Source organism: Ranitomeya imitator, chromosome 2, assembly GCF_032444005.1.
Source record: "Ranitomeya imitator isolate aRanImi1 chromosome 2, aRanImi1.pri, whole genome shotgun sequence".
NCBI lineage: Eukaryota > Metazoa > Chordata > Amphibia > Anura > Dendrobatidae > Ranitomeya > Ranitomeya imitator.
In genome coordinates, this window is record NC_091283.1 from 103,230,764 (window position 1) to 103,298,875 (window position 68,112).

Consider the following 68,112-nt stretch of genomic DNA (forward strand, 5'->3'; position numbering starts at 1 on the left):
CTGGGGGGGGCATCGGAGCACGGGGGGGGGCATCGGAGCACGGGGGGGCGGGATCGGAGCACGGGGGGGCAGCCACACTCCGCCCACGCACTTCCGCCCGCTCCCCCGCACTTCCTGCTGCAGCGGTTCTGCACATCAAATCGCAGTAAAACTCGCTGATATATTTTTGATCTGCGGGTTTTACTGCGATTTTGACCTCACAATGGAGGTCTATGGGTGCAGAACCGCTGCGGTTCAGGAAGAAGAATTGACATGCTCCTTCTTTTTTCCGGGAGCTATTCAGCGCGGCTTTTTTTTTACAATTTCCGGACCATGTGCACAGTGTGTCCTGTTTTCCATAGGGTACAGTGTACTGTACCCTGCATGGAAAACAGCTGCGGAACCGCAGCGGCAAAACCGCCGCGGTTCCGCGGTAAAAAACGCACTGTGTGAACATGGCCTAAATCTTACGAACCAAAAAGTTTTGTTGCTCAGTTAAATTTTTATAAATTTTAAACATAAAAGTGTGGATCAATTATTATTCAACCCCTAGGTTTAATATTTTGTGGAATAACCTTTGTTTGCAATTACAGCTAATAATCGTCTTTTATAAGACCTGATCAGGCCGGCACAGGTCTCTGGAGTTATCTTAGCCCACTCCTCCATGCAGATCTTCTCCAAGTTATCTAGGTTCTTTGGGTGTTTCATGTGGACTTTAATCTTGAGCTCCTTCCACAAGTTTTCAATTGGGTTAAGGTCAGGAGACTGACTAGGCCACTGCAACACCTTGATTTTTGCCTCTTGAACCAGGCCTTGGTTTTCTTGGCTGTGTGCATTGGATCGTTGTCTTGTTGGAAGATGAAATGACGACCCATCTTAAGATCCTTGATGGAGGAGCGGAGGTTCTTGGCCAAAATCTCCAGGTAGGCCGTGCTATCCATCTTCCCATGGATGCGGACCAGATGGCCAGGCCCCTTGGCTGAGAAACAGCCCCACAGCATGATGCTGCCACCACCATGCTTGACTGTAGAGATGGTATTCTTGGGGTCGTATGCAGTGCCATCCAGTCTCCAAACGTCACGTGTGTGTGGTTGGCACCAAAGATCTCGATCTTGGTCTCATCAGACCAGAGAACCTTGAACCAGTCAGTCTCAGAGTCCTCCAAGTGATCATGAGCAAACTGTAGACGAGCCTTGACATGACGCTTTGAAAGTAAAGGTACCTTACGGACTTGTCTGGAACGGAGACCATTGCGGTGGAGTACGTTACTTATGGTATTGACTGAAACCAATGTCCCCACTGCCATGAGATCTTCCCGGAGCTCCTTCCTTGTTGTCCTTGGGTTAGCCTTGACTCTTCAGACAAGCCTGGCCTCGGCACGGGAGGAAACTTTCAAAGGCTGTCCAGGCCGTGGAAGGCTAACAGTAGTTCCATAAGCCTTCCACTTCCGGATGATGCTCCCAACAGTGGAGACAGGTAGGCCCAACTCCTTGGAAAGGGTTTTGTACCCCTTGCCAGCCTTGTGACCCTCCACGATCTTGTCTCTGATGGCCTTGGAATGCTCCTTTGTCTTTCCCATGTTGACCATGTATGAGTGCTGTTCACAAGTTTGGGGAGGGTCTTAAATAGTCAGAAAAGGCTGGAAAAAGAGATAATTAATGCAAACGTGAAGCTCATTGTTCTTTGTGCCTGAACTACTTCTTAATACTTTAGGGGAACCAAACAGAATTCTGGTGGGTTGAGGGGTTGAATAATAAATGACCCTCTGAAAAGACTTTTCACAATTAAAAAAAAAAAATAAACAAAGAAATAACAACATTCTTTTTTGCTGCAGTGCATTTCACACTTCCAGGCTGATCTACAGTCCAAATGTCACAATGCCAAGTTAATTCCAAATGTGTATAAAGGCACAGATGATTGGCCTCGGGGAGACCAAAACATCCAACACTGCGGAGACACCATCACGTGTTTCTCAACGCAGTGATTCCAGAACACTGCCCCCATCCCTTATGGGAAATATGCAAATGCAGGTAAAGAAGCTGCGGAGACACCATCACGTGTTTCTCGACGCAAGCAGTGAATAGCCAGGCCTTTCCCCGGGAAGGAACAACCACGGGAAGGGCAGCATCCTATGAAGGAAAGCCACCTATGCCAAGCATGGTATCCATCCACAGACAGCTGTTTCGGGGTGTTTGCCCCTCATCAGTGTGGAGTAGGAATCTGGCTATTAGGAGCAGTGCCTAGTAAAAAGGCTATAAAGGCACAGATGATTGGCCTCGGGGAGACCAAAACATCCAACACTGCGGAGACACCATCACGTGTTTCTCAACGCAGTGATTCCAGAACACTGCCCCCATCCCTTATGGGAAATATGCAAATGCAGGTAAAGAAGCTGCGGAGACACCATCACGTGTTTCTCGACGCAAGCAGTGAATAGCCAGGCCTTTCCCCGGGAAGGAACAACCACGGGAAGGGCAGCATCCTATGAAGGAAAGCCACCTATGCCAAGCATGGTATCCATCCACAGACAGCTGTTTCGGGGTGTTTGCCCCTCATCAGTGTGGAGTAGGAATCTGGCTATTAGGAGCAGTGCCTAGTAAAAAGGCTATAAAGGCACAGATGATTGGCCTCGGGGAGACCAAAACATCCAACACTGCGGAGACACCATCACGTGTTTCTCAACGCAGTGATTCCAGAACACTGCCCCCATCCCTTATGGGAAATATGCAAATGCAGGTAAAGAAGCTGCGGAGACACCATCACGTGTTTCTCGACGCAAGCAGTGAATAGCCAGGCCTTTCCCCGGGAAGGAACAACCACGGGAAGGGCAGCATCCTATGAAGGAAAGCCACCTATGCCAAGCATGGTATCCATCCACAGACAGCTGTTTCGGGGTGTTTGCCCCTCATCAGTGTGGAGTAGGAATCTGGCTATTAGGAGCAGTGCCTAGTAAAAAGGCTATAAAGGCACAGATGATTGGCCTCGGGGAGACCAAAACATCCAACACTGCGGAGACACCATCACGTGTTTCTCAACGCAGTGATTCCAGAACACTGCCCCCATCCCTTATGGGAAATATGCAAATGCAGGTAAAGAAGCTGCGGAGACACCATCACGTGTTTCTCGACGCAAGCAGTGAATAGCCAGGCCTTTCCCCGGGAAGGAACAACCACGGGAAGGGCAGCATCCTATGAAGGAAAGCCACCTATGCCAAGCATGGTATCCATCCACAGACAGCTGTTTCGGGGTGTTTGCCCCTCATCAGTGTGGAGTAGGAATCTGGCTATTAGGAGCAGTGCCTAGTAAAAAGGCTATAAAGGCACAGATGATTGGCCTCGGGGAGACCAAAACATCCAACACTGCGGAGACACCATCACGTGTTTCTCAACGCAGTGATTCCAGAACACTGCCCCCATCCCTTATGGGAAATATGCAAATGCAGGTAAAGAAGCTGCGGAGACACCATCACGTGTTTCTCGACGCAAGCAGTGAATAGCCAGGCCTTTCCCCGGGAAGGAACAACCACGGGAAGGGCAGCATCCTATGAAGGAAAGCCACCTATGCCAAGCATGGTATCCATCCACAGACAGCTGTTTCGGGGTGTTTGCCCCTCATCAGTGTGGAGTAGGAATCTGGCTATTAGGAGCAGTGCCTAGTAAAAAGGCTATAAAGGCACAGATGATTGGCCTCGGGGAGACCAAAACATCCAACACTGCGGAGACACCATCACGTGTTTCTCAACGCAGTGATTCCAGAACACTGCCCCCATCCCTTATGGGAAATATGCAAATGCAGGTAAAGAAGCTGCGGAGACACCATCACGTGTTTCTCGACGCAAGCAGTGAATAGCCAGGCCTTTCCCCGGGAAGGAACAACCACGGGAAGGGCAGCATCCTATGAAGGAAAGCCACCTATGCCAAGCATGGTATCCATCCACAGACAGCTGTTTCGGGGTGTTTGCCCCTCATCAGTGTGGAGTAGGAATCTGGCTATTAGGAGCAGTGCCTAGTAAAAAGGCTATAAAGGCACAGATGATTGGCCTCGGGGAGACCAAAACATCCAACACTGCGGAGACACCATCACGTGTTTCTCAACGCAGTGATTCCAGAACACTGCCCCCATCCCTTATGGGAAATATGCAAATGCAGGTAAAGAAGCTGCGGAGACACCATCACGTGTTTCTCGACGCAAGCAGTGAATAGCCAGGCCTTTCCCCGGGAAGGAACAACCACGGGAAGGGCAGCATCCTATGAAGGAAAGCCACCTATGCCAAGCATGGTATCCATCCACAGACAGCTGTTTCGGGGTGTTTGCCCCTCATCAGTGTGGAGTAGGAATCTGGCTATTAGGAGCAGTGCCTAGTAAAAAGGCTATAAAGGCACAGATGATTGGCCTCGGGGAGACCAAAACATCCAACACTGCGGAGACACCATCACGTGTTTCTCAACGCAGTGATTCCAGAACACTGCCCCCATCCCTTATGGGAAATATGCAAATGCAGGTAAAGAAGCTGCGGAGACACCACAGTGGTGTCTCCGCAGTGTTGGATGTTTTGGTCTCCCCGAGGCCAATCATCTGTGCCTTTATAGCCTTTTTACTAGGCACTGCTCCTAATAGCCAGATTCCTACTCCACACTGATGAGGGGCAAACACCCCGAAACAGCTGTCTGTGGATGGATACCATGCTTGGCATAGGTGGCTTTCCTTCATAGGATGCTGCCCTTCCCGTGGTTGTTCCTTCCCGGGGAAAGGCCTGGCTATTCACTGCTTGCGTCGAGAAACACGTGATGGTGTCTCCGCAGCTTCTTTACCTGCATTTGCATATTTCCCATAAGGGATGGGGGCAGTGTTCTGGAATCACTGCGTTGAGAAACACGTGATGGTGTCTCCGCAGTGTTGGATGTTTTGGTCTCCCCGAGGCCAATCATCTGTGCCTTTATAGCCTTTTTACTAGGCACTGCTCCTAATAGCCAGATTCCTACTCCACACTGATGAGGGGCAAACACCCCGAAACAGCTGTCTGTGGATGGATACCATGCTTGGCATAGGTGGCTTTCCTTCATAGGATGCTGCCCTTCCCGTGGTTGTTCCTTCCCGGGGAAAGGCCTGGCTATTCACTGCTTGCGTCGAGAAACACGTGATGGTGTCTCCGCAGCTTCTTTACCTGCATTTGCATATTTCCCATAAGGGATGGGGGCAGTGTTCTGGAATCACTGCGTTGAGAAACACGTGATGGTGTCTCCGCAGTGTTGGATGTTTTGGTCTCCCCGAGGCCAATCATCTGTGCCTTTATAGCCTTTTTACTAGGCACTGCTCCTAATAGCCAGATTCCTACTCCACACTGATGAGGGGCAAACACCCCGAAACAGCTGTCTGTGGATGGATACCATGCTTGGCATAGGTGGCTTTCCTTCATAGGATGCTGCCCTTCCCGTGGTTGTTCCTTCCCGGGGAAAGGCCTGGCTATTCACTGCTTGCGTCGAGAAACACGTGATGGTGTCTCCGCAGCTTCTTTACCTGCATTTGCATATTTCCCATAAGGGATGGGGGCAGTGTTCTGGAATCACTGCGTTGAGAAACACGTGATGGTGTCTCCGCAGTGTTGGATGTTTTGGTCTCCCCGAGGCCAATCATCTGTGCCTTTATAGCCTTTTTACTAGGCACTGCTCCTAATAGCCAGATTCCTACTCCACACTGATGAGGGGCAAACACCCCGAAACAGCTGTCTGTGGATGGATACCATGCTTGGCATAGGTGGCTTTCCTTCATAGGATGCTGCCCTTCCCGTGGTTGTTCCTTCCCGGGGAAAGGCCTGGCTATTCACTGCTTGCGTCGAGAAACACGTGATGGTGTCTCCGCAGCTTCTTTACCTGCATTTGCATATTTCCCATAAGGGATGGGGGCAGTGTTCTGGAATCACTGCGTTGAGAAACACGTGATGGTGTCTCCGCAGTGTTGGATGTTTTGGTCTCCCCGAGGCCAATCATCTGTGCCTTTATAGCCTTTTTACTAGGCACTGCTCCTAATAGCCAGATTCCTACTCCACACTGATGAGGGGCAAACACCCCGAAACAGCTGTCTGTGGATGGATACCATGCTTGGCATAGGTGGCTTTCCTTCATAGGATGCTGCCCTTCCCGTGGTTGTTCCTTCCCGGGGAAAGGCCTGGCTATTCACTGCTTGCGTCGAGAAACACGTGATGGTGTCTCCGCAGCTTCTTTACCTGCATTTGCATATTTCCCATAAGGGATGGGGGCAGTGTTCTGGAATCACTGCGTTGAGAAACACGTGATGGTGTCTCCGCAGTGTTGGATGTTTTGGTCTCCCCGAGGCCAATCATCTGTGCCTTTATAGCCTTTTTACTAGGCACTGCTCCTAATAGCCAGATTCCTACTCCACACTGATGAGGGGCAAACACCCCGAAACAGCTGTCTGTGGATGGATACCATGCTTGGCATAGGTGGCTTTCCTTCATAGGATGCTGCCCTTCCCGTGGTTGTTCCTTCCCGGGGAAAGGCCTGGCTATTCACTGCTTGCGTCGAGAAACACGTGATGGTGTCTCCGCAGCTTCTTTACCTGCATTTGCATATTTCCCATAAGGGATGGGGGCAGTGTTCTGGAATCACTGCGTTGAGAAACACGTGATGGTGTCTCCGCAGTGTTGGATGTTTTGGTCTCCCCGAGGCCAATCATCTGTGCCTTTATAGCCTTTTTACTAGGCACTGCTCCTAATAGCCAGATTCCTACTCCACACTGATGAGGGGCAAACACCCCGAAACAGCTGTCTGTGGATGGATACCATGCTTGGCATAGGTGGCTTTCCTTCATAGGATGCTGCCCTTCCCGTGGTTGTTCCTTCCCGGGGAAAGGCCTGGCTATTCACTGCTTGCGTCGAGAAACACGTGATGGTGTCTCCGCAGCTTCTTTACCTGCATTTGCATATTTCCCATAAGGGATGGGGGCAGTGTTCTGGAATCACTGCGTTGAGAAACACGTGATGGTGTCTCCGCAGTGTTGGATGTTTTGGTCTCCCCGAGGCCAATCATCTGTGCCTTTATAGCCTTTTTACTAGGCACTGCTCCTAATAGCCAGATTCCTACTCCACACTGATGAGGGGCAAACACCCCGAAACAGCTGTCTGTGGATGGATACCATGCTTGGCATAGGTGGCTTTCCTTCATAGGATGCTGCCCTTCCCGTGGTTGTTCCTTCCCGGGGAAAGGCCTGGCTATTCACTGCTTGCGTCGAGAAACACGTGATGGTGTCTCCGCAGCTTCTTTACCTGCATTTGCATATTTCCCATAAGGGATGGGGGCAGTGTTCTGGAATCACTGCGTTGAGAAACACGTGATGGTGTCTCCGCAGTGTTGGATGTTTTGGTCTCCCCGAGGCCAATCATCTGTGCCTTTATAGCCTTTTTACTAGGCACTGCTCCTAATAGCCAGATTCCTACTCCACACTGATGAGGGGCAAACACCCCGAAACAGCTGTCTGTGGATGGATACCATGCTTGGCATAGGTGGCTTTCCTTCATAGGATGCTGCCCTTCCCGTGGTTGTTCCTTCCCGGGGAAAGGCCTGGCTATTCACTGCTTGCGTCGAGAAACACGTGATGGTGTCTCCGCAGCTTCTTTACCTGCATTTGCATATTTCCCATAAGGGATGGGGGCAGTGTTCTGGAATCACTGCGTTGAGAAACACGTGATGGTGTCTCCGCAGTGTTGGATGTTTTGGTCTCCCCGAGGCCAATCATCTGTGCCTTTATAGCCTTTTTACTAGGCACTGCTCCTAATAGCCAGATTCCTACTCCACACTGATGAGGGGCAAACACCCCGAAACAGCTGTCTGTGGATGGATACCATGCTTGGCATAGGTGGCTTTCCTTCATAGGATGCTGCCCTTCCCGTGGTTGTTCCTTCCCGGGGAAAGGCCTGGCTATTCACTGCTTGCGTCGAGAAACACGTGATGGTGTCTCCGCAGCTTCTTTACCTGCATTTGCATATTTCCCATAAGGGATGGGGGCAGTGTTCTGGAATCACTGCGTTGAGAAACACGTGATGGTGTCTCCGCAGTGTTGGATGTTTTGGTCTCCCCGAGGCCAATCATCTGTGCCTTTATAGCCTTTTTACTAGGCACTGCTCCTAATAGCCAGATTCCTACTCCACACTGATGAGGGGCAAACACCCCGAAACAGCTGTCTGTGGATGGATACCATGCTTGGCATAGGTGGCTTTCCTTCATAGGATGCTGCCCTTCCCGTGGTTGTTCCTTCCCGGGGAAAGGCCTGGCTATTCACTGCTTGCGTCGAGAAACACGTGATGGTGTCTCCGCAGCATCTTTACCTGCATTTGCATATTTCCCATAAGGGATGGGGGCAGTGTTCTGGAATCACTGCGTTGAGAAACACGTGATGGTGTCTCCGCAGTGTTGGATGTTTTGGTCTCCCCGAGGCCAATCATCTGTGCCTTTATAGCCTTTTTACTAGGCACTGCTCCTAATAGCCAGATTCCTACTCCACACTGATGAGGGGCAAACACCCCGAAACAGCTGTCTGTGGATGGATACCATGCTTGGCATAGGTGGCTTTCCTTCATAGGATGCTGCCCTTCCCGTGGTTGTTCCTTCCCGGGGAAAGGCCTGGCTATTCACTGCTTGCGTCGAGAAACACGTGATGGTGTCTCCGCAGCTTCTTTACCTGCATTTGCATATTTCCCATAAGGGATGGGGGCAGTGTTCTGGAATCACTGCGTTGAGAAACACGTGATGGTGTCTCCGCAGTGTTGGATGTTTTGGTCTCCCCGAGGCCAATCATCTGTGCCTTTATAGCCTTTTTACTAGGCACTGCTCCTAATAGCCAGATTCCTACTCCACACTGATGAGGGGCAAACACCCCGAAACAGCTGTCTGTGGATGGATACCATGCTTGGCATAGGTGGCTTTCCTTCATAGGATGCTGCCCTTCCCGTGGTTGTTCCTTCCCGGGGAAAGGCCTGGCTATTCACTGCTTGCGTCGAGAAACACGTGATGGTGTCTCCGCAGCTTCTTTACCTGCATTTGCATATTTCCCATAAGGGATGGGGGCAGTGTTCTGGAATCACTGCGTTGAGAAACACGTGATGGTGTCTCCGCAGTGTTGGATGTTTTGGTCTCCCCGAGGCCAATCATCTGTGCCTTTATAGCCTTTTTACTAGGCACTGCTCCTAATAGCCAGATTCCTACTCCACACTGATGAGGGGCAAACACCCCGAAACAGCTGTCTGTGGATGGATACCATGCTTGGCATAGGTGGCTTTCCTTCATAGGATGCTGCCCTTCCCGTGGTTGTTCCTTCCCGGGGAAAGGCCTGGCTATTCACTGCTTGCGTCGAGAAACACGTGATGGTGTCTCCGCAGCTTCTTTACCTGCATTTGCATATTTCCCATAAGGGATGGGGGCAGTGTTCTGGAATCACTGCGTTGAGAAACACGTGATGGTGTCTCCGCAGTGTTGGATGTTTTGGTCTCCCCGAGGCCAATCATCTGTGCCTTTATAGCCTTTTTACTAGGCACTGCTCCTAATAGCCAGATTCCTACTCCACACTGATGAGGGGCAAACACCCCGAAACAGCTGTCTGTGGATGGATACCATGCTTGGCATAGGTGGCTTTCCTTCATAGGATGCTGCCCTTCCCGTGGTTGTTCCTTCCCGGGGAAAGGCCTGGCTATTCACTGCTTGCGTCGAGAAACACGTGATGGTGTCTCCGCAGCTTCTTTACCTGCATTTGCATATTTCCCATAAGGGATGGGGGCAGTGTTCTGGAATCACTGCGTTGAGAAACACGTGATGGTGTCTCCGCAGTGTTGGATGTTTTGGTCTCCCCGAGGCCAATCATCTGTGCCTTTATAGCCTTTTTACTAGGCACTGCTCCTAATAGCCAGATTCCTACTCCACACTGATGAGGGGCAAACACCCCGAAACAGCTGTCTGTGGATGGATACCATGCTTGGCATAGGTGGCTTTCCTTCATAGGATGCTGCCCTTCCCGTGGTTGTTCCTTCCCGGGGAAAGGCCTGGCTATTCACTGCTTGCGTCGAGAAACACGTGATGGTGTCTCCGCAGCTTCTTTACCTGCATTTGCATATTTCCCATAAGGGATGGGGGCAGTGTTCTGGAATCACTGCGTTGAGAAACACGTGATGGTGTCTCCGCAGTGTTGGATGTTTTGGTCTCCCCGAGGCCAATCATCTGTGCCTTTATAGCCTTTTTACTAGGCACTGCTCCTAATAGCCAGATTCCTACTCCACACTGATGAGGGGCAAACACCCCGAAACAGCTGTCTGTGGATGGATACCATGCTTGGCATAGGTGGCTTTCCTTCATAGGATGCTGCCCTTCCCGTGGTTGTTCCTTCCCGGGGAAAGGCCTGGCTATTCACTGCTTGCGTCGAGAAACACGTGATGGTGTCTCCGCAGCTTCTTTACCTGCATTTGCATATTTCCCATAAGGGATGGGGGCAGTGTTCTGGAATCACTGCGTTGAGAAACACGTGATGGTGTCTCCGCAGTGTTGGATGTTTTGGTCTCCCCGAGGCCAATCATCTGTGCCTTTATAGCCTTTTTACTAGGCACTGCTCCTAATAGCCAGATTCCTACTCCACACTGATGAGGGGCAAACACCCCGAAACAGCTGTCTGTGGATGGATACCATGCTTGGCATAGGTGGCTTTCCTTCATAGGATGCTGCCCTTCCCGTGGTTGTTCCTTCCCGGGGAAAGGCCTGGCTATTCACTGCTTGCGTCGAGAAACACGTGATGGTGTCTCCGCAGCTTCTTTACCTGCATTTGCATATTTCCCATAAGGGATGGGGGCAGTGTTCTGGAATCACTGCGTTGAGAAACACGTGATGGTGTCTCCGCAGTGTTGGATGTTTTGGTCTCCCCGAGGCCAATCATCTGTGCCTTTATAGCCTTTTTACTAGGCACTGCTCCTAATAGCCAGATTCCTACTCCACACTGATGAGGGGCAAACACCCCGAAACAGCTGTCTGTGGATGGATACCATGCTTGGCATAGGTGGCTTTCCTTCATAGGATGCTGCCCTTCCCGTGGTTGTTCCTTCCCGGGGAAAGGCCTGGCTATTCACTGCTTACGTCGAGAAACACGTGATGGTGTCTCCGCAGCTTCTTTACCTGCATTTGCATATTTCCCATAAGGGATGGGGGCAGTGTTCTGGAATCACTGCGTTGAGAAACACGTGATGGTGTCTCCGCAGTGTTGGATGTTTTGGTCTCCCCGAGGCCAATCATCTGTGCCTTTATAGCCTTTTTACTAGGCACTGCTCCTAATAGCCAGATTCCTACTCCACACTGATGAGGGGCAAACACCCCGAAACAGCTGTCTGTGGATGGATACCATGCTTGGCATAGGTGGCTTTCCTTCATAGGATGCTGCCCTTCCCGTGGTTGTTCCTTCCCGGGGAAAGGCCTGGCTATTCACTGCTTGCGTCGAGAAACACGTGATGGTGTCTCCGCAGCTTCTTTACCTGCATTTGCATATTTCCCATAAGGGATGGGGGCAGTGTTCTGGAATCACTGCGTTGAGAAACACGTGATGGTGTCTCCGCAGTGTTGGATGTTTTGGTCTCCCCGAGGCCAATCATCTGTGCCTTTATAGCCTTTTTACTAGGCACTGCTCCTAATAGCCAGATTCCTACTCCACACTGATGAGGGGCAAACACCCCGAAACAGCTGTCTGTGGATGGATACCATGCTTGGCATAGGTGGCTTTCCTTCATAGGATGCTGCCCTTCCCGTGGTTGTTCCTTCCCGGGGAAAGGCCTGGCTATTCACTGCTTGCGTCGAGAAACACGTGATGGTGTCTCCGCAGCTTCTTTACCTGCATTTGCATATTTCCCATAAGGGATGGGGGCAGTGTTCTGGAATCACTGCGTTGAGAAACACGTGATGGTGTCTCCGCAGTGTTGGATGTTTTGGTCTCCCCGAGGCCAATCATCTGTGCCTTTATAGCCTTTTTACTAGGCACTGCTCCTAATAGCCAGATTCCTACTCCACACTGATGAGGGGCAAACACCCCGAAACAGCTGTCTGTGGATGGATACCATGCTTGGCATAGGTGGCTTTCCTTCATAGGATGCTGCCCTTCCCGTGGTTGTTCCTTCCCGGGGAAAGGCCTGGCTATTCACTGCTTGCGTCGAGAAACACGTGATGGTGTCTCCGCAGCTTCTTTACCTGCATTTGCATATTTCCCATAAGGGATGGGGGCAGTGTTCTGGAATCACTGCGTTGAGAAACACGTGATGGTGTCTCCGCAGTGTTGGATGTTTTGGTCTCCCCGAGGCCAATCATCTGTGCCTTTATAGCCTTTTTACTAGGCACTGCTCCTAATAGCCAGATTCCTACTCCACACTGATGAGGGGCAAACACCCCGAAACAGCTGTCTGTGGATGGATACCATGCTTGGCATAGGTGGCTTTCCTTCATAGGATGCTGCCCTTCCCGTGGTTGTTCCTTCCCGGGGAAAGGCCTGGCTATTCACTGCTTGCGTCGAGAAACACGTGATGGTGTCTCCGCAGCATCTTTACCTGCATTTGCATATTTCCCATAAGGGATGGGGGCAGTGTTCTGGAATCACTGCGTTGAGAAACACGTGATGGTGTCTCCGCAGTGTTGGATGTTTTGGTCTCCCCGAGGCCAATCATCTGTGCCTTTATAGCCTTTTTACTAGGCACTGCTCCTAATAGCCAGATTCCTACTCCACACTGATGAGGGGCAAACACCCCGAAACAGCTGTCTGTGGATGGATACCATGCTTGGCATAGGTGGCTTTCCTTCATAGGATGCTGCCCTTCCCGTGGTTGTTCCTTCCCGGGGAAAGGCCTGGCTATTCACTGCTTGCGTCGAGAAACACGTGATGGTGTCTCCGCAGCTTCTTTACCTGCAATTCCAAATGTGTAAACCTGCTAAATCTGCAGGGGGTTGAATACTACTTGTAGGCACTGTGTGTGTGTGTGTATATATGTATATATGTGTATGTATATATGTGTATATATATATATATGTATGTATGTATGTATGTATGTATGTATGTGTGTGTGTATATATATATATATATATATATATATATATATATATATATATATATATATATATATATATATATATATACATATACATATATAATATATATAGGGGCACTTCCGTGTGTCTGTCTGTTTGTCTGTAACGGAAATCCCGCGTCGCTGATTGAATTAGTCCCTCCCTACTTCCGTCCAGTCAGTGCCCGGCACCCGCTCCATACTCTCCGCAGTCAGTGCCCGCTCCATACTCCCCTCCAGTCAGCGCTCACACAGGGTTAATGGCAGCATTAACGGACCCATGCAGCATCAATAGTAAAAAGATCTAATGTTAAAAATAAGAAAAAAAATAAAAAATCATTATATACTTACCTTCCGGCGCCTTTCCCGCTTATCGCGACGCTCCGGGCCATGCATTGCGGTCTCGCAAGATGATGACGTAGCGGTCTCTAAGTCATCTGGGTAATTTCGCAATGCATCGCTGGGAACGGAAGATGGCGGCCGCATCGCACGCATAGGGACAGCTTTGCTGGATGCCGGAGGGTGAGTATATAACGATTTTTTTATTTTCATTCTTTTTTTAACAGGGATATGGTGCCTACAGTGCTATATAGTACTTGGGCTGTGTTATATACTGCAAGGCTGCTATATACTATGTGGGCTGTGTTATATACTACGTGGGCTGTGTTATGTACTACGTGCGCAGTGTTGTGTTATATACTACGTGCGCAGTGTTATATACTACGTGCGCAGTGTTATATACTACGTGCGCAGTGTTATATACTACGCGGGCAGTGTTATATACTACGCGGGCAGTGTTATATACTATGCGGGCAGTGTTATATACTACGCGGGCAGTGTTATATACTACGTGGGCAGTGTTATATACTACGTGGCAGTGTAAGGGTATGTGCACACGATGCGGATTATGCTGCAGATCCGCAGCCTTTCCACAGCTGCGGGTCCGCAGCAGTTTCCATGAGTTTACAGTTCAATGTAAACCTATGGGAAACCAAAAACGCTGTGCACATGCTGCGGAGAAAAACGTGCGGAAACGCAGCGGTTTACATTCCGCAGCATGTCACTTCTTTCTGCGGATTCTGCAGCGGTTTTACAGCTGCCCCTATGGAAAATCGCAGTTATAAAATGGCAGTGAAAACCGCTGAAAAACCACAGTAAATCCGCAATAAATCTGCAGCAAAAACGCAGTGTTTTTGCCCTTCAGATTTATCAAATCTGCTGCGGAAAAATCTGCAGTGGCCAAGAATACATGTGCACATACCCTTATATACTGCGTGGGCTGTGTTATATACTGCGTGGGCTGTGTTATATACTGCGTGGGCTGTGATATATACTACGTGGCTGTCTGTTACGTGGCCTCTGCTATATGCTATGTGGCTGATATATATATATATATATATATATATACATACATACATACATACATACATACATACATACATACATACATACATATTCTAGAATACCCGATGTGTTAGAATCGGGCCATCATCTAGTATATTATATATTCTGTGGCATATTGTGCCCTGTGCAGGGCCGACATTAGAGGCAGGCAGCTGCTTAGGGCCCCTGCGCTTCCAGGGGCCCCCAGGCAGTGGCGTGCCACTAATAATGACACACCACGCAGGCGCCCCCTCCCCCGCATTCAACTTATCAGCATCATACATGCCGATTTAGTTGAAAGCAGTGATGGAGGAGAGAGCGTCAGATGATGTTCCCTTTCCCGTCACCCCCCTCTGCCTCTGACTCAGCGTGTGCCAGCAGGGAAGCTGAGACTCTCTGCAAAAGCCAGAGGAGGGGGGAACAAGGAAGAGAGGTAAGTAGTGTGTGTGTGTGTGTGTGTGCATGCATTATAGTGTGTGGGGGGGGGCTGCACTATACTTTGTGTGTGGGGGGGGACTGCACTATACTGTGTATGTGCTTGTGGATCTGCATTATACTCTGAGGGGGCTAATTTATAGTATGGGGACTGCATTATACTGTGTGTATGTTTGTGCGGGAGCTGCGTTATACTGTGTGTATGTGGGGGGCTGCTTTATACTGTGTGTGGGGCTGCAATATACTTTGGGGGACGGCTGCACTATACAGTGAGTGTGTTTGTGGGGGGGCTGAATTATACTGAGTGTAAGGGGCTGTATTAAACTGTGTGCGTGGGGGGTCTGCATTATACTGTGTATGGGACGGCTTTATTATACTCTGTGTGTGGGGGAGTTGAATTATACTGTGTGTTTGTGGGGCTCATTTTTACAGTGTGTTTATGGGGGCTGAATTATACTGTGTGTGCGGGGGGCTGCATTAAACTGTGTGTGTGGGAGTGCATTATACTCTGAAGGGGCTGCATTATACTGTGTGTGCGAGGGGGCTGCATTATACTCTGTGGGAACTACATTGCACTCAAGAGCGATGATTTGAATGGGTTTTTCTAAACTAACTGTCCCTAACCCTAACTCAGAACCAGTCCAGAATCAATAAAGTTAGCAGCAGACCCACAGTCAATGAATGCCAATGCTGATAACACCTGGTTCTCAAAGGAAATTATCGTATTTATCAGTACTTTAACAGAGGAAGAAAAAGGTACCTGGGAGTTTGGGTGGCCACCTTGGCCGTCACCCAGACTGAGACGTTCTCTCGATGGCTTGATAGCTTGAGGATGAGTTGGGCAATTCTTAAGAAAACGTCCAGACAGACCACAGTATAGACAGTATCAGCAAGACGTAATGTGATGTTAGTCACTTCTCCCGACCAAGCCATGAGTCAGAGTGGTCAAGGAGTCCATGCTCCGAAGCCAGGAGGGTACTATGAGGGGGTTGCTTTATGCTCTGAGGGGACTACATTATACTCTGAGGCGGGCTGCAGTATACTCTGAGGGGGTGATGCAGTATTTTCTGTGAGGGGGGCTGCATTATACTCTGAGGGCGACTACATTATAATCTGTGAGGGGGGCTGCATTATACTCTATGAGGGGTGCTGCATTGTACTATTTGGAACCTGCATTATACTGTATCGAGGTCTATCTGTACCCATCATTCTTCCTCAGCCGTGTAAAGAGGACGGGAAACAAGTGTCAAACGACTTCACTATTGTTGATTGCGTTCGTTTAGTGGCCTGAACTCAGCGCATGTAAATACAACAGAAATGTTTCTGTGTGATGTGCAATATGTGATCATTTGGTGCCCACTTTAAACTTTTGCCCAGGGCCCCACTTTGTCTTAAATCGGCCATGACCCTGTGTGTGCCCTGTGTGCCAGCTGTGTACGTGTCTTGGCTAGGAGGTATTATATTACTATATTATATACTCTATGGTATAGTGTGCCCTGTGTGACAGCTGTGTACGTGTCCGGGCTGGGGTGTATTATTATAGCATATAGTCTATGGTATAGTGTGCCAGCTGTGTACGTGTCCGGGCTGGGGTGTATTATTATAGCATATAGTCTATGGTATATGGTGCCAGCTGTGTATGTGTCTTGGCTGGCAGGTATTCTATATTGTGCCCTGTGTGCCAGCTGTGTATGTGTCCGGGCTGGGGTGTATTATAGCATATAGTCTATGGTATAGTGTGCCAGCTGTGTACGTGTCCGGGCTGGGGTGTATTATTATAGCATATAGTCTATGGTATATGGTGCCAGCTGTGTATGTGTCTTGGCTGGCAGGTATTCTATATTGTGCCCTGTGTGCCAGCTGTGTATGTGTCCGGGCTGGGGTGTATTATTATAGCATATAGTCTATGGTATAGTGTGCCAGCTGTGTACGTGTCCGGGCTGGGGTGTATTATTATAGCATATAGTCTATGGTATAGTGTGCCCTGTGTGCCAGCTGTGTACAGGTCTTGGCTAGGAGGTATTATATTACTATATTATATACTCTATGGTATAGTGTGCCCTGTGTGCCAGCTGTGTACGTGTCCGGGCTGTGGAGTATTATTATAGCATATAGTCTATGGTATATGGTGCCAGCTGTGTATGTGTCTTGGCTGGCAGGTTTTCTATAGTGTGCCCTGTGTGCCAGCTGTGTACGTGTCTTGGCTGGCAGGTTTTCTATAGTGTGCCCTGTGTGCCAGCTGTGTACGTGTCCGGGCTGTGGTGTATTATTATAGTATATAGTCTATGGTATATGGTGCCAGCTGTGTACGTGTCTTGGCTGGCAGGTATTCTATATTCTATCTTGTGCCCTGTGTGCCAGCTGTGTACGTGTCCGGGCTGTGGTGTATTATTATAGCATATAGTCTATGGTATATGGTGCCAGCTGTGTACGTGTCCGGGCTGTGGTGTATTATTATAGCATATAGTCTATGGTATATGGTGCCAGCTGTGTACGTGTCTTGGCTGGCAGGTATTCTATATTCTATCTTGTGCCAGCTGTGTGCCAGCTGTGTACGTGTCCGCCTTCTTGGCACGATCGCCACTTTACTCTGACATTCGCTCAGACAATGACAGCCGCAACCTTGTTATAAAACCCAGTGAGGTTTTGTAACGATTTGGAGGCGCTCGGCCAATGGGAGCCGCCGCTGGGCGTCACGTGCCGGGCTTTTATATAACACTTGGCTGGCAGACTTCTTGTAGCCGTGTGGCAGCCGGAATGAGGCGACTCTGGGGCCCGGGGCAGCAGTGACGGGCAGCATGGGCAGCCCGGAGGGTGGCAGTGCCAGCCTCATGCTGGAGTTTGCCGCACAAGCCTTTCAAGCCCAAAACTTCCAGCTGGCGAGTGAGCGCTCCGAGGGGCAGCAGTCGGGGGCGGCGGACTGGGGGCTGCTGCTCCGGAGGGCAGAGTGCCTGGCATACACCGGCAGACTGCAGGACGCCTGCTCGCTGTACCGGGAAGCCGCTGCCCAGAAGAAGCTGAGTGCGGAGCAGCTGGAGACCCTGGTGTGCTGCCTGGCGGAGCCGCTGAGAGGAGGGGAGCCGCTGCCCCTGAGCCCGCAGTGGGGGGTCCTCACCTGCAAGGAGTGCCAGGGCTTCCTGTACGAGCCGGTGACCCTGCCATGTGGGCACACCTTCTGTAAGAGGTGCCTGGAGAGGCGGAGGACGCCGTGCCCACTGTGCAGGGAGGCTCCGGGGGGCCCGGGGCAGCACTACAGGGTCAATGTGCTCCTCAGCACCATCATAGCCAAGTGGTTCTCCTGCGAGGTCCGGGCTGCCAGGCTCAGGCATGAGGGCAATGCCTTGCTGGGTGAGAGCAAGCTGCAGGATGCCCTGGACAGATACAACGAGGCGATCTCTCTAGGTAAGAGCAGTGGTCACACTGTATGGGAGCGGGCGGCTCTCCGGTATAGGCTGGCATGAATAACTTGGGCATACCCCACTGGTCACACTGTATGGGAACAGGGGCTGCTCTCCGGTATAGGCTGGCATGAATAACTTGGGCATACCCCACTGGTCACACTGTATGGGAACAGGGGCTGCTCTCCGGTATAGGCTGGCATGAATAACTTGGGCATACCCCACTGGTCACACTGTATGGGAACGGGCGGCTCTCCGGTATAGGCTGGCATGAATAACCTGGGCATACCCCACTGGTCACACTGTATGGGAACAGGGGCGGCTCTCCGGTATAGGCTGGCATGAATAACTTGGGCATACCCCACTGGTCACACTGTATGGGAACAGGGGCGGCTCTCCAGTATAGGCTGGCATGAATAACCTGGGCATACCCCACTGGTCACACTGTATGGGAACAGGGGCGGCTCTCCGGTATAGGCTGGCATGAATAACCTGGGCATACCCCACTGGTCACACTGTATGGGAACAGGGGCTGCTCTCCGGTATAGGCTGGCATGAATAACCTGGGCATACCCCACTGGTCACACTGTATGGGAACAGGGGCGGCTCTCCGGTATAGGCTGGCATGAATAACCTGGGCATACCCCACTGGTCACACTGTATGGGAACAGGGGCTGCTCTCCGGTATAGGCTGGCATGAATAACCTGGGCATACCCCACTGGTCACACTGTATGGGAACAGGGGCGGCTCTCCGGTATAGGCTGGCATGAATAACCTGGGCATACCCCACTGGTCACACTGTATGGGAACAGGGGCGGCTCTCCGGTATAGGCTGGCATGAGGAACCTGGGCATACCCCACTGGTCACACTGTATGGGAACAGGGGCTGCTCTCCGGTATAGGCTGGCATGAATAACCTGGGCATACCCCACTGGTCACACTGTATGGGAACAGGGGCGGCTCTCCGGTATAGGCTGGCATGAATAACCTGGGCATACCCCACTGGTCACACTGTATGATAACAGGGGCGGCTCTCCGGTATAGGCTGGCATGAGGAACCTGGGCATACCCCACTGGTCACACTGTATGGGAACAGGGGCTGCGCTCCGGTATAGGCTGGCATGAGGAACCTGGGCATACCCCACTGGTCACACTGTATGGGAACAGGGGCGGCTCTCCGGTATAGGCTGGCATGAGGAACCTGGGCATACCCCACTGGTCACACTGTATGGGAACAGGGGCTGCTCTCCGGTATAGGCTGGCATGAGGAACCTGGGCATACCCCACTGGTCACACTGTGTGGGAACAGGGGCGGCTCTCCGGTATAGGCTGGCATGAATAACCTGGGCATACCCCACTAGTCACACTGTGTGGGAACAGGGGCGGCTCTCTGGTATAGGCTGGCATGAATAACCTGGGCATACCCCACTGGTCACACTGTGTGGGAACAGGGGCGGCTCTCTGGTATAGGCTGGCATGAGGAACCTGGGCATACCCCACTGGTCACACTGTATCACTGTATAGGAACAGGGGCTGCTCTCCGGTATAGGCTGGCATGAGGAACCTGGGCATACCCCACTGGTCACACTGTATGGGAACAGGGGCGGCTCTCCGGTATAGGCTGGCATGAATAACCTGGGCATACCCCACTGGTCACACTGTGTGGGAACAGGGGCGGCTCTCTGGTATAGGCTGGCATGAATAACCTGGGCATACCCCACTGGTCACACTGTGTGGGAACAGGGGCGGCTCTCTGGTATAGGCTGGCATGAGGAACCTGGGCATACCCCACTGGTCACACTGTGTGGGAACAGGGGCTGCGCTCCGGTATAGGCTGGCATGAGGAACCTGGGCATACCCCACTGGTCACACTGTATGGGAACAGGGGCGGCTCTCCGGTATAGGCTGGCATGAGTAACCTGGGCATAGCCCACTGGTCACACTGTGCAGGCACATGGGGGCTCTCAAGTATAGGCTGGCATGAGGAACCTGTAAAGACCCCACTGGTCACAGTGTGCGGGCACACAGGGGAGGCTCTCTGGTATAGGCTGGCATGAGCCCAGGTAAGGCTTCTTTCACACATCAGGTTTTTGCCATTAGGCAGGATCCGGCAAATTGTGAAAAACTGATGCAACGGATCTGTGTTTTCTCTTTTAAATGAACCAGGGGATAGAGATTGGACTTCCTGTTCCGGGGAAAAGAAGAGGAGAGAGAGATTACCGGATTGTGTCTGACAGCAAAAACATGGTGTGTGTGAAAGTAGCCTAAGAGGTGCCAGCATGAGGAACCTGGGCATACGCCACTGGTCACACTGCAGCATTATCTATGGTAACACTCATAGAACTGACTGAAACTGTCCAAAAATATGGGGACTGCAGACTGGTATGGGGACAGCCAGTCCGCTGTGTATGGAGAGCCTGGATCTGGGCTGCCCCATTACTGCCATGCACCACTTTAAGGTTAGATAACAATCATCCCCATTTCAACCAGAAAATTCAGACTTTTTTTTACCCTTTTGTCATCTGTGTACAATCTATTTTGTTTTTTTAAACATCGGCGGTTTCATAAATTTACGAGATGAAATTTTGTTTCTTTTCTTAAAGAATTGCAATGTACCCATAACAATCAGGCGCCATAATGTGGCTACATATGGAATCTGTTTTTTTTGTATTTATTTTTTACACACTCCTAAATTTGAATGGGGGAGTCTCAGTCAACCCAAAGACAAAAACAGTGCACTGTGATTTTATTTAGTTTTTTATACACAGATTCTGTCCGTGAAAAAAAAAAAAATTGCTCTTCTGCACAATCCCATTGAATAACATGGGTCTGAGTGCTATCTGTTTTTTTTCATAGCCAGAAATCACACCGAAAATCCGTCTGTGTGAACTTGGCCTGATACTGACACATACAATAATATCCCGTTCTAGTAACTATAAAAATATTCATCCACATTGCTGATGCCAATAACTCTGGTGCGACAAACTGCTACCTTTCTGGCTTTTATGTGCAGTACATCGGTATACTATAAACCGGATGTAAAAAGGAGCACAGAGGAGTCTCACCTTGGTGCAAAGTGCATAGGACGGCCTAGAGTGGACTGAGCTTATGTTGGGCAATGGCCGACGAACGCCTTCAGCTTTCTCTATGGGGCATTTATTGCACTTTCTATAGGTGACTTTCATCCCTGAGGAAGCAGCAGTTTCCCGCATCTGCTACACCCTATGCTCGGGTACCTCCGCTAGCAGGTGGCGGCTCATATCCACTTATTGCTATGACATTCAAGCTTGGTACCGGCTCTTTCAGGCTTTGTTCCCAGGATGAGTATTGGGTCAGTTTTGGATGTTGCAGATCTTCTGAACCATTTCTGCACCTATTATGTAAATTAGGTTACTTGCATTTTTCATTGCGTTTTTGACTCTGCATTTTTTTTATCTCCTTTTGGGATGTTCTGTTTTAAATGAAGCTGCTTGGTTTCGATGCTTCCTGTTATTTGGTTTTGACACCTTTATTGATACAGTCATGCGCCGGTCACAGATCTGATGTGTTTCCACAGCGTAAACTCGCTAAAAAACGCATATGCATTTTTCGCATCTGATGCAAGTCTATGGGGAAAATAAGCGCATAAAACTCGGCGTTGCGGCAAGGGAAATTAGCATGTTGTGAATCAGCGCAGGTCGGTTTATGCTGAGTAAATAAAAGCAAAGATGGGAATGAGATATAAATCTCATACACTTTATGGGAACTGTAAGGAAACACACCGCATCAAAAACTCATCGTGAGCACACAGGCTAAGGGCTCCTGCACACAACGGATTATCTCGGACGAGTGCTATCCATGGTTTTCACCATGTACCCATGATATTCTATGTCGCATAGCACATGTCATATTTTTTTCCCTCATACTGAGTGATCCAAGGAAAAAATCAGAGACATGTTTTATTTTTTATTTTTTTCAATTTGAGTATTGGATCGCACTTGGCCATGCAAGTCTATGGGACCATGAAAAACATCAGACCGCTCTTGGATGACACCCGAATTTCATGGACTGATATATCATCTAGTATTTCCTAATATGCTAAATAAATGCACACAATTGACAGAATGGAAGATTGAGGTGATGTTGACTTTGCCTGGTTTCTGATCAGGCATAGTATGGTTACATAACATTAGACAAAGCAGGCACTGTACACTGTTAGGGGTTATCTGGTTTGGACAACCCCGGCTCCCATTGCAGTTTCCAATAATGTACAAAATGATTTTGGGATCTAGTTGCTGGGATTCCTTGGAATTGGGTGTTGTATAATTGGTAGTTTTCTCCTGACAATGGGTCCATTGTTTTCAATGAACAATGCCAGCATTTAGATAAGAAATCTTGATCGGGGAGCCCCTATGTTAGATCACACAGACAACCCTATACATGACATACATGTAATTGGTAAAAGAATCCACTTTAATCAGTTCATTAATATCCTTACAGTATTACAAATCCTTAGACAGCTGGTGTTCTGTGGAGCTTTTATGTGCTCTGACTTTATGGGTTCCACTAGCTGGTAGTGGAGTGTCATGTTCTGGAGCTGGCACCCGTTCCATGGCCTCGGTGCTGCTCCACATGCTCTTTATAAGAAGCCTGACCGGTTTGTTCCTTGGAAGTGTAGCTATGTTGAGAAAGTGGGTCAGGGGAGCAGAGTTGCATAACCATGAAGAATACACGGTCTGCCAGCTCTCCCGCCCGCCTCCCTCTTCTATGCTTGCATAACTAGTGAGGTAACAAAGAACTGGGTCAAACATTGGCAACCTTTTCCCAACAATAACTGTAATTTAACTAGATCGCGGAATTGTTGAGTGCTTCTTATACAATGGAATTATCAGAATGTACGGTACTTAGATTTTTGTAAATCGGAGCTGGCAAAATGACTGATCCTCTGTGGAAACAGAGCAGAGAATGCAGCTCGCTGGCAACCACATACATAGGAATTGTCGGCAGCCGAACAATGCACTCTATAATGATCTCTTAATAGATGGAAGCCGATCAGCTTCATATAATACAGTGATGCAATTGTTTCATCTCAGCAAGTCACTTTTTTTCAATAATCTATGGAACCACTCTGGTTCTTTTATAGTAGTATTTTCATAACATAAAGCAAGTGAGCATCACCAGGGATCCCCACCGATCCAGAGAATGGAGAAGCTGCGGCGCTCTTTATTACTGTGCCATCTTCAGTATTTCAAGCCATCAGATCACTATCACTATGCTATCGTGGTTAGCCCCTCATGATCAGGAAATCATGGGCTTTACTAACAATAGATGTACATTATCTTTTGTTTTCCAAATATTAACCAATCGGCAACCATAGAAAACATTACATTATCATTTTGGGGTATACCAATAGCGGTCTAGGTGCGGAGCTCTGACAAAATAAGGCAATGGGCACAGAAACCTGAGTGGCCCACTCGATGGGTGGATACTAATCGGATGCAGGGTTTGTAGTCGCACCCACTCTCAGGAGCAAAGGAGCCTAAAAGTCCCTTTGGCACATATGACATGACCAGTACAATTAATGACCTGTGATAGTTGGGGGCCCTGTGGGAGATCTTGCAATTGGACCAACAAGCCACTGATTCTAATACACCTGACACTTCCTACAGTATGTCCCTGAGAATAAATCCGCTACAGAAAAGGTCATTGACGGTATTGTCCAGTCACCAGATATTGACAAACCATCTGTAGGATAGGTCGAGATATCAGATCTTTGGGGTCCAATACTATTCTCTTTAGGCTGGGTTCCAATGGGCGTACTTCACTTTCTGTATATGAATAGCAGTGCCCAGTCTGACTGACTGCTGGTAACCCGACCTCAATTTACAGCCTTAGGCCTCATTCACACATCTTTGTTTAAACACATACGTGAAAAAATGTTAGTGGCGGTAATCAGAGTGTCATTACTGTGTCCATTTTTAACATCAGCATGTAAGTTTTTCCCATCACTGTGTCCATTTTTAATAATAATAATCTTTATTTTTATATAGCGCTAACATATTCCGCAGCGCTTTACAGTTTATCACATTATCATTGCTGTCCCCGATGGGGCTCACAATCTAAATTCCCTATCAGTATGTCTTTGGAATGTGGGAGGAAACCGGAGGACCCGGAGGAACCCCACGCAAACACGGAGAGAACATACAAACTCTTTGCAGATGTTATCCTAGGTGGGATTAGAACCCAGGACTCCAGCGCTGCAAGGCTGCAGTGTTAATCACTGCGCCACCGTGCTGCCCATTTTACCATCAGTGTGTCCGTTTTTTTTCCATCAGCGTGTCCATTTTTTCCATCAGCGTGTCCGTTTTTCCCATCACTGTGTCCGTTTTCTCCCATCACTGTGTCCGTTTTTCCCATCACTTTTTCCGTTTTTCCCATCAGTGTGTCCGTTTTTCCCATCAGCGTGTCTGGTTTTCCCATCAGTGTTTTTCAGATAGATGGAGAAATAAATGACAAAGTTTCTCCTATACTTTACAATGCTAACCACGGGCAGCACACCGATGCCATCCCATGCGCTTTACCTGTTTTTTTCACAGATCCATAGACTTATAGTGGCCCTCGTCATCCATGCTCCTGGAAAAATATGGACAAAATGAAAATGTATGTTATATTTTGGTTTTGGGGAAAGGTGGGGCATTGAAATCAGTTCCCTCAAAAGGCTGTAATACAGAGGTGATCTAAGTTGCAGAGTAGATTGGCGTCATGCGCTATAGACCCTAAATTGTGCCTATCGTATGGTCTGAAAAAGCCAGGTCCATGTTCTCATGATATTCCGCCCAATGTACGTCTGTATTCCCTGCAGCCACAGAGACGTTGATCTCCTCGCACCTGATCACGTTTGCTAAAAAGTGAAATACTAGATGGTGAACTAGGAAATTAATAAGCAATGTTCTCCTAATATCCAAATATCCAACAAAGGGCGACCTTCACGTTAATCGCTTTGTATATTTATTATTTGCTTCCGTTTACTTTGCTATAAATAAATAGTGTCAGAATGACGAGGAGCACTGGGATTCTGTTACTATTCTGTTCCATCCATTACGATCCAGATGCCATAGCAACACATGTTGTTGACATTTCTTAGTGCGAAATGGCACTTTACAATCAGCTATTTTGGAGCCAGAGCTAATTTTGTATTGAAGTGATACATTTTAACACAGAAAGCTTCTATGTAACAGAAAATAATGGCAAAACAATTACCGACAGTATGGGAATGTCATAGCGAGTATTAATAGCTGCGCCTTCCCTACCTTATGTAACTCGGCTTTGTATGCTGCTCCCGTGTCTATTAGGAATATAGGTCAATATTACAATAATAGGCAGTTTGCTTTTCAGCTGTACAATGATAGATTGTAATGGTGACACCCAGACTTTCTGGCAGTGTATTGATTTCATACATTGGTGTTTGACGAAACTGTTTCCCCCACCAAAAGCTTTCATCTATGGGGTTCTTACTTCCCCTGATAACAATTTCAGGTGCTCAAAATTGTTACATGGTCACTGCTGTGTCAGGAGAGAGAGGCTCCTCTTATAGAGATGACATTGACTAATAACATTGCAAAATACTTAATTTCCACAAAATAACAATCTAAGTCCCAAAAATTGTTCCAATGTGCCGACCATTAGGTATGTCACTTCTGTACAACTTGCTGTCCGCTGATGTCATGTGTAATCCGTCTCTAGCAGCAGAGACCCTGAGATTACAGGAAGTGGGGATAGGAGCGGTCTTTGCATCTCTGCCACTGATCTCATGCCTCTGCCCCCGATCTCATGCCTCTGCCCCCGATCTCATGCCTCTGCCCCCGATCTCATGCCTCTGCCCCCGATCTCATGCCTCTGCCCCCGATCTCATGCCTCTGCCCCCGATCTCATGCCTCTGCCCCCGATCTCATGCCTCTGCCCCCCATCTCATGCCTCTGCCCCCGATCTCATGCCTCTGCCCCCCATCTCATGCCTCTGCCCCCGATCTCATGCCTCTGCCCCCGATCTCATGCCTTTACCCCTTTAGTGTGTGAAAAAAAAGTGCTGAAATTTGAGGAAAATCATCATTGTAGACCTACTCCTGTCCTCTGACCATAGTTACTAGGATACTAGTTCTGAGACACATTTCTCACGAAACAGATTCTATGAAGACCTATTTAATTTTATAAATTGCTCTGGACTTCCCTTCCCAAGTGACTACTCTGCTGGAACATATACTGTAATGGAAAAATGATAATTAGAACTTAATGAGCTTCCTTCCCATTAACATCATTACTGACCTAACAACGTGATGTGCTCGGGTCTGTATATGAAATCTTCTGACCACCCGAGGGCAATTATTCTGGTTAACAGATTATTAAAATGAGCTAGAGAATTCTCAGCAATTAAACTATGATGGCCGGTCATTTATACCTTGTCCTACTAGAGGTAAATCTTCCATTGTGCATTCGACAATGGCTACAAGTTTCCTGAACAGGTTTCAGTTTTGTTGATCTTTGCAGGAAAAAAACATACCTAATTGGCCAAAGTGGACACCATTTAAACAAAGTGCTAAATATCCTGTAAGAGGGATCGCCCAGCAATTTTCAGTGCAGCCCAGGAGATTTTCAATAGTAATGGCTTTAAATGGCTACAAAGGTGGCTCGGTGGTTGGCATAGAAGCCATGTAGCACTGGGGTCCTGGGTTCAAATCCCACCAAGGACAATATCTGCAAGGAGTTTGTATGTTCTCCCCGTGTTTGTGTGGGTTTCCTCCAGGTTCCTCCCACATTCCATACTGATAGGGAATATAGATTGTGAGCCTCGATGGGGACAGCAATATACTGGGGTCTGTAAAGCATTGTGGAATTAATGGTGCTATGTAAGTGAGTAAAAAAAAATAAATGAATTAATGGATAAAAGAATTGGTGAAACAAAAATTGGTCAATTGGTAGTAACAGCTTAAAGGTGGGGTCTAATTTAGACAATCCCTTTTTGTGTCCTCCAATAATATTCTTCTGCTTGAACTGTTCTGTCCAGGGGAAACTAGAAGCAAATATTGAAGCCCCCTACAATGCCACCATAATTGAAATTAATCTTTACACGTTGACCATTACAATCAAAGGGCGTATGTAATGCATGGACATGCGGGATCTTCTAAAGTGTGGGATATTTTCAGTTGCTGCTCTCGACTCTAGATTACAGATGTGTCATGGAAAAGAAATCTACCCAGTCCTCTAATAAAGGGTTAATCTCCCCTTTAGAATTGACAGCCTATCCGCAGGTCTTACCTTTAAGAGAATGGTGGAGATTCGGTGCCATAAAAACTTAAGATGCGAGTAATATTTCAACTCACATTTTTCTCTTCGGCTTTAGAAAAAAAAAATGTTGTTCTAAACAAGAGAAATGTTGTAATTTTCAAAATCCAAATGTTCTGTTGAGCTCGTTTTCGGCCTGATGGGGGTCAACAGTTGAGCCATAGAAGAAATATTTCAGCATAAAAAGAAAGAGCCTCATGAAGAAGAAAATAATGACCATTTCCTTCTCAATAAATAACCAGGCTTCGTTAATTAAATACTCAAAAAAAAAAGGAATAATTCTGTACTTCTTATATATACAGTACTTCCCCCATCTTTCCATTCTGATAATGCAGAACGTCTAACCTACCGACACGTGTCCATTATCGGCAGATTGTGATGTTGCTTTTTTGTTACAGCTTCACTTGACCATTTACTGTATAGCAACCGTTCTATGATTCACCTCAACCTGAAGTCCTATGAACAGGCCCTGAACGATGCGGACATCGCTTGTAAGCTGCAGCCAAATTGGTTAAAAGTAAGTTTTTGATCTTAGAATTATTTGTCTATTACACTACAAGCATAGATGGCAGAAAAAGACAGAGCTCCATCCATCGCTATTTGTTATGCATTTATTTATTTGGAAAAATATAGTGAGCTTTCTGCATCTTCTCTAGATTAATATCAGTAGCTAAACAGAACTTGGGGCTAACATAGGAATTTTAAAGTGCGATTTCCAAATGTATTGGTGCCTTGAGATATGGAACAATTCTTCTCTTTCCTGTGAGCCTATGTCTTGTGTTCTGAGGCTATCACTCAATAATATATGATATATAATAATTATTTATACTCTTTATTGTGTCGGTCTGAAGAAGGGTATGAGTATGCATCAGAAGTATAAAATGTAATAAAATGACACAAAATAATTCAATATTTATTTATTTATTTTTTTTTTAATAAATAGGGGCATCTGAAAAAAGCACAAGCACTGGTAAACTTGGGAAAAACTGATGATGCTTTAAAAGAATATCTTTACTGTCTCGCGCTTGATTCTGGGAATAATACAGCAAAATCAGAAGCTCAGAAGGTAATGTAATAATTCTGTTTCTAATGATGCCTGCACACATTGAATATGGTGGACCCGTCTTCTTTTCGGACATGTCTGTTTTATTAAATGGAAGCTATGAGCAGGTTTTTACATGTAGAAGTATTGGTATGGCTGTAAAGATGTTTGTCCCCTAATTAAAAAAAAGTACTTTTTTTTCTTTGAAGAGATCATTCAATAGAAATCTAGAATAGAATCATCAGACATGCTTCCTCCCCTGCCAAGGAGCTGTGTATGATCAGACCATATTCCTGCACGGTCAGACACAGCCATTATGCTGGGGCACATTTATAAGATTATCTCGGCACAGGAACATTTTATAATTACCAGTTGTGAAACTTCTTTTGGTTCTCACAAACAGATTTTAAGGGTTAAGTGTTGTCTAATCTCAATCCCTATGCAAAAAAAAAAAAACATGTTTAGAATGTCAGGGAAGCCTAAGGCTGACTACTCATGAGATGGCTGTCGGCTATCTCTCTTGACCTTCCTATATACATGTACGCTCAGCTTGGGTAAGCATTCATGTGTTTTGAACAGAAAGAGGAAAAAGTCACTGTTTGGCACTTCAGTCTCCCCTAAAAACCAAATAATTTAATTTTTTAATTTCCAAATTTTCGTTCCTTCTCTAACATCATCTGTCCGGGAAGATTTAAGAGGCCCCATACACTCCAGATGGACGTCCATTAAAATCAGCAGCTTTTGAAAATTTTCATCTATTGTATACTGGGAAATGAACCAAATGTCCAAAACTGGAAATTCAGGAAAGAATGAAGTAATTTTAGTGACTGTGAATGACTCCCAGATACATAAAACAATTCTGAGGACTCGATAACAAAGATTTGCAGTAATCCAAAATTCCCAGTCATATTGAAGACATGATGACCACATGTAAACCCAACAGATTAAGTTATGAAATTTGCTCCAAGTTCCAAAGACCGTTGTTGCCACATATCCACCAACATCTCATCTTCTAATCACAGGGAGTTTTGCATTTTTTTATAAATGTATTGTTATTTTATCATATTCGCAGCTTTTGTTAAAGATGTTAAGTCCTGGACACAGTCAGGGAGACTTGCCTGAAATCCTGCAAATAATACCACATCATCCCACGAGGATAAAGGGAAGTCTTACAACGAATTCACTAAGCACCTCGGACTACAGCAGTAACACACAGAGATTATACAGGGTGAGTAAGATGATCTGCTGGTATTTTATCATGGCTCTGTGTCTTAAGAAATAACATAATAGATTTTGATTTTGTTACTGTTTTTGACTCGTAGCACCACCATCGTGTGTAACACTGTACATTATTCTTAGGAAATCACCGGTGAAAGCGTTCTAATCTTCTCCCATCATCTTCTGCTGTAGGACCATCTTGTCCAGCTTTCCTCTCTCTTCTGCACCCAGTCTTCATTTTCAGCTTCTGTGTTTCCTATTTATAGGCAGTGAGATCATTGTTACATTCCAGGGGTTTGATGTCATCGGAATATTGAGTCAGACACTAGAACGGGATCACTGAACTGGGGAAAAGTGTATACGAAGGATCCTCCAAGAACACGGGGCATTGTTCTGTCAATCTCATCATTAAAGTCTGGCACTTCGCCATCAGCCCCGTGTTCTGCAAGATAAAGTATGGCTGTAATAACAATATGAGCCAAGAGATCCAGCTTAGGGGAAAGCACTGATTATTCTTAAACAGACCAGCTTAGTATGGAGTCTTAAGGGTATGTGCACGCAGTGTCTTTTTCAGGCAGATCCAGCTCGGAACCCACCTAAAAAGCGCTCAGTAAGGCTATGTGCACACGATGGGGATCCGCAGCTGATTTTTCTGCGCAGAAACGCTGCACTGTGATTTACAGTACAATGTAAATCAATGGGTAAAAAAAAAAATCAGTGCGGAAATGCTGCGGATTTAAAAGAAGTGCATGTCACTTCTTTTGTGCTGACCTGCAGCGTTTCTGCACCCTTCCATTATAGAAATCCGCAGTGGGAAAAACCGCAGAAAATCCACATCAATTCCGCATAAAAGCTGCGGATTATGCCAGGAGATGCGGATTTTGTGCAGAAAGTTTTGCACCCCATTCCCTACGTGTGCACATAGCCTAAATGTTAAGAATAATGAACATATGCACTGCAATGGCAAAACGTCTTACTGTGCACATGTTCAGTCTTTTATTACTTCTTTTAACCATGAAGTGGCTAAAAGAATGGACCTGACCATTCCTCAAATGACTTCCACTGAGGCCAACACTAATATTAAAATATATATATATATATATATATATATATATATATATATATATATATATATATATATGTTTTTGTCAAAGCCAGCTTACCGCTTTGAAGAAACAGGAATACATCCAACCTGTGGTTACAGTTCGCACAGAAAATGGATTGGGATAAATCCACACATGTAAAGAAAAAGCTTTTTGTTTCTCCAGCGATCAGTCCAATGGTAGAGTAAAATATACCTTTTTATTTAACCATTAATAAGTTCCAGATTTCTTCAGTTACAATATTGCATACATTCAATCCCTTATGCACAATATGTTTCGACACTACATGTGTCTTCCTCCAGGTCAAAATGAGTACTGAATCAAGGCCCATATGTATATTGTATTATATTATACCGTGCCGGACTAGGGTGCCAAGGGCCCACCAGTAACATTGACTCTAGTGGCCCACTGTTCAGCTACATGCTAATATCACATTACTCTCATTCACAAATGTACTTATTTTCCTATATAATAATAATAAACGGGGTAGTTCATCAAATAAATTATGAGATGCTGCCCTTGTCTGAACTTAGTGAAACAAATATATTGTGCCAACTACTTCTCACATACAGTTAGTGGAGCGCAGAGCACATTCCTGTATGGGTGCCCACCAGAGGATTCTCTTGTCGGATATATAAATATTTTTTTTTTCGGGAAAAGCACTGCCATCATTTTCATAAAGTGTCTTGTGCTTCAAAAACTATACATGTGCACAGAGGTCTAATATGCGCCATGTGCACATTTTTAGAGTCTTATAAGGGAAAAAAGTATGAAAATGAACTCTGTCTCAGAGCAAAAAAAACCTGGGAAAGATCAGTACCCTGTATGTCCATGTCTGATAGTTTAATGATAACCAGTTACCTTAACATCATTGTACTCAGCCAACCAGACTCTGCTCTACATTAATGCGGGGGCAAACACCCCATCTCTAGAGCAGTTTGTGGCATGACATTTATCCCTGGTCATGTTACAAGGTTCCATAAAGGGTTGGCCATTGACTCCTAGGATAGCCACCTCTTCCAGGTAATACTTGCATGATAACTCTATTGCAGAATGAAAAAGATGAATTTGCGTACTTTTCTCCTATTGCCTGTAAGACGCCATGCTGAGCTGGTCTCTTTAAGGAGAGTCAGAAGTCTCCCCCTAATTATCAGAATTCAAGTGTTACTTCAGCCACCAATATTTATTGCATTAGCCATAAGATCAGTGTTGGACTGGGTTCGCAAAGGTCCACCAGTAAAATTGATTCTTTGGGGCCCACTGTTCAGCTACATGCAAAATTAACTTGACCCTAGTGCACAAATTTACTTTTGCTTCTATGCAATGTTAATTTGGCTAGCTTGTTTTTCTGCAAATTGTGAATCAAGTGTAATAGCTCTAGTCATTAGCACTCATTGACGAGGGCCTACTGGAGGATTCTCCTGTCGGCCAGTCTGAGCCTTCATGAAGGATTGGTTTCTCCTGTTCTCTTGATTGGTGACATTTACAGAAAATCCCATTATCTTGAGCTTGCAAGAAAACTAAAACACAATTTACCTTTCATGTGATTAGGGACATATGGAATATAAGAAATCAGTAATGTTTCCTGAAGAAGTAGACTCATGTGAATGTAAAAGCTCATGGAAGTTTAAGCAGAAATCTGAAAATAAAACAGACGTGGAGAAGAAAAGGACCTCATCAGCAGAGGCTCCTGTCAAACTGCCTCCACCGTGCAACACACTAAAGAGGAAGCTATCGTCGGATGATGAGGGAAGAATGCTGGAGGGGCCATGCAAGCTCCAGAAAAGAGGTGAGACCTTCAGGTTATATCAGTTCTCATGTTCAGGTGTATTTCTGCCTGTGTATGGAATATTGTGTTGCTATTTCATATATACAGGCATCCAGCAGAAACCTGAAAATGTATTTAACCTAGCATGTTATGGCTATATGGATCACTGTCTATGTAGGGGCATATGTCATGGTCTTCTCCCGGAGGAATACATCAGAAAGTCCTCCTTATGTATCCCTTGCTTGTGCTGCAAACCACATGTGACTAGGCCCTAAGGTGTCATACACACAGAATGGTCAGCGATCTGCTCTACCTCTGTGTTCTTCTGCCATGCCGTTGGAGGAAATACCCCTGAAATTTACCATATATTGGAACATGTCACACGTGTTTCTTTCTGGCAGATGCATACTGCACATTCATACAAATTAACTTTATTGGTATAAATAAATTAAAAAAAAATCAACTTTATCCGAGTCTGATAAGATTGCATGTCCTTCTAGTGTAGAACGTACGGCATATTTCACTAAATGCAGTTTTTATTTGTTTAGATTTATTAGTACGAGTAAACAATGGAGACCAGGACTCCGTCTACGTAGACCCATCAGATCTGGACTGTTCTCTCTGTATGAGGTAACGTTTCTTTCTGCTGGGATTGTTCCCAACATGACATCCGAAGTGAAAATCATTTGTTTCCTTTAATCTGTGACCAATTACCCATAAAACCTCTGGTGGCCACCTACCTGTACGCCCTACAGTGACACTCCTCCTGAGTTTCTGCTCATTTCCTTTTACTTCTTTTGGTAGTAAAGTGGCAAAAGTACAAGTAGCCCAAATGATGGCCACCAATCACCAATCAGATAATGTTATACTCGTAGGGTATTATAAAACAGTCCTACAACATAGCCTAAAAGCCAGTGGCTGACAGAGGCAGAAGATGGCCCCTGTACAAGAACAATATATGGGCCCTTTCCAGTCCAATAGCTCATCCTAAAGCAATTTCACCTACATTAGAGGTAGAAGTTGGGCCCCTTACCTCTTGGGCCCCTATGCAGCCACAGAGGTTGCACCAATGATATGTCCGACCCTGCTAAAAGCAATCTCACACTTTATGTAATCTGGTTGACTACATTGCATCTACCATTACCAGAAGTTTACTGCATATTCGCCCACCACCACCAAAACGTATATACATATATATGAATTTAATACTATTATAGAACTTTTCCCAGCCGCAACAGGACTAAATATTACCTACATATTGTTAGGAACAAAGCACACCATACAAAGACCATTATTCCCAATAATCACACTATAGCACATCAGAATAATACCGCTACAACATAACCTTTACTATTACCACTACATAATAATCTTACCATACTACTACTCAACAAAACACACTATACGAAGAATAATAATACCCAAAATAGCACTCATCTCATATTGACGGAATTGCACCAAACAGTTCATCAAATGTCCAAAACACCATAAAATTACCAATATCACCACTATACGGTGACAATATAGCGGTAGTTGCCAGTCCTGGTGAACATACAAGTATCTGCAGTAACCGCTAAATCCAGCGACTCACAGTTGATGTTCTTTCTGCTTGGTGTCTTTCACATTTCCCATCGGGCCCAGATCACAATGACGACTTCTACCAGCAAGGACTTCAGTCCAAAGAGTCAACAGACTCCTTTATCTTCTCACAATTCTAGAATCGCCCTCAAATTGCCCAAACCTCCCATACTGCTGTTACTCTCAATTCTGTATTTATTGTAGCCCCATCACTGCACCTACTATTTGACACAGTGAAATACTTCAAAATGTGTTAGTAGTATACGTATCCTCCTTCAAGGGTCCCATAAAACAGTAGTGCCAGATAGATAGTGCCTATAAAAAAAAATATATTCTGTTCATGCTGATACAGTTCAGAGTGGAGATCGGTCTGAGACTCAGGTCATTGAGCAAGAAGTCTGAGGCTTGGACCTTGGAAATTAGGCACTGGGGGTGACGGTTCATGGTGTCCCTACGCTTATCAAGCTTATACATCCCATAGTTCTTCTCGGGTCACTACTAGCGGAGCCAAAATCACATGCATCCTATTCAATCCAGTGTACTGAAAAAAGGCTAGTAGGTGATACCTGACTCTGCTAGTGGTGACGTCAGGGGCTCGAAAGGATACCAGTTAGGGAATTGTGGGCATGATAAGAGCACAGAGGACACCCTCCTGCACCGCCAAGATATTTCCAAGGCAATTAGCATGTTAACTTTTAAAATGTTATTTAAGAGGACTGAGCAGATGTATTAAAGAAACTAGTCAGCACCCGGAATAAACATTTTAGGATTCATAATTACGGTAATATATATTTTTACTTCTAAGGCTAAAGTAACAACTTGTACTAATTCTTCTGGTATACTATACATAAAGAATCCTAAATAAGATGTTTTAGAGTTAACAGTCATATTTTAAAGAAAGGAACATTAAGAAAGGATCCGCTTCATCCAAGCTTTCACTTCAGAATACTTGCGTAAAAGCCTTGAAAATGTCACAAAATTTTCATGCCAGTTTCTCCCAGCCCTGCCAAAATAAGCTGAGCTGGGGTGAGGCAGGGGTGGAACACCACATCTTGTTTAATTCATGACGAAGTGTGGCATTCCCTATGCCAGAAATCTGTTTCCAGTCCCTAACTGGAGTAAGATTTCCGGGGTGGTGCTGGAAGGCGCACACCACTTGTCAGACACTCCCGATTCGTGAAGAGACGCGCACCTCCGCATGAATCGGGAGCTTCTGACTCCAGCACGCCCCCATCAAACCTGGTGTGAACAATGCAGATCTTGACAAATCGGACCCTTATTGTTTCTTATGATCAGCAGGACTTATTGTATCCAACCATGTGCGAGCACAGCACAGGGGGCTGAAGGTGGGCAGACGTCTCATTGACTGGTGAGTGCTGGTGAGACATTTGCCCATGTATAGCCACTCCACAAATTTTGTATAACAGACCCAAATACCTGAAAGAAAGGGAAGGTTTGTGTGAATAATCCTCATGAGTCATGACCAGTAATGATGATACATTTCTATGTACCTCCTGTATAGAGTTTTCGGGTTTCTAATGTCTTTATTACATGTATTTGGATAACATGATCCATTGTAAAGTATGGTCCTTCAGAGGGTAGAGCTAAGAGAAGCTAGTTTGTTCATCCATCGCTGACTCCGACATTGGGGGTCTGCCCCATTTGCAGACCGGTTATGTAACTTTCTATATCACAGGCAGTGATTAAAATGGTCAGACTGTGCTCCTTTCCCTGGATTATCCAATGACCCAGAGTCCAGTCTACACACCAAGCCGGAATTAACCCAGTTCTACTTTTCAGGCAACAAAAAAAAAAACTTTCACATTCAAGAAAAGCATTTTAAAGGTAAAATGGTCGCTGGTGCCGTTTTTGTGACTAGGACCCTCTTAATACAACCCGACCTTGCTATAGATGTGCTAGATATTCAGCTGGCAGTGTGTAGTGTATATGCAAGGTTTTAGCTAGCCACACCAGTGATCCATAGGTCTCCCGTAAAGCCCCCATTGTACTGCAGAGATGACTCACGCATTGTTTCCTATTGTTGCAAGATATTGTTGTTTTCTCTTTTTAATCTATTGACTCCAGGTTGCTGTATGAACCAGTTACTACTCCCTGTGGACACACATATTGCCTCAAGTGTCTAGAGCGCTGCCTGGACCACAACTCCAAGTGTCCGTTGTGCAAAGAAGATCTGTGTGAGGTTTGTTGCTTTGCTGTTTTATTAAATAATATAATAATAATAATACCATATTATATCAAACAGACATCAAATAAAATTAAACCTATAGTACAAGTAAATATAAGAAACTTTGTTATATATATGATAGGGGAATAATGCTTCTTTCTCCACTTACAAGCCACTTCTTCTCCTACCCCTTCCACCTGAACTAATCATTCATTCTGAAAATTTTCTCCCATCCATATTGCTCAATGAGGTGTCAGATTCCAGCTGCCTAACAAAGTCTAAGGAGAGGTGACGGGAAAGGAGGAGAGATTAGGACAGAAAAATGGTGCTGTGGCTGGCTAATAAATGTTCCATCTCACCCCGTGCTGGATTCACACCAACACTGCTCACTACTTCTGTTTAATGTCCTCCATGCTGCTGCTTCTGAACACTTGCTACAAGGAGATAGGGGAGCAGGAATTCCTCATGTCTCTGTGGGCTATTATGGTATGTACGCGAGACATTATCCCCTTAAGCCCCGAGGGTGGTTTGCACGTTAATGACCGGGCCAATTTTTACAATTCTGACCACTGTCCCTTTATGAGGTTATAACTCTGGAACGCTTCAACGGATCTTGGCGATTCTGACATTGTTTTCTCGTGACATATTGTACTTCATTTTAGTAGTAACATTTATTCGATATAACTTGCGTTTATTTGTGAAAAAAACGGAAATTTGGCGAAAATTTTGAAAATTTCGCAATTTTCCAACTTTAAATTTTTATGCCCTTAAATCACAGAGATATGTCACGCAAAATACTTAATAAGTAACATTTCCCACATGTCTCCTTTACATCAGCACAATTTTGGAACCAAAATTTTTTTTTGTTAGGGAGTTATAAGGGTTCAAAGTTGACCAGCAATTTCTCATTTTTACAACACCATTTTTTTTTAGGGACCACATCTCATTTGATGTCATTTTGAGGGGTCTATATGATAGAAAATACCCAAGTGTGACACCATTCTAAAAACTGCACCCCTCAAGGTGCTCAAAACCACATTCAAGAAGTTTATTAACCCTTCAGGGGTTTCACAGGAATTTTTGGAATGTTTAAATAAAAATGAATATTTAACTTTTTTTCACACAAAATTTATTTCAGCTCCAATTTGTTTTATTTTACCAAGGGTAACAGGATAAAATGGATGCCAAACATTGTTGTACAATCTGTACTGAGTACGCTGATACCCCATATGTGGGGGTAAACCACTGTTTGGGCGCATGGCAGAGCTCGGAAGGGAAGGAGCGCCATTTGACTTTTAAATGCAAAATTGACAGGAATTGAGATGGGACACCATGTTGCGTTTGGAGAGCCACTGATGTGCCTAAACATTGAAACCCCCCACAAGTGACACCATTTTGGAAAGTAGACACCCTAAGGAACTTATCTAGATGTGTGGTGACCACTTTGACCCACCAATTGCTTCACAGAAGTTTATAATGCAGAGCCGTAAAAATAAAAAATCATATTTTTTCACAAAAATGATCTTTTCGCCCCCAATTTTTTATTTTCCCAAGAGTAAGAGAAGAAATTGAACCTCAAAAATTGTTGGCCAATTTGTCCTGAGTACGCTGATACCCCGTATATGGGTGTAAACCATTGTTTGGGCGTATGGCAGAGCTCGGAAGGGAAGGAGCGCCATTTTACTTTTCAATGCAAAATTGACTGGAATTGAGATGGGATGCCATGTTGCGTTTGGAGAGCCCCTGATGTGCCTAAACATTGAAATCCCCACAAGTGACACCATTTTGGAAAGTAGACCCCTTAAGGAACTTATCTAGAGGTGTGGTGAGCACTTTGACCCAACAAGTGCTTCACAGAAGTTTATAATGCAGAGCCGTAAAAATAAAAAATCATATTTTTTCACAAAAATAATCTTTTCGCCACCAATTTTTTATTTTCCCAAGGGTAAGAGAAGAAATTAGACCACAAAAGTTGTTGTGCAATTTGTCCTGAGTGCGACGATACCCCATATGTGGGGGTAAACCACTGTTTGGGCGCATGGCAGAGCTCGGAAGGAAAGGAGCGCCATTTGACTTTTCAATGCAAAATTGACTGGAATTGAGATGGGACGCCATGTTGCGTTTGGAGAGCCCCTGATGTGCCTAAACATTGGAACCCCTCACAAGTGACACCATTTTGAAAAGTAGACCCCTTAAGGAACTTATCTAGATGTGTGGTGAGCACTTTGACCCAACAAGTGCTTCACAGAAGTTTATAATGCAGAGCCGTAAAAATAAAAAATCTTATTTTTTCACAAAAATGATCTTTTCGCCCCCAATTTTTTATTTTCCCAAGGGTAAGAGAAGAAATTAGACCACAAAAGTTGTTGTGCAATTTGTCCTGAGTGCGACGATACCCCATATGTGGGGGTAAACCACTTTTTGGGTGCATAGCAGAGCTCGGAAGGGAAGGAGCGCCATTTGACTTTTCAATGCAAAATTGACTGGAATTAAGATGGGACGCCATGTTGGTTTGGAGAGCCCCTGATGTGCCTAAACATTAAAAACCCCCACAAGTGACACCATTTTGGAAACTAGACCCTCTAAGGAACTTATCTAGATGTGTTTTGAGAGCTTTGAACCCCCAAGTGTTTCACTACAGTTTATAACGCAGAGCCGTTAAAATAAATTTATTTTTTTTTCGCAAAAATTTTTTAGCCCCCAGTTTTGTATTTTCACAAGGGTAACATAATAAATTGGACCCCAAAAGTTGTTGTCCAATTTGTCCTGAGTACGCTGATACCCCATATGTGGGGGGGAACCACTGTTTGGGCGCATGGCAGAGCTCGGAAGGGAAGGAGCGCCATTTGGAATGCAGACTTAGATGGATTGGTCTGCAGGAGTCACGTTGCATTTGCAGAGCCCCTGATGTACCCAAACAGTACAAATCCCCCACAAGTGACCCCATATTAGAAACTAGACCTCCCATGGAACTTATCTAGATGTGTTGTGAGAACTTTGAACCCCTAAGTGTTTCACTACAGTTTATAACGCAGACCCGTGAAAATAAAAATTCTTTTTTTTTTCACAAAAATGATTTTTTAGCCCCCAGCTTTGTATTTTTACAAGGGTAACAGAATAAATTGGACCCCAAAAGTTGTTGTTCAATTTGTCCTGAGTACGCTGATACCCCATATGTGGGGGGGAACCACTGTTTGGGCTCATGGCAGAGCTCGGAAGGGAAGGAGCGCCATTTGGAATGCAGACTTAGATGGATTGGTCTGCAGGCGTCACGTTGCATTTGCAGAGCCCCTGATGTACCCAAACAGTAGAAACCACCCACAAGTGACCCCATATTGGAAACTAGACCTCCCATGGAACTTATCTAGATGTGTTGTGAAAACTTTGAACCCCCAAGTGTTTCACTACAGTTTACAACGCAGAGCCGTGAAAATAAAAATCCTTTTTTTTCCCACAAAAATGATTTTTAGCCCCCCAAATTTTTATTTTCCCAAGGATAACAAGAGAACTTGGACCCAAAAAGTTGTTGTCCAATTTGTCTCGAGTACGCTGATACCCCATATGTTGGGGTAAACCCCTGTTTGGGCGCACGGGAGAGCTCGGAAGTGAAGGAGCACTGTTTTACTTTTTCAATGCAGAATTGGCTGGAATTGAGATCGGACGCCATGTCGCGTTTGGAGAGCCCCTGATGTGTCTAAACAGTGGAAACCCCCCAATTATAAATGAAACCCTAATCCAAACGCACCACTAACCCTAATCCCAACTGTAACCCTAACCACACACCTAACCCAGACACACCCCTAATTCTAATCCCAACCCTAATCCCAACCGTAAATGTAATCCTAACCCTAGCCCCAACCCTAGCCCTAACCCTAACCCTAACCCTAACCGGAAAATGGAAATAAATACATTTTTTTTAATTTTATTATTTTTCCCTAAGGCTAGGTTCACATTGCGTTAGGGAAATCCGTTTAGCACTAGCGGATTGCGCTAACACAATGTCTTTTTAGGTGTCGTGTTTAGTGGTCGCGTTAACGTCCCCGCTCTGGAAGATCGGGGATCGGACCTCGGGCGCGCCGCGGACGCTGCAAGCAGCGTCTGAGGCGCGCCACAAAAGAATGGCACCTTGCTAGCGCGAGCCGAAAATGGCACGCTCTAGCGATGCGCTACACCTGAAAATCACATTGCTGTCAATGGTTGTGCTAACGGACCCGTTGCACGGCGTTAATTGTGACATTTTCGCCGTGCAACGCTGTCCGTTAGCGTTAACCCATTAACGCAATGTGAACCTAGCCTAACTAAGGGGGTGATGAAGGGGGGTTTGATTTACTTTTATAGCGAGTTTTTTAGCGGATTTTTATGATTGGCAGCCGTCACACACTAAAAGACGCTTTTTATAGCAAAAAAGTTTTTGCGTCTCCACATTTTGAGACCTATAATTTTTCCATATTTTGGTCCACAGAGTCATGTGAGGTCTTGTTTTTTGCGGGACGAGTTGACGTTTTTATCGGTTACATTTTCGGACACGTGACAGTTTTTGATCGCTTTTTATTCCGATTTTTTTGTGAGGCAGAATGACCAAAAACCAGCTATTCATGAATTTCTTTTGGGGGAGGCGTTTATACCGTTCCGCGTTTGGTAAAATTGATGAAGCAGTTTTATTCTTCGGGTCAGTACGATTACAGCGACACCTCATTTATATCATTTTTTTTATGTTTTGGCGCTTTTATACGATAAAAGCTATTTTATAGAAAAAATAATTATTTTGGCATCGCTTTATTCAGAGGACTATAACTTTTTTATTTTTTTGGTTATGATGCTATATGGTGGCTCGTTTTTTGCGGGACAAGATGACGTTTTCAGAGGTAACATGGTTATTTATATCCGTCTTTTTGATCGCGTGTTATTCCACTCTTTGTTCAGCGTTATGATAATAAAGCGTTGTTTTTTGGCTCGTTTTTTTTTTTTTTTTCTTACGGTGTTCACTGAAGGGGTTAACTAGTGGGCCAGTTTTATAGGTCGGGTCGTTACGGACGCGGCGATACTAAATATGTGTACTTTTATTGTTTTTTTGTTTTTTTTTTATGTAAAGAAATGTATTTATGGGAATAATATTTTTTTTTTTCTGCTTTATTTAGGAATTTTTTTTTTATTTTTTTTTTTACAAGTGTGGAAATTTTTTTTTTTACTTTTTCACTTTGTCCCAGGGGGGGACATCACAGATCACCGATCTGACAGTGTGCACAGCACTCTATCAGATCGGTGATCTGACATACAGCCGGGCAGGATTAGAGCTGCAGCTGCAGCCTGATCCTGACCCGGAAGTGCTCCCTGCAGGACCCGGATGCAGCCCGGCGGCCATTTTGGATCCGGGGACTGCAGGGAGAAGACGCTCGGTACACGGTGAGCACATCACCGTGTACCGATCGTCTCAGGGAAGCCCGCAGGGAGCCCCCTCCCTGCGCGATGCTTCCCTGCACCGCCGGCACACCGCGATCATCTTTGATCGCGGTGTGCCGGGGGTTAATGTGCCGGGAGCGGTCCGTGACCGCTCCTGGCACATAGTGCCAGATGTCAGCTGCGATAGGCAGCTGACACCCGGCCGCGATCGGCCGCGCTCCCCCCGTGAGCGCGGCCGATCGCATATGACGTACTATCCCGTCCATGGGAATTAAGTCCCAGGTCACCTTGACGGGATAGTACGTCATATGGGATTAAGGGGTTATAGCTGTCTCCACCCACTAGCTCAGTGACAATTGAAAATTAGAGGGGGAAAACTAGTGGAAAAAAAAACCGCAGGATACAAGTGATCAGATATAGTGTGCTTTCTAATGCACACACGACAACTAAGTCACCTGAAATAACACGTACGCCTTAATCTTTCATTTAAGTCATACAAGAGTGCAATTTGTAACTCCAACACATTTTAACATCCAGATAAAATAGAAAAGTGTGTGGGATTGTGATGTCCATCAAAGAAGCAGCTCATATACACAAAAGGGAGGTGACGCTATCGCTGTGCTCCTGAGCTTTAAATGGAGTGTGTCATCAGAAAATTACTTATTTTTTTTTAAATCAGGTTTTTATGTTAAATGTATTTTTGCCAAGGTTTTTATTTTTCATATAACTATTTAAAAATCTTGCAAATATCCGATTGACCAATAGTCCTAATATTTAGTCTCCTACTTCCCTATCTTCACGTGATATTAACAGCGATCGATACAGACACTACACCCTGACACAGCAATGCAAAGAATGGAAAAATAAAAATAGAAAATAAAGGCAGAAAAGTAAAAAAAAGGGAATAAATATGAATTTAAAAAAATAAAATAAAATAAAGTAATAAAATTAGAAATGGAACAAAAAAATAAAAAAAAGAATAAAAAATAAACCAGAAGAGGACAGTAGAGAACATTGTAATAATAATCTTAATAATAATCTTTATTTTTATATAGCTCTAACATATTCCGCAGCGCTTTACAGTTTGCACACATTATCATCACTGTCCCCGATGGGGCTCACAATCTAAATTCCCTATCAGTATGTCTTTGGATTGTACAAGTATAATACCCAGTGATGCCAGAGGATGGGGGTCTCAGACAGTGTAACAGGTTGTTAACATTGCTGTAAATACAAAATAAAACATGTAAGTTTATGAGTTAAAGCTTGCAATATCGAAATCCCTGTTTATGCCCCTTGGTTCTAGACTTTGTAAGTTGAAAATCTAGAAAACTTCCCTCTTTTTATGTTGCTGAGCTTAGTTTCCTTCTCTCCTATGTAGCGGTATTTCTTCTAGGACCTTACATTCTCTGTAAGTTTAGCTTGGATTCTAAAATGAAAGGGGTATTCCCATCTCCAAGATCCTATCCCAATATGTAGTATGTGTAGTAGTAGTAGTAGTAATAATAATAATATTAGCAAATACCTCCAATTAGAAACGTAGTATAGTTCTTCTGATTCACTATGTCTCTTTCCTCATGTGCAAGGCATTGCTGTAACTTAGGTATCCATGGTTACGCCCACTCATATAGCAACAGATAGTTGCTAATGGTTGTAACCATGGATGTGTAAGGTCCTGCAATGCCTGCACATGAGAAAAGCAACATAGCGAGCCAGAACTATACTACATTTCTAATAGGAGGTATTTGCTAATTATATTATTATTACACCTGCTACATATTGGAATGGGATCTTGGAGATAGGAATATCCCTTCAAGTTTAGCATAATTGAGAGTGTATTGTGGACAAGTGAGATTTTCGGACTGATAGGAGACAGACGCCGCCAGTTTCTATTGTAGTAATGTTCCATTCAATCAAATGCAAGACAAGTTCAGATTCTCCTTCAGTATCAGCTACCCCCATTTTACACCTTTCAAATTATTACCATTTATTGCATATTTTCCTATTTCCAGTACCTGGCTGTAAGGAAGTTTTGTAAAACAGGCCTGATGGAAGATCTCATTGCTAAGTACTTTCCTGAGGAACTCAAAGAGAGAAAAATGGTGTATGAAGAGGAAATAGCAGAACTCTCCAAGTAAGTCCACAAAAATAGAATCCTGTATATCTGTGAAGGGTTTGGACTCATTTAGAGCATGTATGCATCCAAACAAGGTACGCAGCAATTAAATCAACCATTTAACTCGTGCTATTAAATTATGTTTAATGTTATGTTAGATAGCATGAAAATAAGCAAGTTTGCAATTTACTTTTTCTATCTGCTGTCATTCTCCAGTTACAAGAGCTTTGATGTTACATTGCTTACAGCTCATTGCCACTGCCAGACCTTGACCGAATATACGTTGTAGCTACATTTCAGGTTGAGGAGTGAACTCCTGAGATCCCAGTCACCCTCTTTGCAGTCCATATTTTTTATACAACAGTTTAAGACATCTTTTCATCTACTCCTCCTTATCAGGATACCTGATCCTGAGCTGATGTTATCAGACCTGCTAAATCACATGCCCCTGGACCTCACCTGTCACTTCCTCCAGAGCAGTCCCCTAATCACTGCTCATCTTTCAGCCAATTGTTTGTTCAAAGGCCGTTATATGAAAATATAGTGATAACAGTGCAAACTTCACAAGCGCACTGACAGCCCTCAGTGTGTAGGTATTAGGATACGCCATTTTTGAACAGTGGGGTGTAACACTTTGCACCCCTGCCAAACAGCTGTTAGCGGCGCTGGTTGGAAGTTCTTGGATGCTGTTGGAACACAGTAGCTAAGTTATTTCTATAATGTCCTTGGTTGGGTTCAAATAACTAGTGGGTGGATCTGTAGTACCGGCCGGAGCTGCTGTGTTCCTGCAGCATCTGAGTGAATCTGGCCGGTGCCGGTAACAGCTGATTGGCAGCCTTTTGATGACCTTAAAGATGGGCCATTAATAAAAAAGAAAACTAGAGGCCAACCACTATAAAGGTACCGTCACACATAACGATATCATTAACGATATCGTTGCTTTTTGTGACGTAGCAACGATATCGTTAACGAAATCGTTATGCGTGACAGCGACCAACGATCAGGCCCCTGCTGGGAGATCGTTGGTCGCTGGGGAAAGTCCAGGACTTTATTTCGTCGCTTGATCACCCGCTGACATCGCCGAATCGGCGTGTTTGACGCCGATTCAGCGATGTCTTCACTGGTAACCAGGGTAAACATCGGGTTACTAAGCGCAGGGCCGCGCTTAGTAACCCGATGTTTACCCTGGTTACCATTGTAAAAGTAAAAAAAAAACAAACACTACATACTTACCTTCCTGTCGCGTCCCCCGGCGTCAGCTTCCCTGCGTCCCCCAGTGTCAGCGCCGGCCGGCCGTAAAGCAAAGCACAGCGGTGACGTCACCGCTCTGCTTTCCGGCCGGCGCTTTACAAGCGGACGTCGGGGACGTGACAGGAATGTAAGTATGTAGTGTTTTTTTTTTTTTTTTACTTTTACAATGGTAACCAGGGTAAACATCGGGTTACTAAGCGCGGCCCTGCGCTTAGTAACCCGATGTTTACCCTGGTTACCCGGGGACTTCGGGATCGTTGGTCGCTGGAGAGCTGCGACAGCTCTCCAGCGACGCTGCAGCGATCGGCATCATTGTCTAGATCGCTGCAGCGTCGCTTATGTGACGGTAACTTTAGGGTCACCACTTTGCGCTCACTAGTATTATGGCTTCCATGACAGCTATGCAGGGCCTACTATCAAAGAGGTCTGGATGAACTCCAGCAGATCACATTGACTTTAATGCAGTCACATAGGGATCCAGAATTTTTCATCTAATCCTAATTGTTCCTTATTCTATTCTTTTTAAGCTTGAATACAAATGTGCCCATATTCGTGTGCACAATGGCCTACCCTACAGTACCATGTCCACTGCACATATTTGAGCCTTGTTATCGCCTGATGATTCGAAGATGCATGGAAACGGGTACGAAGCAGTTCGGCATGTGTATCGGAGACTCTGTTAAAGGGTATGTAAATGGGTTCTCTACATGTATGTAGGTTACATTTCTCCACTACCTTTTTGTTAAAGACAACCTGTCATATTATACATGCAGTCCGATTTGTGATCAGCACGGTATAGAGAAGGAAAAGTTGATAAGTTAATAAGGTTTAAGATAGGTTTAATATGGTCGTATTAATGCCACCTAATACTATCCAGGGAATCTCTTTCATTCGCTATTCTTCTTCCCTTTCACAGGTTTGCAGATTATGGCTGCATGTTGGAGATCAGAAATGTAGAGTTCTTTGCTGATGGACGTTCGGTGGTGGATAGTATTGGAAAACGGAGATTTAAGGTTATTCGACACAGTCAGCGAGACGGATATAACACGGCCGATATAGAGTATGTCGAGGATGATAAAGTAAGTGCGGAATATGTTAGCGCTATATAAAAATAATGATGATTATTATTAAGTGCTTATAATTAGTAGCATGTTGTCCTATACGCCTCCAGTTCTCCATTATTTATCACTAGCACAGACTAAATTCCATCATGGGCATATGTGAGTCTGTTAGTTCGGGGCACAAGACTCGAGGTAAGGCAGGGACTTGACAGGCGTCATATGGAAGCGAAAATACTGCCACTATGTGGCTCATTACAACTAAAGTATGCTCATTCGTGATGAGTGAACGTGCTGGGATAAGGTGTTATCTGAGCATGCTCTGGTGTTAACTGTGTCTTCGGCATGCTCGAAAAATACGTTTAAGTCCCTCCAGCTGCATGTCTCGCGGCCATTTGACAGCAGCAACATATGCAGGGATTGTCTAATAAACAGGGGTGGTTCCTTTGTTAGTAAGTGGTAGAAGTCACCCATAGATTCCCATTAGAAAGCAAAACAAACTACTCTTTAAATATACAGAATGAAAATTTATCAGAATATCTGGTCAAAAAGGAGAGTGAATGGAGTCAATTGGAATTCCTTTTTTTCTCATTTTACTGAATGGATTTATCATGGGATCACGAATCCCAGAAACCCTGGATGAAAAGTCATGAAAGCAGTACTGAACACTGTGTGAACCTAGCTCACGTCACACATTACTGTAGCCAGAATAAAGAGCCATTATCCAATCCAGCCTGAGTGTGCTGCTTGTCTTACAGGTCCAGGGAGAACATTACGCAGACTTGCTTGTGCTGCATGATTCGGTGTACGATCAAGCTTACACTTGGTTTTCTACCTTGAAACCTGCACTAAAAGGTCGCATTTTGAGTCATTTCGGATCCATGCCTGCGAAGGAAACTGATTTACAGGTAAATATTTAGTATCGGATACTGATGACTGTTGGTGTGAAATTGTGTGTAAGTGAAGGACATATGAAGAAGACATCATCTGTGGGCAGGGAGTGATCCACTAACATTTGTGCTACTCATGGCAATGGACTGGTGTGACTTGTCAGCCATTAGGGCTGCTTCACTAGCCTGGGAAAGGATTTCCTAACCAGGGGTCCACGATCCACTTGTGCTCTCTGTAGGTTGATCAGTGGCTACATAGAGGATATTATCACAGCGCTTTTATTTCTGTAGATGACATGGCTCGTAAAAATATCGGTCACATCCCTTCCATGTTTGGTCTACCTCCAGACCTAAGTTGTTCGAGGTAAGGATAGAAGTCAGAGTTTCCCACAACAGATACGTTGACTCAGAGGACCAGTCACTTACCATGAATATGTATTTACTTTATTTGGTTCAAAGGCTGCTGACTTCCTGAATCTGGCATTGTTTCTGCTTGTACCTGTGCCTTTTCGTTCCTAATACATGGCCCCTTGTTCCTTGTGTATAAATCTAGCCTTTTTAGCCCAGGTGGTGTGACCATCATGAAAAATACCATAGAAAAGAGTTTAGGACCACAACCACTTGGCTAACTAGAGTAGATTTACATACACGAAACGGGGCCATTTTTCAGGAAGAGAGAGGAATAGGAACATAAGAAAAGTATTCCTAGATTCCTGAGAGCAGCTGCTTTTACTCCAGGGAGAACAATTAAGGTACCATACTTATTAATGGCAAGTGATCCTCTTTAACTAAAGTTTTTGACATGGCAGACCGTATTCTTAATTAGAGATGAGCGAATTTGATCGGGTCCCCGCTTATTCGGCAAGCTATAGTGCTTACCAAATAAGCTGCAGAGGAAACCCGCATACATGGAGCGCGGTGGCTGATCATGTGTTCGGCTCCGCAGCTACATGTGTCACGGCTGCATGTGTCGCGGCTGTATGTATCACGGCTGAGTGACAGCCTGTTTGTTGGGCTCTCCATGCATGTGCTGTGACAGTGACACAGCCAGGACACATGTAGCCACGGAGCCGAACAGATGATCAGCCGCCGCGCTCCATGTATGCGGGTTTCCTCTGCAGCTTATTTGGCAAGTGCTATAGCTTGTCGAATAAGCGGGGACCTGATCAAATTTGCTCATCTCTATTCTTAATCACTTATTATATGACCTCAGAACTTGTGACTAGTAGTAGCCATTGACTTACCTGTTTTAGTGTATGGCTTGAATTCTTCCATCTTTATGGTAGTGAAGTGGGTATGATCAGGACTGGCAAATATTTTGTAAATGGACTGGCCATTAAATTCATGGCATAACTTACTCCAGAAATGTACTCCAGACTCTGACGGTAGTAGATTTCTGGCAGTGGTGCATGCAAGGTAACAGATGTCCGTAAATCCATTGGCGGACATACCGCCTGTTCAACCTGTGCAGCTGCACAGAGGCCCGGAGGCTCCAGGAGGCCTTTGCAGGCAGGGCCGCCATTAGGGGCAGGCAGCTGCCTAGGTCCCCGCTCCCCCAGGGAGGCAGGGGGGCCCGCCTGCCGCCAGCGCCAACTCTCCCGCTGCATTGAACTATACCGGCGTCTGCTGGTACAGTTCAAAGCAATGATGGAGGAGAGAGCGTCACCTGACACTCCCTCTCCTATCATTCCCCGCTCTGCCTCTGACAGATACTGCTGCGCACTCACTATGTGCCGACAGGAACTGGAAGCAGCGCGGGCACGAGGAGAGGTGAGGAGTGTGTTGTTTGTTTGTTTGTTTTTTTACTCTATAACAGTGAGTACTGGACTGTGGGGCCATTCTGGGGGGGGAGCTGCGCTGTATACCATGAGGCTGTGTGCTGTATACCATGAGGCTATGATGGTTCCTCCCTGCACTATAAGGCCCAGAACGGACCAGTATTTTTTTTTTTTGCACCCCCTTCCCAGAAACAAAGTGATAACTCCTGTATATCACTGGGTGATCTTTAGAAATACCCTGGTTTAGGGAAAGAGGGGAAAAAAAGAGACAAGTGCGGCGCTTCCTCTGAGCGTAATACGTTTTTACCAACAAGTTAAAAACATTTATTTTATTTGCAGTTATGCTCACCTTCTAGCGGTAAGAAATGCACGTTGAGATTCTCAAGGAATCAATGCTTTAGGCAACTCTTCTTCGTATGTTGTATAATCCAATAAGGTGTGCAGCTCACTTAGGAGAACTATGTGTAGATCCTGCTTAAGATCCACATAGGTGGCGATTTCAAGGGGAAAAAAAGTCCAAGTAAATGTGGCGCTAAGCACCTACGGATTTTTTGAATGCGTCCACTTCAAGTGAAAAATGTTAATAAAAATTCATTTATTTTCTCAAAATAAAAAAAATAAAATATATTTGTGAAATATTTTAAAAAACAGTACAACACGTTTCGGCTGCTATTTTTACAGTGCAGCCTTCATCAGGTAGCAAAAAAACAAAACAAAAAGAACAAACATACAGTAAGCAAGTTTAATAGTGCTTATTGTATGTTTGTTCTTTTTGGGGGTTTTTTTGCTACCCGATGAAGGCTGCACTGTAAAAATAGCAGCCGAAACGTGTTGTACTGTTTTTTAAAATATTTCACAAATATATTTTATTTTTTTTATTTTGAGAAAATAAATGAATTTTTATTAACATTTTTCACTTGAAGTGGACGCATTCAAAAAATCCGTAGGTGCTTAGCGCCACATTTACTTGGAGTTTTTTTCCCTTTGATATCACTGGGTGAGGGAGGCTAGAAAGGCGATTCCCTGTAAAACTCTGTGAGCTGACAATAAGAACCACTTTACATAAACTGAACACGGTGAAATATTAACATCTAGGAAACTGTTCATTTAAAGACCTATTTCGGAGGGCTCCGTGTAATGTATTTGTGTTACTCCTTGTCTGTTCCAGGTGAACCCCAATGGCCCTGCTTGGTGCTGGTGGATTCTAGCCGTTCTTCCTCTGGAGAGCAGGGCACAGCTCCCTTTTCTGGCTATGACCTCACTGAAGGATCGCTTAACCAGTATTCGGCGTGTGCTACTTTTCATGTGTCGTACACGATCGCGATAATGGCCTTGCACATTCCATCGAGTGCATACATGTACGTGTCAGAAGCGGATGACGCATTACAACTTGCAAGGCATGCAGTCCTTCAAAATTAACTTATTTGTTTTTTTTTTCTCCAACTGATGAATGAAACCAGTGCAAAGGCTGGACGCCTTTTATATCAAATGCAGTATACAGATATTTTCTTTGGAAATCCAAATTTTGATAAAGTTTTGTTATACAAAATGAGTTTTTACAAGATGTACAGATTTGTGATCATCTTTACGCTTAATAATTTATTTTTTCATAACCATTCCTCCAGCTTGATGTGCTTACTTCACAGTGAAACAAAAAAATGGAGAAAAAAAGGTTAATGGATTTATTTATTTCCTGTTATTGGAGATTTGTGATAATTAATTTAAAAAAAATTTAAAAAAAAATAAGAAACTCTTCTCCTGTTCACTTCGTCTGCTTGAGTGTATTCATTTTTATAAGGAAGGACATTACAAAAGCATGAGGCGAAAAGAAATCCGTGCTGTGGTCTAAATATCAGCATTATAAGCAAAAAGTGTTGGCTGTGGTAAATGAAAAGAAAAAGTTTGTAAATGCAAGAGTTCCTACATTGCAAGTCCCTAAGGGTCTGCAATACACTGGTAACGTGCCCCTTATAGGGTCTTAATGAGGCACCTTATTCCAAATGCTTCTAAAGAAATCCTTATTTTATTCCATATTTTTCTTCTCACACATTCACCCAATCTGTTTTGCTCCATATAAAACCTGAGGCATATGGAGGTAGACTATGGGCCCATAGGAGGTTATGGGAGCCATGTTACATGTGCTAGGGTTGCTGTGCTGTGGTTTACACTTTTTAAGGGGATGTGCCATTATCTATAGGCTACAAGATAAGTCGTTAATCACTAGGATCACCACCCATTACTACAACGTTCCAAGCAGTGTCGGACCGGGGTGCCAAGGACCCACCACTAACCAACTCCAGGGAGCCACTTTTCAGCTACATGCAAATGTGACATTATCCTCAATCACAAATGTACATTACCGTGCAAAAGTTTAGGGTCACTTAGAAATTTCCTTATTTTCGAAAGAAAAGCAGTTTTTTTTTCTAATGAAGCTAACATAAAATGATTCAGAAATACACTCTATAAATTGTTAATGTGGTAAATGACTACTTTAGCTGCAAACGTCTGGTATAGAGGCCCATTTCCAACAACCATCATTCCAGTGTTCTTATGGTACTTTGTGTTTGCTGTGTAAGAAGGCTAATGGATGGTTAGCATACCCTTGGAAACCCTTGTGCAAGTATTTAGCACAGCGGAAAACAGTTTGGCTGATTTTAGAGGACCTATAAACCTGACCTTCCTTTGAGCTAGTTGAGAATCTGGAGCATTACATTTGTTGGTTCCATTAAACTCTCAAAATGGCCAGAAAAAAAAAGAACTTTCATGTGAGACTTGACAGTCTATTCTTGTTCTTAGAAATGAAGGCTATTCCATGCGAGTGATTGCCATGAAACTGAAGATTTCCTACAACTGTGTGTACTACCCCTGTCAGAGAAGAGCACAAACAGGCTTTAACCAGAGTAGAAAGAGAAGTGGGGAGCCCCGCTGCACAACTGAGCAACAAGAAAAGTATATTAGAGTCTGTAGTTTGAGAAATCGACGCCTCACAGATCCTCAACTTGCAGCTTCATTAAATAGTACACGCAAAACGCCAGTGTCAACATCTACAGTGAAGAGGTGACTCCGGGATGCTGGCCTTCAGGGCAGAGTGGCAAAGAAAAAGCCATATCTGAGACTGGCTAATAAAAGGAAAAGATTAATATGAGTAAAATAATAGACAATGGACAGAGGAAGATTGGAAAAAAGTGTTCTGGACAGACAAATCCAAGTTTGAGGTGTTTGGATCACACAGAAGAACATTTGTGAGACACAGAACAACTGAAAAGATGCTGAAAGAGTGCCTGACGCCATCTGTCAAGCATGGTGGAGGTAGTGTGATGGTCTGGGGTTGCTTTGGTGCTGGTAAAGTGGGAGATTCGTACAAGGTAAAAAGGATATAGAATAAGGAAGGCTATCACTCCATTTTGCAATGCCATGCCATACCCTGTGGACAGTGCTTGATTGGAGCCAGTTTCATCCTACAACAGGACAATGACCCAAAGCACACCTCCAAATTATGCAGGAACTATTTAGGGAAGAAGCAGGCAGCTGGTATTCTATCTGTAATGGAGTGGCCAGTGCAGTCAGCAGACCTCAGCCCCATTGAGCTGTTGTGGGAGCAGCTTGACCGTATGGTACTCAAAAAGTGCCCATCAACCCAAACCAACTTGTGGCAGGGGCTTCAGGAAACATGGGGTGACATTTCTCCAGATTACTTCAGCAAATTAACTGCTAGAATGCCAAAGGTCTGCAATGCTGTAATTGCTGCAATGGGAGCATTCTTTGACAAAAGCAAAACTTTGAAGGAGAAAATTATTTCAAAGAAAAATCTTTTTTTAGAACCTTGTCAATGTCTGGACTAGATTTTCAATTCATTTGGCAACTCACTTGATTAATAAAAGTATGAGTTTTCATGGAAAACACAAAATTGTCTGGGTGACCCCAAAATTTGGAACGGTAGTGTATATAACAATGAGCGTGTTAGATTGTTACATGAATAAGATGCCGCCTGTGTCTGTACACAGTGATTTAAGTATATTGTGCCTAATATTGCTCATATAAGAGGGTGGTGGCCCACTCCTGCACACCGGCCTACTGGAGGATTTTCCTTTTCTCCTGTGGGCCAGTCCTGGTTCCAGGTCCCCTGTTTGATGGTCGCTCTGCAGCTTAATTCTAAATCTATGTGACCTGTCACGATTCCCCTGACCGCTGTCACCACTGGGTCAGGATTCACACCGTGACCGTCACCCCTACGTCACGGATCAGGGTGACTTTAGGCCAACAGACGGCTATCACATGTGCAGGGGGGCTTATCTTAGTTATCCCTCCACTGCTAACAATGTGATGAAAAACCACACACAAGGCTATTGACCTCTTAGTTTACAGCAGGGGCTTATTCTAGGTATCCCACTGCTTTTCTATATACCACGAACTGCAGGGATTTATGTATATCCCGCTTACAGTTCCACTTAACACTTGCAGCTCTCTGGCGCCCCCTTAGTCTCAGGTCAGATTAGGTACTGCACCCTGGGTAATTAGTCGCCAGAAAGGCTGCCTGCTATGTACTGGCTATTGGGCACGCTGCAGCGACGCGATAACTACTCCCACTCAGGCAGGAACAATAATTATTAAAGCCGCAGCCGCTACCACATAACCCAAAAGTCTGCACACTATCGGTTTCACTGCCACCAGCTTCGATTAAACGGGTCCGAAGCTAACCCAACACAACAGTAACAGTAGCGTATTTCACTTCAGAAGACTGGGTAAGTGTAGAGCATGGAGAACTGAACTAACATATAATAGTATGTCCCCTTAAAAATAATTAGGCCGTGCTTTATCAAAAATAGTTTATAAAGATGTTACAAATGAGACAATTGCAAATATGTACATGGGTAATTATAACATAAAGGGAATAAATGAGAAAAGATAACACTCACATATTAAAAGCATTGCAGGCATCCAGGCTAGTGCAGTTTCCATACATCCCAGTCCATGGGATGTACTCGGCTCTTCCAGGACAATAGGACAAAGCCGTCCAGAAGGAGAAATCAGCAAAAAGTGACTCCTCAGAGCCTGCCAGACACTTAAAACATTAAGGCTGTGACATCACAGAAAGGCTGGCTTATCCAGACCCTCCTCTCTCTACATTCTGCCTAAACTTTAAACTATTCTCTCTGATTTCTATAACTTCACTACAAAACATGTCAGCGTCCTAAAAAGCTCATCATTCATCTCAGATTAACGTGAGCATTCTAATGAGATCAAATATGTCCTATCTGGGATACATATTTACAGAGAAAACCCTACTTCTTTACCAGATGGAGTTAGAAACCCGAGATTCATGGGATGTGTAAATACACCGAGTGAGGCTACGAATATATATTTTCGTATTTCTGGCTTAAATCGTTGGCCTAATATCTAACAAAAACTAAACAAAGAATCTTTCATGAATTTTGGAGCCACTTTACCAGTTCTGACTGGTGAAGGTGGGAGGGGTGAGGGACTTTCCTCTGAGCCTGGAATTTACGACCCCAGAGCAATAAAACCCCCTTCTAGCATACAGTCTGTAAAGAGAGAAACAAGTAGAGTCAGCTAGTGAAGGGGGGGGTTTAGCCCACCTCATGAGCTGAAGAGCAACTAAACTTATATGATATTTCATACCATATCGTGACACCTCCCCCTTTTGGTGTGCGCTAGGGAGGTAGAACCCGACGGTATGCCTCCATGGGCACCTCAGTAGGTTCACCCTGGCGGGAGAGTCCATCACCATTGCCATGCTCTGGCTCCATGGTGCCATCGCCTACCCGGTGCCCCAGGTAGGGAACCTCCCTCATGCCCATCTGACACTTTCCCGGCTTGATAGTCAGTCCTGCTTGGTGAATTCGCCTGAGCACCTCCTCAAGATGCTGCAGGTGTTCCTCCCAGGAGGAACTGAAGATGGCAATGTCATCCAAGTACGCCACGGCGTACGTCTCCAGTCCCTGAAGCAGGAGGTTGACCATCCGCTGGAAAGTGGCAGGGGCATTCTTCATGCCGAAGGGCATGACCGTGGACTCGTACAGTCCAAAGGGTGTGATAAAGGCGGACTTCTCCTGCGCCTCGGGGCTCAGGGGAATCTGCCAGTATCCTCTACTCAAATCCATTATTGTCAGGTATTTTGCGCCAGCTAACTTCTCAAGCAGCTCCTCGATGCGCGGCATTGGGTGCGCATCCGAGGCTGTGATGGCGTTGAGCCCCCTGTAGTCCACGCAGAACCGTGTGGTCCGGTCCTTCTTTGGCACGAGAACTACAGGCGATGCCCACGCGCTCTTTGACCGTCGAATCACCCCCAGCTGTAACATCTCATCGATCTCTTGGCGCATAGTCTGCTGCACCTGGTCAGAGATTCGATAGGGTGTTCGCCGTAGTGGGGCGTGATTCCCGGTGTCCACCTCGTGGACTGCTAACTCAGTCCTCCCAGGTCGGTTGGAGAACACGACCCGGAAAGGTTCCAGGGTGGTTTGCAACTGCACCCGCTGGGGTTCAGTTAACGAGGCGCTTACCTCCACATCCTCGATGGACCCATTGGCCTTGGCTTGGGCCAGCATGTCCAGGAGGGTGTCTTCCTCACCGTCTTCGGGCAAGCTGCAGACCGGGAGGACGAAAGGTTCACGTTCGTGATGAGCCTTCATCATGTTGACGTGAAAGGCCTTTCGCCTACCCCGAGCGTGGTCAAGCGTGACCACGTACGTGACCGGGTTGAGCTGTTGGTGGACGACGTACGGGCCCTCCCAGGCTGCCTGAAGCTTATCCGTTGGTACGGGGACCAGCACCCACACCTTTTGACCCACGTGGTAGGTCCGCTCCCGGGCGTTCTGGTCGTACCAGTGCTTCTGATCAGCCTGAGCCTGCGTCATGTTGTCATGCACCAACTGCGTCAAGGTCTGCATCTTGTCACGGAAGTGCATGACATACTCCACTATGGACACTTCAGAAGGGTTCGGCTCCTCTTCCCAGGATTCTCTTACCAACCCAAGGGGTCCCCGAACTCGCCTGCCGTACAGGAGCTCGAAGGGGGAGAACCCCGTCGAGGCCTGCGGAACCTCTCGGTAAGCGAACAGCAGGTGTGGGAGGTACCGCTCCCAGTCGCGCCCTTGAGTCTCAACCAGCATGCGTAGCATCTGTTTGAGGGTACCATTGAAGCGTTCACACAAGCCATTGGTCTGTGGGTGGTACGCACTCGATACCAGGTGCTTCACCTGCATTTTCTTACAGAGAGCCTCCATTAGGCGAGACATAAATTGGGTCCCTTGATCAGTAAGCATTTCCCTGGGAAATCCTACACGTGAAAAGATGGCCAACAGGGCATCCGCCACCTTATCTGCCCTAGTTGACGACAGAGCTACTGCCTCTGGGTACCGGGTAGCATAGTCTACCACAGTAAGGATGTATTGCTTTCCAGAGCTGCTGGGGACGGCCAGCGGGCCCACAATGTCCACCGCGATCCTCTGGAAAGGCTCCTCTATCACTGGCAAAGGGATCAGGGGAGCCTTAAGAGCAGGCCCTGCCTTCCCCACTCTTTGACAGGTGACACAGGAGCGGCAGTAGTTTGACACATCTGTCCCCATCTTAGGCCAATAGAAGTGTTGAGACAGCCGGGCCTTAGTTTTGCTGATCCCCAAGTGTCCAGCTAGCGGGATCTCATGGGCAATCCGCAACAACTCACCCCGGAATTGCTGTGGGACGACCAGCTGTCTTTCCCTCAACCACTCCTTTTGTGATTCTCCGGGTACTGTCTCCCGGTACAACCTTCCTTGTTCCCAGAACACCCTCTCCTTATCAGTCACGGAGGGGGGCGTCTCGGCGAGTTGTCTCAAACTCTCTAGGCTCGCATCTGTGTGCAGAGCGGCCTGAAACTCCTGGCTAGGGGAAGCCAAAAGCGACGTCAGGGTCCCTTCCCCACGGGAACCCTCTTGGACCTGCTCTGGGTCCACCTCTGGTTCAGTCACAGTGGTGACTGAGGAGGGTCCGGAAGGCAGACAGTTATCTGCGTTCCGGGCACTCTGACTGCGGGTGACAGCAGCTACGTAGGCTGTCTCCCCGGGGGTTTCTACAGGCCCATCAGCCGGCGCTGCTATGGGCTCTACCTCCCCATCCACCCCCAACACTCCAGGGGCTGTGCTACTTATGGGCCAGTTACCTTCCTCGGTGGCACTGGTCACTTTCATGGCGTCACCTTCCTCACGGTTCCCATGCATCTCCCCATTTCCTGTAGCACCGACACTTGCCCCTGTTAGGGGTTCCTCAGCCGTCTCACTCCGCAGAGCGACGTGGCTGGGCACACCTGTACCTATGGACACATTAACCTTCACAGAAAAATCATTATCAGGTTCTGCTGGCACAGGTACAACATTTTCACCATCAATCCTAGGGAAAAAATGGTTATTAGATGCATCATTACAAGATAAAGCATGGTCAGGTAACACATGCAATTTCCCATCATCATCATCATCATCAGGGTTAACGTTACCCTTATTAGTAGATTGGGGAGGGGTGTCAGGGACGTAGTATGCAAACATCCTCCCCAAATCAGTTCCCAACAAAACATCAGTGGGCAGATTATCCGACAGCCCCACTTCCTTCACCCCGCTCCCAGCACCCCAATCAATAAAAACCCGGGCCATTGGTAAGGGACAGCTGATGCCCCCAATCCCAGTGACAGTTAGGGTTTTCCCCGGAATGATTTCTTCAGGGGCCGCCAGTTCGGGTCGGATGAGGGTTCGTTCAGCCCCGGTGTCCTTGAGGCCTGTAGCAACATGGCCTCCCACAGTGACGGGCTGTACGTTGTCACACACCCTCCCAACCACACCACCCACAAAAAGAACTGCTGCATTAGGCCCTGGGGCCTTGGCTGGGGGGTTCTTCGGCCTGTCTGGACAGAAGGTACTGATATGCCCAGGCCGCTTGCAGGTGTGACACGTGCGAGGTTCGGTGGTAGGTCTGGTGCTGTTGGCCACAGGGCCAGGACCTCGGGTGTGCTGGCTGGCAGGGGCACTGGCGTTGGTTGCAGGCTTACCCCCTCTCCAGCTGGTGGTGACTGGCTTCCGCGCTTCCGATCTACGGTTGGCCTCATAGGCATCGGCAATCTGCGCTGCTTTCGTCACGTCTTTGGGTTCTCTGTCCATCACGAACTGTCGCACCTCAGCTGGGCAAAGATGAAAAAACTGGTCTTTGATCATCAGGTCTCGCAGCTGTGCAAAGGTGGTCACTGACAGTCCTTGGGTCCACTGGTCAAAGTGGGTCCCCAGTCCATGCACCACATCACTGTAACTGTCGTGTGGGCCACGTTGGAGGGTCCGGAACTTTCTACGGTACACCTCGGGTGTAAGCTGGTACTTGGCTATCAGGGCCTGCTTGATGGCCTCATAGTCACCATCTTGTTCTTGAGGGAGGGCAGCAAACGCCTCCAGAGCTTTACCTTTCAGCCCTGGTGTCAGGTATCGGGCCCATTCATCTGTAGGCAGCTGGTACTGCCTGCAGGCTTTCTCAAAGGCCCGCAGAAAAGTGTCCAAATCTCCGTCCTTCTCCATAACAGGAAAGTGATCAGGCCGGGGCTTCGGTGTCTGAGCGCTGCTAGGCTCACGGTTGGTCTGAGACAACCCCTGCATTTGCAGTCGGGCTAACTGCAGCTGGTACTCCCGCTCAGCTTGCCGCTCGGCTCGCTGGGCCTCTCTCTCAGCTCGGGCCTCTCTCTCGGCTCGCTCCTGGTATTGCTGGATCAGCTGCAGACGTCTCTCATGGTCGTCAATGGGGAATTCTTTCAAGGCCGCCTGCAGGTGGGGGTCCAATTCGCCCGGATTGCTAACAGGGCCAGCATTCAGTGGTTGGACCTCTGCTGCAGCACCATGTTCGCTGGTGCTGGCTTCTGCGGCCTCTGAGCTCTGAGATTGGTCTCGAGCGGCTTCCCATTGCACCAGATCTGCGACCAGTTGGGCTTTGTTTTTGCTTGCAAAGTCAATGTGCTGTGTCTTGCATAAGGCAACAAGGGTGTCTCTGGTCTGCTGCTCATAAAAGGTTTCTCCCAGCCCAACCATGGTTGCCAAATAAAAGATAGGATAGAAAAACGAAGAGAAAGGGAGGGGATAATTACCAGTACACAATTGTCTCACAACTAAAAAGCACTGAGTTCGTTCTCCAAACTTATTTGCGCAGAGTCCTCGCAAGAACTTTCTGCAAGTTTTTAGTGAGAGGAATGATTACTCAAACCAAATCACTAATGCTCTAAGATATCCCACCGCCTTGCCACCAATTGTCACGATTCCCCTGACCGCTGTCACCACTGGGTCAGGATTCACACCGTGACCGTCACCCCTACGTCACGGATCAGGGTGACTTTAGGCCAACAGACGGCTATCACATGTGCAGGGGGGCTTATCTTAGTTATCCCTCCACTGCTAACAATGTGATGAAAAACCACACACAAGGCTATTGACCTCTTAGTTTACAGCAGGGGCTTATTCTAGGTATCCCACTGCTTTTCTATATACCACGAACTGCAGGGATTTATGTATATCCCGCTTACAGTTCCACTTAACACTTGCAGCTCTCTGGCGCCCCCTTAGTCTCAGGTCAGATTAGGTACTGCACCCTGGGTAATTAGTCGCCAGAAAGGCTGCCTGCTATGTACTGGCTATTGGGCACGCTGCAGCGACGCGATAACTACTCCCACTCAGGCAGGAACAATAATTATTAAAGCCGCAGCCGCTACCACATAACCCAAAAGTCTGCACACTATCGGTTTCACTGCCACCAGCTTCGATTAAACGGGTCCGAAGCTAACCCAACACAACAGTAACAGTAGCGTATTTCACTTCAGAAGACTGGGTAAGTGTAGAGCATGGAGAACTGAACTAACATATAATAGTATGTCCCCTTAAAAATAATTAGGCCGTGCTTTATCAAAAATAGTTTATAAAGATGTTACAAATGAGACAATTGCAAATATGTACATGGGTAATTATAACATAAAGGGAATAAATGAGAAAAGATAACACTCACATATTAAAAGCATTGCAGGCATCCAGGCTAGTGCAGTTTCCATACATCCCAGTCCATGGGATGTACTCGGCTCTTCCAGGACAATAGGACAAAGCCGTCCAGAAGGAGAAATCAGCAAAAAGTGACTCCTCAGAGCCTGCCAGACACTTAAAACATTAAGGCTGTGACATCACAGAAAGGCTGGCTTATCCAGACCCTCCTCTCTCTACATTCTGCCTAAACTTTAAACTATTCTCTCTGATTTCTATAACTTCACTACAAAACATGTCAGCGTCCTAAAAAGCTCATCATTCATCTCAGATTAACGTGAGCATTCTAATGAGATCAAATATGTCCTATCTGGGATACATATTTACAGAGAAAACCCTACTTCTTTACCAGATGGAGTTAGAAACCCGAGATTCATGGGATGTGTAAATACACCGAGTGAGGCTACGAATATATATTTTCGTATTTCTGGCTTAAATCGTTGGCCTAATATCTAACAAAAACTAAACAAAGAATCTTTCATGAATTTTGGAGCCACTTTACCAGTTCTGACTGGTGAAGGTGGGAGGGGTGAGGGACTTTCCTCTGAGCCTGGAATTTACGACCCCAGAGCAATAAAACCCCCTTCTAGCATACAGTCTGTAAAGAGAGAAACAAGTAGAGTCAGCTAGTGAAGGGGGGGGTTTAGCCCACCTCATGAGCTGAAGAGCAACTAAACTTATATGATATTTCATACCATATCGTGACATGACCATATTCTGCTATTAATGTCAGTCCCATGTCAGCATCAGTTAGGGAACCAAAACTGGGACACACAAGCGATCTGCAACTTCTCACCTATCCTGTGAGTTTTCTTTTTTAATAAATTTGCAAAATTACCACATTTCTGTTTTTTTTCAGTCAAAATAAGGTGCAGAGTGAACATTAATGAGAAAAAAAAATGAACTTTTTTGAATTTCCAAATGGCTGCAATGAAACAAAGAGTGCAAAATTTAAAGGGGTCTGAATACTTTCCGTACCCACTGTATGGAGCCTGAGGGTATGTGCACACGTTCAGGTTTTTTTGCGTTTTTTTTTTTTTTGCATTTTTTCATGATAAAAACGTTATAAAAACTCATTAAAAACGCATACATTATGCATCCTATCATTTAGAATGCATTCTGCATGTTTTGTGCACATGATGCGTTTTTTTCTGCGAAAAAAAAACGCATTGCGGTAAAAAAAAAAAGCAGCATGTTCATTAATTTTGCAGATTTTCTGCGTTTTTCCCACTATTCTATGCATTTGGGAAAAAACGCATGAAAAACAGCGAAAAAAACGCATGCGGATTTCTGGCAGAAATGTCCGTTTTTTGTCAGGAAAATTTCTGCAAGAAATCCTGACGTGTGCACATACCCTGAAAGTCAAACGTTCAAAACATCGTTCCCCTTTTGCTAGTCAAGGTAGTAAGAAAAACATGGATTTCTCTGGGGGAAAAAAAACAGATCGCAGATATCAAGGTATCATTTTATTCAAGTTTCTATGACCTACATACCCATATAAATGGCTTAGGAGGGTTGATCCTCCTGATAGTTCCCTATTAAAAATCCCTTCCATTCTCAACAAAGGATGATTTTTTAATTTTATAGTTTACTGCTCATTGCCTAGTTTACTGGCCACCTCTGCAAAAAACAAACAAAAATCAAATGGATTTAGGATTGTTTGGGGTGAAGTATTTGAGTTACACTTTAACCCCTGTGATGCTCTGAGCCATGTTGCAGCCAGGGGGCGCTGTGTGTGCGCTTCAGGATGCACTTGGAGGCATAATTACGATGGTGAATTAGGGACTGGCATGGTCAGGGCCGGCGTCAGCACCCGGGCAAGTGCCGGGGCCCTGACAAGACAGGGGGGCCCACTCACGCAGCCATACATCCATCTGGCCGCTTAAACCCTTTCTACCCTTTCAATTTGCCCTGCCTGGCACAAGCATCTTCTCAGTCAGTGCAGGGCCAGGCACATAGGGGTTAAGGACACAGCCAGCGTGACATTGTGGGCAGAGAGTTCTCCTGCTCTGCTCTCCTGGCTGTGTGCAGTGCTGAACTAATCAGGCACAGGCAGATTCGTGACCTGGGGGGGCGGTCATGGGCTGGGCGGTTGCAGCTGACATATATATATATATATATATATATATATATATATATATATAATATATATACCGTACACACTACAGCAGCCGCCCAGCCCAGGTTCCCAGCACAGCCTGTATAGATACAGTGTATATAATATATATACAGGACAGGTGCTGGGGGCCTGGGCTGGGCGGCTGTTGAAGTATATACACCGCACAGTACCTCTCCCCTGTATATATACACTGCACAGTACCTCTCCCCTCTATATATACTCCGCACAGTACCTCTCCCCTCTATATATACACCGCACAGTACCTCTCCCCTGTATATATACACCGCACAGTACATCTCCCCTGTATATATACACCGCACAGTACCTCTCCCCTGTATATATACACTGCACAGTACCTCTCCCCTGTATATATACACTGCACAGTACATCTCCCCTGTATATATACACTGCACAGTACATCTCCCCTGTATATATACACTGCACAGTACCACTCCCCTCTATATATACACCGCACAGTACCTCTCCCCTGTATATATACACTGCACAGTACTCCTCCTCCTATCCTGTATATATACACCGCACAGTACATCTCCCCTGTATATATACACCGCACAGTACATCTCCCCTGTATATATACACTGCACAGTACCTCTCCCCTGTATATATACACTGCACAGTACCTCTCCCCTGTATAAATACACTGCACAGTACCACTCCCCTCTATATATACTCCGCACAGTACCTCTCCCCTGTATATATACACTGCACAGTACCACTCCTCCTGTCCTGTATATATACACTGCACAGTACCTCTCCCCTGTATATATACACTGCACAGTACCTCTCCCCTGTATATATACACCGCACAGTACCTCTCCCCTGTATAAATACACCGCACAGTACATCTCCCCTGTATATATACACCGCACAGTACCTCTCCCCTGTATAAATACACCGCACAGTACCTCTCCCCTGTATATATACACCGCACAGTACATCTCCCCTGTATATATACACTGCACAGTACCTCTCCCCTGTATATATACACCGCACAGTACCTCTCCCCTGTATATATACACTGCACAGTACCTCTCCCCTGTATATATACACCGCACAGTACCTCTCCCCTGTATATATACACCGCACAGTACCACTCCTCCTGTCCTGTATATATACACCGCACAGTACATCTCCCCTGTATATATACACTGCACAGTACCTCTCCCCTGTATATATACACTGCACAGTACCTCTCCCCTGTATATATACACCGCACAGTACCTCTCCCCTGTATAAATACACCGCACAGTACATCTCCCCTGTATATATACACCGCACAGTACCTCTCCCCTGTATATATACACCGCACAGTACATCTCCCCTGTATATATACACTGCACAGTACCTCTCCCCTGTATATATACACCGCACAGTACCTCTCCCCTGTATATATACACTGCACAGTACCTCTCCCCTGTATATATACACCGCACAGTACCTCTCCCCTGTATATATACACCGCACAGTACCACTCCTCCTGTCCTGTATATATACACCGCACAGTACATCTCCCCTGTATATATACACTGCACAGTACCTCTCCCCTGTATATATACACCGCACAGTACCTCTCCCCTGTATATATACACCGCACAGTACCACTCCTCCTGTCCTGTATATATACACCGCACAGTACATCTCCCCTGTATATATACACTGCACAGTACCTCTCCCCTGTATATATACACCGCACAGTACATCTCCCCTGTATATATACACTGCACAGTACCTCTCCCCTGTATATATACACCGCACAGTACCTCTCCCCTGTATATATACACTGCACAGTACCTCTCCCCTGTATATATACACCGCACAGTACCTCTCCCCTGTATATATACACCGCACAGTACCACTCCTCCTGTCCTGTATATATACACCGCACAGTACATCTCCCCTGTATATATACACTGCACAGTACCTCTCCCCTGTATATATACACCGCACAGTACCTCTCCCCTGTATATATACACTGCACAGTACCTCTCCCCTGTATATATACACTGCACAGTACCTCTCCCCTGTATATATACACTGCACAGTACCTCTCCCCTGTATATATACACCGCACAGTACCTCTCCCCTGTATAAATACACCGCACAGTACATCTCCCCTGTATATATACACCGCACAGTACCTCTCCCCTGTATAAATACACCGCACAGTACCTCTCCCCTGTATATATACACCGCACAGTACATCTCCCCTGTATATATACACTGCACAGTACCTCTCCCCTGTATATATACACCGCACAGTACCTCTCCCCTGTATATATACACTGCACAGTACCTCTCCCCTGTATATATACACCGCACAGTACCTCTCCCCTGTATATATACACCGCACAGTACCACTCCTCCTGTCCTGTATATATACACCGCACAGTACATCTCCCCTGTATATATACACTGCACAGTACCTCTCCCCTGTATATATACACCGCACAGTACCTCTCCCCTGTATATATACACCGCACAGTACCACTCCTCCTGTCCTGTATATATACACCGCACAGTACATCTCCCCTGTATATATACACTGCACAGTACCTCTCCCCTGTATATATACACCGCACAGTACATCTCCCCTGTATATATACACTGCACAGTACCTCTCCCCTGTATATATACACCGCACAGTACCTCTCCCCTGTATATATACACCGCACAGTACCTCTCCCCTGTATATATACACTGCACAGTACCTCTCCCCTGTATATATACACCGCACAGTACCTCTCCCCTGTATATATACACCGCACAGTACCACTCCTCCTGTCCTGTATATATACACCGCACAGTACATCTCCCCTGTATATATACACTGCACAGTACCTCTCCCCTGTATATATACACTGCACAGTACATCTCCCCTGTATATATACACTGCACAGTACCTCTCCCCTGTATATATACACCGCACAGTACCTCTCCCCTGTATATATACACTGCACAGTACCTCTCCCCTGTATATATACACTGCACAGTACCTCTCCCCTGTATATATACACTGCACAGTACCTCTCCCCTGTATATATACACCGCACAGTACCTCTCCCCTGTATAAATACACCGCACAGTACATCTCCCCTGTATATATACACCGCACAGTACCTCTCCCCTGTATAAATACACCGCACAGTACCTCTCCCCTGTATATATACACCGCACAGTACATCTCCCCTGTATATATACACTGCACAGTACCTCTCCCCTGTATATATACACCGCACAGTACCTCTCCCCTGTATATATACACTGCACAGTACCTCTCCCCTGTATATATACACCGCACAGTACCTCTCCCCTGTATATATACACCGCACAGTACCACTCCTCCTGTCCTGTATATATACACCGCACAGTACATCTCCCCTGTATATATACACTGCACAGTACCTCTCCCCTGTATATATACACCGCACAGTACATCTCCCCTGTATATATACACTGCACAGTACCTCTCCCCTGTATATATACACCGCACAGTACATCTCCCCTGTATATATACACTGCACAGTACCTCTCCCCTGTATATATACACCGCACAGTACCTCTCCCCTGTATATATACACCGCACAGTACCTCTCCCCTGTATATATACACCGCACAGTACCTCTCCCCTGTATATATACACTGCACAGTACCACTCCTCCTGTCCTGTATATATACACTGCACAGTACCTCTCCCCTGTATATATACACCGCACAATACATCTCCCCTGTATATATACACCGCACAGTACCTCTCCCCTGTATATATACACTGCACAGTACCACTCCCCTCTATATATACACTGCACAGTACCACTCCTCCTGTCCTGTATATATACACTGCACAGTACCACTCCCCTCTATATATACACCGCACAGTACCTCTCCCCTGTATATATACACTGCACAGTACTCCTCCTCCTATCCTGTATATATACACCGCACAGTACATCTCCCCTGTATATATACACTGCACAGTACCTCTCCCCTGTATAAATACACTGCACAGTACCTCTCCCCTGTATATATACACTGCACAGTACCTCTCCCCTGTATATATACACCGCACAGTACCTCTCCCCTGTATATATACACCGCACAGTACCTCTCCCCTGCATAAATACACCGCACAGTACCTCTCCCCTGTATATATACACCGCACAGTACCTCTCCCCTGTATATATACACCGCACAGTACCTCTCCCCTGTATATATACACTGCACAGTACCACTCCCCTCTATATATACACCGCACAGTACCTCTCCCCTATATATATACACTGCACAGTACTCCTCCTCCTATCCTGTATATATACACCGCACAGTACCTCTCCCCTGTATATATACACTGCACAGTACCTCTCCCCTGTATATATACACTGCACAGTACCACTCCCCTCTATATATACACCGCACAGTACCTCTCCCCTATATATATACACTGCACAGTACTCCTCCTCCTATCCTGTATATATACACCGCACAGTACCTCTCCCCTGTATATATACACTGCACAGTACCTCTCCCCTGTATATATACACTGCACAGTACCTCTCCCCTGTATAAATACACTGCACAGTACCTCTCCCCTGTATATATACACTGCACAGTACCTCTCCCCTGTATATATACACTGCACAGTACCTCTCCCCTGTATAAATACACTGCACAGTACCTCTCCCCTGTATATATACACTGCACAGTACCTCTCCCCTGTATATATACACCGCACAGTACCTCTCCCCTGTATATATACACCGCACAGTACCTCTCCCCTGTATAAATACACCGCACAGTACCTCTCCCCTGTATATATACACCGCACAGTACCTCTCCCCTGTATATATACACTGCACAGTACCTCTCCCCTGTATATATACACTGCACAGTACCACTCCCCTCTATATATACACCGCACAGTACCTCTCCCCTATATATATACACTGCACAGTACTCCTCCTCCTATCCTGTATATATACACCGCACAGTACCTCTCCCCTGTATATATACACTGCACAGTACCTCTCCCCTGTATAAATACACTGCACAGTACCTCTCCCCTGTATATATACACTGCACAGTACCTCTCCCCTGTATATATACACCGCACAGTACCTCTCCCCTGTATATATACACCGCACAGTACCTCTCCCCTGTATATATACACCGCACAGTACCTCTCCCCTGTATATATACACTGCACAGTACCTCTCCCCTGTATATATACACTGCACAGTACCTCTCCCCTGTATAAATACACTGCACAGTACCTCTCCCCTGTATATATACACTGCACAGTACCTCTCCCCTGTATATATACACTGCACAGTACCTCTCCCCTGTATAAATACACTGCACAGTACCTCTCCCCTGTATATATACACTGCACAGTACCTCTCCCCTGTATATATACACCGCACAGTACCTCTCCCCTGTATATATACACCGCACAGTACCTCTCCCCTGTATAAATACACCGCACAGTACCTCTCCCCTGTATATATACACCGCACAGTACCTCTCCCCTGTATATATACACTGCACAGTACCTCTCCCCTGTATATATACACTGCACAGTACCACTCCCCTCTATATATACACCGCACAGTACCTCTCCCCTATATATATACACTGCACAGTACTCCTCCTCCTATCCTGTATATATACACCGCACAGTACCTCTCCCCTGTATATATACACTGCACAGTACCTCTCCCCTGTATAAATACACTGCACAGTACCTCTCCCCTGTATATATACACCGCACAGTACCTCTCCCCTGTATATATACACCGCACAGTACCTCTCCCCTGTATATATACACCGCACAGTACCTCTCCCCTGTATATATACACTGCACAGTACCTCTCCCCTGTATATATACACTGCACAGTACCTCTCCCCTGTATAAATACACTGCACAGTACCTCTCCCCTGTAT

The 68,112-nt window shown here is 45.8% G+C and overlaps 1 protein-coding gene across 1 annotated transcript; it reads left to right on the top strand.

The window, feature by feature from the left end:
* Nucleotides 1-17,597: 17,597 nt before the first annotated feature.
* LONRF3 (LON peptidase N-terminal domain and ring finger 3) lies at nt 17,598-50,755 on the top strand. The gene is made up of 12 exons (XM_069747081.1): nt 17,598-18,289; nt 28,002-28,120; nt 28,547-28,669; nt 29,718-29,873; nt 32,518-32,755; nt 33,283-33,364; nt 36,398-36,512; nt 43,910-44,031; nt 45,792-45,950; nt 46,181-46,343; nt 47,081-47,230; nt 50,159-50,755. Exons 1-12 carry the CDS (start codon nt 17,686-17,688, stop codon nt 50,315-50,317), a joined length of 2,190 nt encoding a protein of 729 aa, XP_069603182.1. The 5' UTR covers nt 17,598-17,685; the 3' UTR covers nt 50,318-50,755.
* Nucleotides 50,756-68,112: the final 17,357 nt, after the last annotated feature.

Bases quoted from the DNA above. Each gene is read 5' to 3' on its own strand.
- LONRF3 (XM_069747081.1), top strand. From the start codon at position 17,686: ATGGGCAGCCCGGAGGGTGGCAGTGCCAGCCTCATGCTGGAGTTTGCC. The intron at 33,365-36,397 runs GTAACGTTTCTT...TATTGACTCCAG, and splicing joins GACTGTTCTCTCTGTATGAG to GTTGCTGTATGAACCAGTTA. The intron at 44,032-45,791 runs GTAAGTCCACAA...ATTCTTTTTAAG, and splicing joins GAAATAGCAGAACTCTCCAA to CTTGAATACAAATGTGCCCA.